Source organism: Glycine soja, chromosome 10 (genome assembly GCF_004193775.1).
Source record: "Glycine soja cultivar W05 chromosome 10, ASM419377v2, whole genome shotgun sequence".
NCBI classification, from domain to species: Eukaryota; Viridiplantae; Streptophyta; class Magnoliopsida; order Fabales; family Fabaceae; genus Glycine; species Glycine soja.
In genome coordinates, this window is record NC_041011.1 from 8,292,513 (window position 1) to 8,364,601 (window position 72,089).

The 72,089-nt window shown below is 38.7% G+C and overlaps 4 protein-coding genes and 1 long non-coding RNA gene across 5 annotated transcripts; 4 read left to right on the plus strand and 1 right to left on the minus strand.

The window, feature by feature from the left end:
- Positions 1–15,143: 15,143 nt before the first annotated feature.
- Positions 15,144–15,686, minus strand: LOC114371310 (NAC transcription factor 25-like). The gene is made up of 2 exons (XM_028328780.1): positions 15,515–15,686; positions 15,144–15,358 (listed from the first exon to the last, which is right to left on the minus strand). The coding sequence occupies exons 1-2, from the start codon at positions 15,684–15,686 to the stop codon at positions 15,144–15,146; spliced, it is 387 nt and encodes a 128-aa protein (XP_028184581.1).
- Positions 15,687–26,432: 10,746 nt separating this feature from the next.
- On the plus strand, positions 26,433–27,417 carry LOC114370065. Its single transcript, XR_003657756.1, has 3 exons — positions 26,433–26,460; positions 27,112–27,185; positions 27,321–27,417. It is a non-coding gene; the product is annotated as an uncharacterized LOC114370065 (long non-coding RNA).
- Positions 27,418–28,735: 1,318 nt separating this feature from the next.
- On the plus strand, positions 28,736–36,989 carry LOC114371313. The gene is made up of 9 exons (XM_028328782.1): positions 28,736–29,087; positions 30,383–30,472; positions 34,648–34,965; positions 35,060–35,310; positions 35,486–35,698; positions 35,793–35,885; positions 35,957–36,058; positions 36,143–36,469; positions 36,918–36,989. Exons 3-9 carry the CDS (start codon positions 34,650–34,652, stop codon positions 36,987–36,989), a joined length of 1,374 nt encoding a protein of 457 aa, XP_028184583.1. The 5' UTR covers positions 28,736–29,087; positions 30,383–30,472; positions 34,648–34,649.
- LOC114371312 lies at positions 30,912–33,549 on the plus strand. The gene is made up of 3 exons (XM_028328781.1): positions 30,912–32,793; positions 32,986–33,148; positions 33,234–33,549. Exons 1-3 carry the CDS (start codon positions 30,912–30,914, stop codon positions 33,547–33,549), a joined length of 2,361 nt encoding a protein of 786 aa, XP_028184582.1.
- LOC114370921 lies at positions 33,637–34,495 on the plus strand. Its single transcript, XM_028328320.1, has 2 exons — positions 33,637–33,736; positions 33,809–34,495. The coding sequence occupies exon 2, from the start codon at positions 33,812–33,814 to the stop codon at positions 34,457–34,459; it is 648 nt and encodes a 215-aa protein (XP_028184121.1). The 5' UTR covers positions 33,637–33,736; positions 33,809–33,811; the 3' UTR covers positions 34,460–34,495.
- Positions 36,990–72,089: the final 35,100 nt, after the last annotated feature.

A 72,089-nucleotide genomic window follows, 5' to 3' on the forward strand; every position in this document is an offset into this window, starting at 1 on the left:
TTTTGCTTCAAAGAAGTTTATTTTGATTTGTCTTTTGAGTAATTCCTGTTAAGGGTGCATTGTTAATCCAAAAAGAAAGAGTGATAGTTCAATTGGGGAATAGTCTTTGCATCTTAATTCAACCCCCCTTTTTCTTAAGGTAACTGAGGCCATTTGTCCAACATCCTATTCTTGACAAACTCGCTTCTCTAAGAAGACAAACTTTCTGGAATGATAAAATGAAGTCACATGAACGTCTATATTTTTACTTGAAAACACAGTCAATCAAATGCCTTTTTATTTTTTTTTTATTTTGAAACTTATTTGTTTTGAACTTTGCTCGTTGTTTTACGGCACCCCCACCAACGTGCAAGATGAGTAATCTCTCATTGAACGGTTTTGGAAGTCAACACTCAGGAGCGCAGGTTGCTTGAGCAAACAGACCAATGGCTTACACCCACATTCCGGTGAAAGTTGAATAAGCAAACATGCGTTTGTGAGAGGATGAGGGACAAAGATATCAACTTTATCCATTTCATTTAACATTGTAGTTGTGGTTTACAATAATGGCATAAACTTGGAAACCCTGATGAGTCATTAGGGACACCTAACAACAGCTTTCGAAATTGCCCCATGTGTGGCATCTCTTGTCAATGTCAGGATTTACACGCAATTCTCCTCAAATTTCAGCCAGCCCGCATCAATTAGACCTTGCACCTTACGCTTCAGAGCCCTACCATGCTCAATGGAACGCCCCGGGGCTTCTCCGTGACAAGCACACGTTGCGTTTGAGTCGTATTCTCGGAGAAATGGAGGTTGATGAACCTTGGCTAGGGTTATGGCTACCATTGAATTATCAAGTAGATATGGGAGCAAGTCAGCATAGGACACTGGAATTGGGGTGAATTCTACAGGCTTTCTCGCTGCAAAATTCACTTCTTGTTGGTGTGTTTTTTTGGTTTGTGCTAAAGGTGGTCTTCGTCATTGGAAGTGCGGTAGACAGACTTTGTGGTTGATTTAGGGATGGCCTTTGTGGATAACTGGGTGGTGGGTAAGGAGGAGGTTTGTTATTGGCTGAGTAATGACATTGTTGGGTTGGTGGGAAACTTGGCCGTATAGGAATGGCAGTCACAGCATGGGTTTCTCCCTCTTTCTCACCCTCTTCATTTGCCCCAGTTTTCTCAGTCGTCCTAGTAGGATGATCAAATTTGCCTCTTTTCAGATCCACTTCGATCTTTTTGCTGGCGAAGACCAAATCCACAAAGCTTTGAGGGTGCGTAGCCCACCATCTTTTCATAGTAGAGTATCGATAATGTGTCTATCATCACGATCATCGTCTCCCTTTCCATCATTGGGGGTACCACCTGGACCGCCAGATCCCTCCACCTTTTGGGCGTGTTCTTTGAAAGATCCATCCCCCTTTTTGCAAATGTTTTGTAGTTACATCCTATCCGGAACCATATCAAAATTGTACTGATACTGCCTAACAAAGGCAACCATTAGGTCCTTCCAAGAATGGTCTCGGGAAGATCCCAAGTTAGTGTACCAGGTAACAGCTACCCCAGTAAGACTTTCTTGGAAGGAATGTATCAGCAATTCCTCATCTTTTGCGTATTCCCCCATCTTCTGACAATACATCTTTAGATGGTTCTTGAGACAAGTAGTCCCCTTGTACTTGTCAAGGTCCAGCACCTTGAACTTGGGAATGACCATGTTTGGGTATTAGGAACAACTTTTCTAGGTTAGCAAAGGCATAATCTTCACCTCCTTCAATGGCCCTGAGCCTTTCCTTTAGATGATCCAACTTTCCCATTCCTGCCATAGTCATGAGGGTTTTTAACCGCTGTGGAATGCAAGAGGTGCAGTTGTGGGTGATACTGAGGGCCCTCCAAAGTGTTTTGCAGGGGTATACCACCAACTGCTTGCCCTTCAGCAGCATATCCGAGGCAAGGCTCGAAGTTGGCTAGATCGTGGTGGGGAATTTCATGTGTCTCCTCCATGGGTCGAGAGACATGTGCATGATCAGATCGAGGTTGTTGGCTCTTAATGAGTATGGGAGTGGAGTTATTGACATCCTCATTGGGAATGTACACCACATTGGGTGGTGTATAGTTTGGGAGGCAAACCATATGGCGGGAAGGCGTGCTTGTTTTGAATTTGCACATCATGGGGTCATCCGTACTTCCCAAATCTTTGCCTACCATATTTGAGGTTGGATGATTCATTTGCTTGAGGCCGGATGGGGACGTCGGGTTCACCTTAGCAACAACGCTGGTAGCGGCAATTGCAACCGCATTGGCTTCCATTATCTTCTTCACGCTCATCATGGCCTCCATCATTGTGGCCATTTTCTCTTTAATGGCCTCCATGTCGGCCTTCATCTTCTCTTGTATCTCCTCTACTTCACCCATTACTCTAGCCCCAGCACGAGTTTGGTAAGGGCGTCGTAAAGCGTGTCCCTTTCTTTTTTATAACAATGATTAAGTTCATTTTATTTTATTTTTCAAGGAAAGAATGCAACGAGCAATGCAACCAATGAAAAGCGTGGATGCATGCGAATGATGTACAGTTGAAGTATTGCGAATTCTTACGCAAGATATGGGGTTGAATTAATTTAGATTTTCAACATGGTCCACGACATCTTTGTCAAGGTGAAACTGGAAGTAACAAGGACATCAATAATCCTAAATATGTTTGGCAGTAGACGAAGCAGTGATGTGACTCGATTCATCTTTTGCCCCAATTTTGCAAGACGGTTACTTCCATATTTCAACTTGACTTGATGAACCTTTTTGTAAAAGCATGAGCTTAGTTCAACCCTATAATCCAAGGAATGGCAATTCTGATCGCCAATACTTCAACAACATCTCATAGGGATGAATGACTCGGGCATACTTTAAGCTTATGCATGGAAAATGTAATTATGAAATTGAGATGCCCGAAGAAACACCATTTCCTAGTTAACCATGCATTAGGTACCATGTTCAATTATTTTGTTTTTAAGTGAAATGGGTTTATGATCCCAACATGGTTGGCTCGTGGTGCCTAACACATGAAACTAAGAATGTAGTGTGAAGTTTCACGCTTCCTCCTTTTTTGTTTTTGTTTTGTAGAGGAAAACACAAGGATGAGCAAACATGAAAACAAATGGTATGCAATTTTGCAGATCAAAAAGTTTGTTGAACGCATATGCATGATGATGCCATGACTCATGCAAAATGTGAGGCCGGAATATGATAACGGACAAATGCAGGATATGTCCATTATGATGTTATGAAGAGATGCTTATGCGATGCATGATATGAATGCATTTTACGGACACGAGAGCCCGGAAAATTATCTCTTCTTACTTGCGCATTTGGGGGCGCAGTGCTCCATGTGTACAATTAAGAAGGTGATATGGACCTTCCGGCTTCCCGTGACAAAGGACGAGACCAACATACAATGCATGCTAGAGATAAAATGCGGGAGTGACTTGATTCGCACTGATTTTTGGAGTAAAAACGTGGGATAAACTCATTTTTTTCTAAAAGTTATAACTAGTCAAGATCTGAGCGATAATACAAACTTCCTAGTGGTTTCCAATTATATGGTCCATTAAGTCTATCATATGCTGACAATAGCTGAGAAGTCCGTGGATCTCCTCGGGGGCGGAGTAGGTGTCCGCCACTGCTTTGGCCTTGGCTAGCAATGGGGGAAGTTCTTGACTCCTGTTCAAAGTAAGAGCAAATCGGTCCATCCATATTGTTGCCTCTTGGTGCAATGAATCAATTACCCTTTCCCTTGCTTCCCTTTCTGCTGATATCTTGGCGTACTCATCCTCTAGCCTTTGCTCGTGAGTCGCTGCTAGATTTAGCTTCTCTTTGCACTTATCGATGATGGCCCACATATTCCCTTCAGTCTCGCTTAACTGTTGGGACAAATTTCTTTTCGACCTAAGGTAAGCCTTTAGCTCGTCCTTCAAGATCATGCCTTTGACCCGTGATGATTCCTTTCACCTCTTCGGAGCTTGAGCTTACTATTGCTGCCCTATAAAGCCCCTCAAAACTTTGCTGGCACGTGTTCTTCCTTTCGGGCCTTCTTGGTTTCTCGTTCCAAGGCTTCAGCGGTGGCCGTATGGACGTCCCTTAGTTCATCATACTCTTTTTAGACTTTGATGGCTATGGACTTGAACTTCTCTTCGACTACTCGGGCTCTTTCAAGCTCTGCCTTTAGGGCTTGTACCTCATCACTTTCTTCCGAAGCTTTAACCTCATCGTCCCTCACAGTCTTTAGATTTGGGAGCCAATCCAATCCTTGGGTTCGGACTCTCAGCCACTTATGATAGCCGCCGATGATCCCATTACTGCTTCCCCTAAGCTCTCTGTCCTTTCTTCACGTCGCATCCCATGCCTTGCGAACTCCTTGGAGTACCCTCGCGTTGTGGTCACTGAAACCCCGTGCGATGAAAGGCGTGATGCTTTCGTCTAATGGTGCTCCTCTCATGGGGTAGCCAAGCTGTCTTATGGCGAGAACGGGATTATAATTAATACAACCCCTTGTTCCCATCAAGGGAACATTTGGACATCCTTCGCATGAAGATAGAATCTTGATTCTTCCTTCCTTCTAGCGAGGGAACCAATTAACAGACGCCCCCTATGCTAGCCAAGAGTTGGTCCCAATTCGCCTTTCCTTTTTCGATGCACGAGCGGTAACCTTGTAGCGGATAGACGTGCCTACCTTCTTGGAGAAAAAGGTGTGAAACCAGCCCCACATAGAGAGCTGGAGTACAGCAAACAATCCTTGCATTGCTTTCTTCACATCGTCGGTCGAAGGTGTCATATAGGTCGGCTAGCATAGCGACAACCGGACTTTCCTTGTGGTTATGATAGGCGAGAAAAACGTCGATCGCTGCCAGGTCCACCAACCCATCCACATTTGGAAAGAGGACTCCCTCAAAAATCAATAGTGTGAGAATATCTATGAATGGGGTCCACTCGCCTTTATCTGCCAAGATTCTTGCTTTTACCTCCAAATATTTTCTCGGTATTCCGACCACCCCATTTTCGACTTGCCTTTGGCGGTCTAATTCCTGCGCCGAGATTTGGACTTTTTTAGAAATTCTGGCCAATGAGGGGTAGAACCCTGAGAAGAGGTATGGTTTCCTTCCCCCTAGAGGACATCCTAGGATCTCTTCAAATTCTTCCACCATTGGTGATAGCTGGAAGTCCCCAAAGATGAAGCACCTCAACGGCTGATCATAATACTGGGCGAGGGAGGCAATTGGTTCCATGGAGACTTCTACCCTAGCTAGGTCCCAAATGCTTACCATAGGCTCTGCGGAAGGCTTGCCGTTGAAGTTGACCCATTAATTGCCCGAACTTTCGTAAACTGGTGACCTCTAAGCTCTTGATTTTGACTTGATAAAACCTCTTTTTAAGCGAAGACTTTTGACTTGATCCCATGTTTTACTAAAGTGAAATAAAATCTAGTGCGAATCAAAACTCCGACATCTATCATGGGTGGAATGGATGAATGCATGAAGGAATGCATATGACACGGATGCAATTTATGAATACGGGAGCTCGGGAAATTGTCTCCTTCTTAGATACAACGTCTTGGGGTAGCAAAGTGCCCAACGTATGTATTTAAGAAGGTGACACGGACCCTCCGTTGGTTTGCCCAAGAGAGGGGATCAAAGACGAAACCCACGCATGATGCACATGCGAAAGGTACAATACGGGGATGTACATAGTATGATAATATTCACTGAACATAAGCAAACGGGTATATGATACTTATGCATGGCAGTGTGAAAAATGGCACGCAGCGTGTTTGCTCCGTGCCCCTATTTAAGGGACCTATAAGGGAGAGAACTAACTAGGCTTTTAGTGATAACCCCCAAGGTAGTCATATCTCTCTTGATGGTTTCTAGAGGTATCATCCCCTTCAAAGAACATACTGCAGCAGTAGGGACTACTAGCAACAATATGTTTTCAAAGAGAAAAACTCTAGATGAGGGTTCACTGTAATCAAGCAAGTCGGAGACCTAGCATGATCACGGATTCACCTCCACTCCTTATGTTCCCACGAACCCGGGTATAGGGCCCTTTTTCAACTCACCGTGTGTGCAAATAGTGTTAGTGTTTGTGTGCATCAAATGAATAAATATTTACCTCATGCATACAAAAAAATGCACTAAAAGCATCAAAGAGTTATATATACAAGAACATAATAAGGGGAAGCCAACAAAGGAGTAAGTCATGACAAAATTTGCACAAGATTAAATGGCCTAACTCTCTAAAAACAGTCCCCAGTGGAGTCGCCAACTGTCGCAACCTACCCTTCGGCGGGAGGGCGACGCGTGACTCGCGGGATGCGTGTTCCACGAAAGGAATACGCGCGGAGTCGCCACCAACGTTTATTTGAGGAAAACGTCGGAAAAACCGGAAAAGACGCGATCTACGAACTTTTAAGTGAAAGGTTCGGGAGTTGTATTTACGCACGGGGAAGGTATTAGCACCCCACACGTCCGTCCCAAGGGACGGCAGCCTTTAATCGAATGTGCAAACATGACTTTGATTTTTATGTTCCCTTTTATGTTCTTATATCCTTTATACCCTTTTTATATTTTTTTCTTTTTTGTGGTCGACAAGGGTGTTTCCCTTTGCTCCTACGTATTCCTCAATTTGGGATGAGAAAATCAGACCTACGTAGTTCTTTTGGAACAAAGTGTTTGGTTAAGTTGTTTTTGTCTTTTTTGCAAAATATGTTTTTATTTGAACAAAAGGTCATTTAAGGTGTTGGACCATTAAACGGTCTTTTGATTTTGAAAGGAGAGAAACGTTAAGGCGTTGGACCATTAACGACCTCTTGTTTTTGAAAGGAGAGAAACGTTAAGGCATTGGACCATTAACGATCTCTTGGGGTGGTCGACAAAAGCGGGGCTTTTGCTCCTACGTATCCTCAATGAGGAACTCAGACCTACGTAGTTCTTTCTTATCAAGTGGTTCCTTTTTTTGCTTAAGAGGTGATCATTTTAAGGCGTTGGACCTTAAAAATGATCCATTTTACTTAGTGAGAAATTGAAATGACAAACTTCAAAAGCCTATTTTTGTGGACGAGCTTGACTAGGCGAGTTGATTTTAGCCTTAGTTTCACTTTAGTTATTAATCAATTCGATTAAGAATGAGAAATCCCAAAGAGAAAACGTCCGATTGATTTTCCGGTTTATTTTACTAAAAGATGCTTTTTTTTTATTATTATATTATTTTTACCTCTTTTTTGATTTCCAACGTGGTTACGGCATGACCGAACGGTCGGAATTTATTTTAACCGAAGTTAATGGATAATACAATTCAAACGTTCGGTGGAAATTTATTTTATTTTTAAGTTAAGCGAGAAATGACTTAAGTAAAACGGCTTAAGCACGTCAAGAGGGGGTATAAAAAGTAAACAAAACGAGAGTAAAAATGCACGAAACGCAATGTGGACCACTACGGGTACATAGAATGAATCGAAAAGCTTGGTTCGAGGTACTTACCCGTTGAAGATCGAAGAACGATGAAGAACGAATGAAGAACGTCGAAGAACGGTTGAAACCTTTGCGAGATTCCTCACGGAAAACGTTACGGAAACGTTTCGGAAGCGCCTCGGCTTAGATTTTCTTCACGGAAATAATTTTTCGTGAGCAAATTCGAAAGAGAGAGAAGTGCCTAAGGGGCTGGACCCCTTTCTTCTTCACTTCCTCCCCTATTTATAGCAAAATAGGGGAGGTGGTTGCCGCCCAGCTCGCCCAGGCGAGCTCAGCTCGCCCAGGCGAGCAGGGTTGCTTCCTCCAGAAGCAACCGCCTTCTGGAGGAATCTTCTGGAGGGCCCAAATGGGCCTGGGTGCTATTTGCACCCCCATTTTTACTAAGTACACCCCCCTCTGCTGTTTTTTGGTGATTCTTTTTTCGTAAAGTTACGGAAACTTACGAATTTCGTAACGATACTTGTTTTCTTTCCGTAATGTTACGGAACCTTGCGGATTACATAATCATCCCCTTTTTGACTTACGGAATGTTACGGAACCTCACTTAATTATGCAACGATGCTTCCATTTGATTTCCGGTGTGTCACGGAAACTTACGGATTGTGCATCAATATCTTTTTGGTTTTTCGGCATGTCCTGGAATTTCACAAATTGCCTAATGATGGGTGCCAAGCACCTCACGAGGACCAAAGAATGGTCGCACGTCATCGAGCAAAGGTCCCCGGACGAAATTAGGGTATGACAGTTACGAAACTTTATGGATTTAACGACACCCATTTTCTTTCCGGAATGTTGTGAAACTTTACGAATTGCGCAACAATGCTGCCTTTCGACTTCCAGAATGTTGCGGAACTTCACGGATTACCTAACGATGGGTGTTAAGTACCTCGAGGCGGTCAAGCGAAGGTTACATGCCACCAAACAATGGTCCCCGAACGAAATTATGGTATGACAAATGTCTTATGTCTTTTACATTTTTACAAGACTTCAATGTCTTCTGTCTTTCACATTTCCAAAGACTTCAATGTCTTCTATCTTTTACATTTACAAGACTTCAATATCTTCAGTCTTTTACAAAGACTTCAATACCTCTAGTCTTATGTTTTACAAGACTATGATGTCTTTTGCTTGATGCTTTTGATATTTCATTGTAAATGTCCTTTTGCTTTTTTGGTTTCACTTCCTATGTTTCCTCTAGTGCCCGATTTCGAATAACAAGATCGCTCAAATGAAATTAGTGTCCTTATCTTTACTTACCTTTTCATTTTCAATAAAAGATAAGTAAAGAGGGGCAACTGTCAGACCCTAATTCGTCCGAAAAATATCATTCAATATGATATTATGATTCTTGCTAGTCGAATTATAGTATTTGGCGCCAGTTACAGTGCGAAGCAAGGAATCACTCGATGTTTTGATCAAGAAAACAAAAAGATACCAAGGAAGGGGGCAATAGGGTCTTTTCTGGATTTTTCTAGACCCTAGCTCACCCAGGCTAGCATTTGGCTTGCCTGGGCCATGAAATGACTTTGTGCCTAAGCAAACAGCTTGCCTGGGCAAGCTCCAGCTTGCCTGGGCAAGCTTATACCTTTAGAGCTAAGCAATTGGCTCTCCTGGGCGAGCTTCCCCTTCCCCAAATGGTTTTTTTTTCTGTAAATAGCCATGAAGGGGAAGGGGCAAAGGGTTCAGGAAGTTTTAGAGGAAGAAAATCGAAGGGAAAAGCAGAAAAAAAGAAGAAAAGCGAAGCCAAGGCGCTACCGAATCACAATTGAGGATCATTCCCTACATCGCTTCTCTTGCGAGCCTTGTACCCTGTGCAACAACCGGTTAGTTCTTCTTCCTTTTCTTTTATTTTCTTAAGATTTGAATGTAATCCATGTACCCTTATGGGTCCTCTCTGCTATTATGTATGTATTCATCTTCTCCCCTTTATCGTTGGTAATTTCACTTTATTTGTAAGGTTTAATTCTAGCTGACCACGAGTGCTGTGAAATTGTTGTTTTCTTTTGTGAGACTAGAGACTAATAAACAAAAAAAGAGTAAAGGAAATAAATTCACAATCAAACTTCTTTTTTATCAAATATCACTTGAGATCGTTTCAAGGTCCAACACCTCAACGACTTCACCCGCTTTTCAAAATTTAAAATATCGTTTCAAGGTCCAACGCCTTAACGACTTTTTGTTCACAATTAAAATAAATCTTTCAAAAACATAAAATCAATTTAACACATAAACATTCAGACTTAAAGAACTACATAAGTCTGATTTCATCATCGCACTTGGGGATATGTAGGAGCAAGGGCAACACCCTTGTCGACTCGAAAAAATTAAAAAGATAAATAATAAAATAATCTCATAAAAGCAATTCACCGTTCTTGGGAAAACAAATAATTTTGAAGTCACGTTGTGCATACTCGATTAAAGGCTGTCAGCCCTTGTGACGGGTGCGTGGGGTACTAATACCTTCCCTACACGTAAACAACTTGCAAACCCTTCTTTTCAAAATTTGTAGACCTCTTTTTGGTTTTTCTAACGTTTTCCTCGAATAAACATTGGTGGCGACTCCACTCGTTTTCCCCTTAGGAGACGAACTCTTGTTCTTTTATTTTCTTTCACCGTCCCATCGTGAGGTAGGTTGCGACACAGAAATATCCCACGTTTGAAAGACAGTCGTCTAGTGATAGATAAAAGTTTTCGCATATCAAAGACTTGCGTGTGAAATTGAGACAATATCAATCTTAAAGAATACTAAGCATACACTTAAAAAGAGAAGTAGAATCACTTGGTTTGTATTGATTCACTCAACCTGTGCTACGTTTAGTTCTCCTTTACACAACAGTAAAGGGTTCCATTAATCACAACTGATTACAAAGTAGGTATTATGTCTTGCCACTCTTGGTTCTTACAAGTATTCTCTAGGCCACTACCAATACGATTCTTAGACTCCCCCTAAATCTAAGAACACTCAAGTATTGTTTTGTCACTAAGCCACTTTCTGGCTTTCACAAGAAAGGTTTGAAAAAGAATCGATGATTCTAACACTCTTAGAGTACTTTTACAATGAGGATGGAATCTTATTACGAAATTTTGCTTATGCAAAGAATAGACTACTTAAGCTCAGTATTTCTTTCAAATAAGATACTTCTCGTTTCTCTTGATTTCAAAACTTGGTCATTTTCTTTTGAAATTCATGAATTTGAATGATGACTTGAGTCACCTTTTATAGATGATGAATGAGCAAATCTTCTCTGGGATTAGCGCATTCAAATTCTGACTATTGTCAGTCTCTGTTGCGTAGTGTCAGTTGGAGGAGAGAAAAGAATCTTCCAAAATATGGCATGTATGTCACGATTCCATTAGCATATTGATCTTGGATAAATTCTTTCCAAATTTGTATTAATCATACAGAATTCAAATGTTACTTAAATCAAGTAACAAGGAATAACATAATTGAGATAGATTCCTATAAGAATACCCTTAATACAAATAGAAAGTTTCATGTAAGTGATTAATGTCCATTGGATGCTTGATAAAAGGGACATTAGATGAGTCATTGGTTTTTAATAATTAAATCTTGTTTTATTAACAACGCAATGGACATTGTGTATAACTTAATATAAACAAGTTCTTGTAAGGTAGTGTGGACAACCATATTAACAGAGTTAAAGGATAGGGGATATATTACTACATAAGCTTCATATGATGTGTCATGTACACTTACACTTAAGTCATTAGTAATGAAGGGATCGTCTAGTGATAGATCAACTAGTTCTAACAATCTTTCCTTTTTTTTATCATAACAAACCATATAAATTTTGATTCAAGAATATAAGCTTAGACTGATTATGATGATCAAAGATCAGAGTTATATACATGAAAGTTTGCTTGAGAATTCCCCTTGAGTTCTATAGCCTTTATGCATGTTCAAAATGATAGAGATGAATAAAGGACATGTGATCATATATGTAAGAAACATAATAGACACAACATAGACTTGCCAAACACTTATATAATAAAATGAAGTGTTGCTCTTTATTACATCAAAATTCTTCCTATTTCTTCTCCCCTTTTTTCATTAACAAAAAAAAATTGTTAGGTTCAAAGAATGAAAGAAATGAAGAAAGACATCATTGTTGTCCTTGAGTAGGTGGAGGTGGAACTATCTTGCAGTTGTTTGGTGGTGGAGGAGGAGGTAGGCTTAGGGTTGGGGTTGGAGTTTAGGGATGGATGGTGTGTATAGTTGGTATGCTCTATGGTTGAACAAGTGGTGAGGGTTGGATCAGTGGTGTGGCAATAGCAGGTGGTGCAAAAACTCCAAATAGAGACATTTGGTCTTGTTGGAAATTTTGCAATAGCATGGCACCAAGATTGGAGAATTGAGTGTTAATGGTTTCTTGCATAGAGCGCCAAAATTGCTAATTTTCTTGTATTTGAAGCTCAACAAATGAACCTATGGCTTGACCAATTAGTTCCTAGACTTAGTTTCTAGATACAAAAGATGGAGGTGCATAATTGATTGGCATTGGACCTGAGCTTGTTGAGTAGGCAATCATTGCATCAGGCACATCCTTTTCTTTGGGCGTAGCTTCATGTGAGGTTTTTGTCTGCTTAACCTTATCAGCTTGAAGGGACTCATGGATTGGTTCTTCATCATCCATCAGGAATGGACTCATGGAATGTTTGCAGCTACTTCCATTTTCATATTATAAAATGCCACCCTTGGCCTTCAACACAAAACCATTCACTGTACCCCACTTTCTTTTCTCGTTCACAGCTTGGCTTCCCTTTAGCCAAAGCTTAATCCTTCAAGCATTTTAAGGTACACAGATACTCATTGTTCTTATTTCTTCTTAATTACAAATTTTTATGGGCATCTTTTATCTAACAGTTTGAGTCAAAATAGGTAAGCATAATTTGCCTAAAAAAGGAAGAAATACGAGCGATAAAAAAAAGAAGCACTTCAAACCATGGCTTGAATTTGAACATATCCCCACCAAGGGTTGCCAATCAGATACTTGATTCCCCACCTCAATTACCAATAGCTCCACCAACATCACCATCAAGCTCATGTGTGTCCAGCGAACTAAGCCAAGATGACAACAACAACAACAACAAAAACAACGACAACAACAACAACGGCTGCACTCGGAGCCCTGAAGACATTTCCATGGTGCAAGAAGGGTGTTCTCGCTGCCTTATGTATATGATGGTCAATGAGGGTGAACCCAAGTGCCCCAAATGCAAAAGCACCACCTTGATTCATTTTCTTAATTACAACAACATCCCATAAGGAGGGGACACAATGCTATGCTACCTTGCTGTGATATTTGCATTTTGTGCCGCAAGTAGGATAAGTTAGTTTTTAAAAAAAGGAATCTCCTTTTTAGGACATTTCTTTTATCTTATGTTTTCTATCTTTTTTCTAAACCTTTCTTTATGAGTTGTGCAACATTGTCAATAATTATAATTTTATTATCTTTTATATCATTTTCTTATTTCTAATTTGACCTCTACTAAGTACTAATAACTGAATCAAGCAACATTGGCAACTAAGTGTCAATAGGCATAATTGGAAATAGGAAAATGCGAATAAATGAATATCATCAAAATATATGTTGATTTTAACTTTTCAAATATTATTTATCCTTACTACCTAAACGTTTTAAGTCTTTTGAGTGTGAATGATCAATGTTTGAATGAATTTGTGTTATTATGATACATGAGACTGATTTAACAGGTCTTTCTGATAACCAATAGAATATGACATGGTATCAAAGTCACGGTGTCTTAATGAGTGATTAAAAGAAGTTAATAGGGCCATCTGTTTGCTCGGATGTTACAACGAATAAATAGTTGCATCGTCAGGTCAAACCATCGTAAATATTGAACGGATTTTTGGTTTTGTGCTTCAAGCTTTTTAAAAACAACAACTTATTTTTAATTCTTTCAAAAGAAGTTTTCAAGATGGGGTTAGTTTTTGTTTTCTCCAATTTTTAGTTTTAATATAAACTCATTTTAAAAGTTTCATATTCTATGAAATTAGTTTAAGAGTGCTTTTGTGTGGTGGTGACGACAATGTTGTAGGTGATTACAACATGGTGATGGTGGTGCTGATGTCGACTGTGGCAGTTGTGGTGGCAATATTGATGACAATTGTGGTTTTGGTGAGGATGGTAGTCGTTGCATAGGTGGTGATCGTGGTAGTAGTATCGGTGAATATGGTTATCACTACTACAAAAAGCACATTTAACATCGTACGTTTAACATCGGTTTTCCTCAAAACCGATGTTAACGTTAACCCGGTGGCATAATTGTAATTAATGTAAAGTTTTTAACATCAGTTTTTTAGAAAACCGATGTTAATTAGCTTACGTTAACATCGGTTGTTTAAAAACTGATGTTAACATTAAATTGGTAACATCGGTTGTTTAAAAACCGATGTTAACATGAAACTGGTAACATCGGTTTTTGAATAACCGATGTTAAAGTCAGTATGTTAACATTGGTTTTATGAAAAAATGATGTTAACATAAGATATGTTAACATCGGTTTGTTGTAGAAAACTGATGTTAATGTTAACATCATTTAGTTAACATCGGTTTTGTATTGATAACCAATGTTGTACTTACATTTTAAAATATTAGATTGCGAGCCCTATTTTTCTCTCGCTTTATTCTTCTCCGTTGAAGCTTCTTCGTCTTCTCAACTGTTCTTCCCAGCTGCTCTTCTTCTGCGCAAGTGTTCTTCTTCTTCGTCGCAAGTGGTTTTCTTCTTCTTTGCAACTGATAGCGTTGTACTCCATCGAAGGTTGTTCTTCTTCTTCCCTATTTTAAAATGTTTATTTCTGCAACCTAATCACGACTGTTGTTCTCCATCTAAGGTTGTTCTTTGTGCTCTGTTGTTCTCCATCGAAGGTTCTTGTTCGCACTTTGTTTTTCTCCATCGAAGGTACGCTTCGCGACTCTTTGTTGTAAGGTTGTTGGAAGTAGTTCTTTTTATCAATATAATACATTCTTTGTAAGTCTCTGGTAGTATTCAAAATTTGGGTGTAGTTGTTTTTATCATTATTCATTACATTTTGGTTCATTATGAGAAGATAAACCTTATGTGTGTGTTCTAGAGAGCTAACATCAATATTCATAGCATTTTTTTATTTTAGTAAAATATGAAATTGTTATGTTCTGTTATTCGACTGACATGCCTTGTGAGTTTGGTTTGTCATACTGATTGTGTATACAAATGTTTGGAGGTGTGATTGCTGGCTTTCTTACTGTAACAAGTATGGATTGTGCAGATAAAACTTAGATACTATTACTCTAATGGATCAACATGATGCTGTAATCTTAATCTTATGTACTAGTATCTTATCTATTATTTGATCCTATAATTTAAATGAAGATCTTGTCTATAAGTTACAACTTAGTTTAGATTAAGATAGATTGGATCTCTTGTCAATCAGTTGTACATAGACTCTATAAGTGTACTATACAGTATCAATGAAATGCAATTGAGAATTTCCTCAATAATTTACTCTATTGGTCATTAAAAACCACCAAATTGAAAAATTGAACTCATGAAATTGGCCTACTCTCATGGACCCTCCTTGCTTTGAATTGGAGATCATGGAATCATGCAATCTCTACTCATGCATGATCTAGTCGATTTTCGATCCCTTTGGTGGACGACCCTTGTAGAACACGAGTGCCTTCTTGACAGTAATGCTCTTCATCCCACAGGAAGTGAAAATGGGTTTGTCAGTCCCGGTAGGCTTCCAATAACCAGAAGTAGTTGCTCTATTAGGCCTCATTCCATTGGGATACTTCCTATCTCTAGGAGTAAAGAAATACCACTCATCCTCCCCAAACAAAGCTTTGCTTGTTCAAAATGAAAAGCTATCATTGCTTTAGTAATTACTACTTCAAGACAATAGAAACAACAATAACAACAAAAGCCTTATCCCACTAAGTAAATACTTCAAGAAAAGAATGAAACACAAACTAAAACAATGCAATTGCTAACACAGACTTGGGAGCTCCCATGGATTATAGTTGTAAAGATCTATTTCTGCTATGAATGAAGCAGGAAGGGGTGATGATGTCACTTTGTTTCTCAGATAGTGAACAATTAGCTCCTCATAAGAAAGGTGGAATCTAAATCCAGGAGGGAGTTGGATTTTTGAATTAGCATCTTTATCCATGAACATGAAGGTAGGATGCCTCAGGAGGAACAACCTAGGAAATGTATCAATCAGTTACCGATATTATCGATCAAAATGTCTATAACCTTGAAACACTATGCATGGATTATATATATAAGCTGCTAGGCCATGTAGAGAGGGACAATTATTCTGCATATAATACTAGCCAAACTAATATTCAAATCAAATGGTTTGATGTCTTCTTCACTTCATTTGTAAAAAGAGATGAAATCAATCCTTTCACTTGTAAAACTAAATTAATTATGACAACAACAAGTTTATTTAAAGCTAGGCTTAGAATAAATACCAACCATAAAATTTGAACTTGACTTAATAATTAAGGGACCAGCCATTAGGAAATATGCTATGAGTATTTATTAAAATTTACTATTGTAGCCGCCCATTAGCATCACAATTTCAATGAAAAACTCTCATCATGTGAGTGTAATTGTGTGACTGATTTTGTGGCATTACATGATAGCTTGTCCATCAGCTGGAATGTGAATCCCAACATAGCTTAGGCCATGTTGTTTCTGTGGATGAACACCTAAGTAGTCTCTTCTTTCCCATAGTTTCCACTGTGCTTCCTTCCTTATTTGTTTTCATGGGAAACTTCTCTTTTAATCCATGTAACCTTTCATTTCATTCTTATTAGAGCTTGAGGTGAATTCCTTTGTATTTCGTTCATTAACAGTGATAAGTAAAAGCATGGAATTAGGAACGAATAGGATTAGATTATATTATTTGATGTGTCATGTGTCATTATAATTAGCTAGTTGTAATAAATAACATTGTCATTATTTATATTATTGGTTAAAAGAGGATATTGATTATGTAAGGATAAAAATCGTTAGAAACCATAATATGCAGAATACAGTTTGGTAAGCTGGGGGAAATTATTGCTGCCCATACTACATAAAGAGCACAGGCAATTTGTGTACATCACTTTCAGCACACAGACTTAGATTGATATGCTCTTATGTCTCTGTTGATCACTACTCTCTCTTATTTCTTTGTTGGAAACCATTGATTTGGAGCTGAAAATGTCATTTTCATTATTAATTAAATAATCATTATGAAAATCAGTTTTTTTTAAATTAAAAAAAGCAGTTTGACAACCAGTTGAATTCCTAAAATCAGTTCATTCTTATATTTAGATTAAAAACTGATTAGGTTTGGTTTTAATTTTTTATAGAAACTGATTTTTTCTCACCCCTAATTTGAACCATGCATTCCTTCCAGTATTGTATACACAACAACTGGAGGTTTTGGTGCTGCTTGCGCAGAGAATAAACCATTTGGGTTGTCAACAAATTCATGCTTCCTTTCCTTTCCCGGTGGAGCTCCCACTGTGAATTCATACAGCTTTAAGAGAACAAAGCACCCACGTTAGAAAATTAAACTATCATATTTAACAAGTTTTTCATTTGTACAAGACAGAAAATGGAAATGAAAGAAATAGAGTGAAAAATAATAGACAGAACAAACACAACCAAACACAATTTTCAGGTTTTGTGATTTGTTTGAACTAGACTCTATCATCCCCTCCTTTCTCTCATTTCTAAACCCCTTCCTTTTCTACTTTTCCCTAATGTTAACTCTCAAGAATCCTCTTTATTGACGCAGAATGAACTTCTTAACAGCTTTTGGTAGGTAGTGCCTTGGAGGAAAGAAAAAAATTTTAAAACAAATTGCTACTGGAGACAAATTGCTTCTAGAAGGTTAGTGCCACCACATCCTTACTTCAGAGTGTTTATGGTGTGTTTTTGCTTTCTTATTCTGCCATGCAAATGAATCATCCAACCTCAGATATGGTAGGCAAAGATTTGGGAAGTACGGACGGCCCCCATTATGTGCAAATTCAAAACAAGCATGCCTTCCCATTATATGGCTTGCCTCCCAACTATACACCACCCAATGTGGCATACATTCCCAATAAGAATGTCAATAACTCCACTCCTATACCCATTGAGAGCCAACAACCCCAAACTAATCATACACATGTCTCTTAAACCGTGGGGGAGACACATGAAATTCCCCACCATAATCTAGCCGACTTTGAGCCTTGCCTCGGATATGCCACTGAAGGGCAAGAAGTTGGTGGTATACCCCTACAAAACCCTTTGGAGGGCCCTCAGTATCATCCCCAGCTACACCTCTTGCATTCCACAACAAGTAAAAACCCTCATGCTATGACAGAAATGGGAAAGTTGGATCATCTAGAGGAAAGGCTCAGGGCCATTGAAGGAGGTAAAGATTATGTCTTTGCTAACCTAGAAGAGTTGTTCCTAGTACCCAATATCATCACCCCTCCCAAGTTCAAGGTGCTGGACTTTGACAAGTACAAGGGGACTACTTGCCCCAAGAACCATCTAAAGATGTATTATTGGAAGATGGGGGCATACGCAAAAGATGAGGAATTGCTGATACATTCCTTCCAAGAAAGTCTTACTGGGGTAGCTGTTACCTGGTACACTAACTTGGAACCTTCCCGAGTCCATTCTTGGAAGGACCTAGTGGTTGCCTTCGTTAAGCAGTGTCAGTATAATGTCTTCGGATAGGATGCAACTACAGAACATGTGCAAAAAGGGGGCACGAATCTTTCAAAAGAATACGCCCAAAGGTGGAGAGACCTGGCAGCTCAAGTGGCACCTCAATGACGGAGAAAAAAATGATGACAATGATAGTAGACACATTACCAGTATTCTACTATGAAAAGATGGTGGGCTACACACCTTCAAGCTTTGATGATATGGTCTTCACCGACGAAAGGATCAAAGTGGGTCTAAAAAGAGGCAAATTTAATCATCCTACTTGGACGAATGAGAAAACTGGGGCAAATGAAGAGGGTGAAAATGAAGGAGAAACCCATGCTGCGACTGTCATTCCTACATGGCCAAACTTCCCACCAACCCAACAATGTCATTACTCAGCCAATAACAAACCTTCTCCTTACCCACCACCCAGTTATCCATAAAGGCCATCCCTAAATCAACCACAAAGCCTGTCTACCACACAACCAATGCTAAACACCACCTTTAGCACGAACCAAAACACCAACCAAAAAGGAATTTTGCAGCAAAAAGCCTGTAGGATTCACCGCAAATTCCGGTGTCATATGCTAAACTTGCTCTCATATCTATTCGATAATTCAATGGTAGCCATAACCCCTGCTAGGTTTCCTCAACCTCCATTTTTCCGAGGATACGACTTGAACACAACATGTGCATATCATGGAGGAGCCCTGGGGCATTCCATTGAGCACTGTATGACCCTGAAGCATAAGGTGCAAAGTCTAATTGATGCGGGTCGGCTGAAATTTGAGGAGAATCGCGTGTAAATCCTAACATTGACAAGCGACACCACACCTGGGGCAATTTTGAAAGTTGTTGTTAGATGTCTCTAATGACTCATCAAGATTTTCAAGTCTATGCCATTATTGTAAACCATAGTTACAATGCTAAATAAAATGGATAAGTCTGACATCTTTGTCCCTCATCCTCTCGTAATTACATCTTTGCTTCCACTAGAATGTGGGTGCAAGCCATTGGTTTGTTTGCTCAAGCGACATGCGCTCTTGAGTGATGACTTCCAAGACCGTTCAATCAGAGATTACTCGTCTTGCACGTTGGTGGGGGTGTCGTAAAACAACGAGTAAAGTTCAAAACAAATAAGTTTCAAAATAAAAAAAAGGGGTTCAAAAAGAAAAAGAAAAAAAAATCATTTGATTGACTGTGTTTCCAGAACGTTCATGTGACCTCATTTTATCATTCCGGAAAGTTTGTCTTTTAGAGAGAAGTGAGTTATCAAGAATAGGATGTTGGACAAATGGCCTCAGTTACCTTAAGAAAAAGGGGGGTTGAATTAAGATACAAAGACTATTCCCCAATTAAACTTTCACTCTCTCTTTTCGGATTAACAATGCACCCTTAACATGAATTACTCAAAAGACAATTCAAAATAAACTTCTTTAAAGCAAAAGATAAATAGCAATAAATAAAAGAAGTTTAAGGGAAAAGAGAAATGCAAACTTGATTTATACTGGTTCGGCCACTTCCCGTGCCTATGTCCAGTCCTCAAGCAACCCACTCGAGATTTTCCACTATCTTTGTAAAACTCATTTTACAAAGTCTGAACCACACAGGGACAACCCTTCCCTTGTGTTCAGGAATCCTCTACAACAAGAGACCCACAGTCTCTTAATCCCTTTTCAGAAATAAGAAGAAGAGAAGAAGAGATCTCTCTTAAAAGGGATAGATTGTACAATGAAGATCAATCAAAATTCCTTATTAAATATGCAAGTGGTTGACCAAGGAATCTTTTTGAGAGGATAAGACATTTCAGTTCAGAAAAACTCTTAATCTTTTGAGAGGATAAAACTTTTTGGGCAATGAAAAATCTCTTTAAATTCGTGTTTCCAAGTCACATATAAATAGACCTTTGATGGCCATTCATAAACCATTTGAATAGATGCGACTCTTGGAAATTATATTCTGAAAATCCCCTCTGGTAATCAATTACAAGACTTGTGTAATCGATTACAGGTTTAAAAAATTTGAATTAAAACGTTCAATAAACTGCTGGTAATCAATTACAATCCATGTGTAATCAATTACACGTTATAAATTTTGAATTCAAATTTCTAGTGACTGTTATAAACATTTTCAGCTGTTGGTAATCGATTACCAGAGAGCAAATCTCAATTTGAAATAATAGAATTCTTTGGTCAAACCTTTTGTTTTTTCAATTTGGAAACTTCTTCCTAAAGATTCTAGAGATCAACTTGATCATATATCTTGATTTTCTTGGATTCTTGTCTTGAATAAAACTTAGAAGCACTTGATCCTTTAGCATCATCAAGACATCAAAACATCTTGCTTCTACGTAGGAGTCATTTGACTTAATCCATCAACTGAAAAATCCTTCAACTATTTCTCGTCCTTGGAAAATTCTTTTTGCAAGAATCAACTGCTTCTTTCATTCTTCCTCACTACAAGGTTGTGAAAACAAGACAAAAATTGGTGCCTCTAAGCCCTACACTGGGGCAATGAAAGGCACCATGCATAAACCTCAAACAAACCTAGGGGCAAATTAGAAGTTCTCACCCAATAGGTTCCTTGCTACAAGGTCATGACGAAAGACAACGATTGTACCTCAAAGCCTTACACTGGGGCAATGAAAGGCACCATGCAAAAACCTCAAGCGAACCTAGGGGCAGATTAGAAGTTCTCACCCAATAGGTTCCCAGCTACAAGGTCATGACGAAAGATAACAATTGGTACCTCAAAGCCTTACACTGGGGCAATGAGGGGCATCGTGCATGAGCCTCAAGTGAACATAGGGGCAGATCAAAAGTTCTCACCCGTCGATGTTTTTAAACAAGAAAAAAAAGGGGGGGGGGGGGGAAGACAAACCCTGGAATTTCAATAGATTGATTTAACGTCAAACGGCTCCATTGCCATCACTCCAAAATGGTCAAGTGACTAAATCAAACAGAACATACACTCTGAGGGAGTTCCCAAAGAGATTTGCAAAAGATAGGATAAGGTTGCATGAATTATCACCTTTTTCAAAAGGACAGTCAATCTGTGTTTTCCAAAAAAATTAAATCAAAATAAAAATCACAAAATAGGGAAATAATGTCATGAACATTGTACAACTTTCCATTGCATTGCATTGTTTCATATGAGGTCAGCATTACCAAATTTCACGACAAAGGTTGCATGTGTCTGCATCCCTAAAAATCATGTTAACTGCATAGATTTCCTACATCTCGTGTCCAATCTTTTTGGATGACCGACCCTCTCGATGAGTCGATCTCTTGCTTTCTCATAAAGGTGGACCCTTGGGTACTAGTACCTATCACCTTTAGAGGACTATATGTCCTCGCCATCAGAGGACTGCACATCCTCGCCTGTAGAGGGCTGCACGCCCTCGCCTTTAGAGGGCTACGCGTCCTCATTTTCAGTGTGCTCCATATCCACACCTTAAGAGAATATAAGGTCCTTTGCCCTTAGATGCTTCACCGAGACTTGCGCTCCCAGTTAAGGGGCCAGTAGTTTCCTTTTATCAGTTCCTGGGTCATCCCCTGATATTGGAGGGCGACCAACTGTGCGAGCACATCCAGGGAGGGAGGCTATCACGCATCTACTATGCATACCGGGGCAAGATTTCACCCGTGCTGCTACAAAAAGACGAGTGCGGATCATGCGCACCAACATGACCACTCTTACAGGGATATGGATGACGTTGCTATTTAGCAACATTCTGCCCAGTGACCATAATGCCAATCTCCCCCTGCAGATGTATCAGTTGGTCTGTGCCGTCATGACATAGGTAAGTATGCACATGGCTCAATTGATTTCTGATATCATCTATTGTTTGCAGGGATCACGCCCACAAGACACCTAGTGGACCCGAAGAAGTCCAACAGGGCCCTGGGGTTTCCAGCTCTGGTTACGGGCCTTTGTCAGTCCTACAGGGTGCCCGTTCCCCCCAACAAGGTCATGCCATCGTGACATAGGTAAGTATACATATGGTTCAACTAATTTCTGATACCATCTATTGTTTGCAGGAATCGCACCCACAAAGACATCCACTGGACCCGGAGAAGTCCAACAAGGCCCTGGGGTTTCCAGCTCTAGTTACGGGCCTCTGTAGTCCTACAGGGTGCCTGTTCCCCCCGGCAAGGTCACGTCATCATGACATAGGTAAGTATGCACATCGCTCAACTAATTTCTGATGTCATCTATTGTTTGCAGGGATCGCGCCCGCAAGACACCCAGTGGACCCGAAGAAGTCCAACAGGGTCTTGGAGTTGTCAAGCTCTAATTACGGACCTCTGTCAGTTCTACGGAGTGCCTGTCGCCCCCAGCAAGGTCATCAGGCCCCCTACTAATCGAGCTTTCATCAAGATGTACTGTGTCCCCAGGCAGGCGCAGGGCGAAACACCATAGCAGCATGGGGATGGCCGGCAGCGGGCAACAGACGCACCGCCATCACCTCTAGAGTTCACCTCAGCTCATCCACAAAAAGGTTAGAGCGTTGCTTACGACCCATGGCCGACCAATAGGCAACCAAGTCCAAAGCCAAAGGTAAGCAAAGTACTAGGTCCGTGACCGACAAGCCATCACGTGTCCAGCTCAAGACGTTAAAGAAGCGCAACTAGGAGGCAACCTAGTACCTTTTAAATCTCTGCTTGTTATTTGATCACTTTTGTTTCTCAAGTCATAGCAGGACACACCTAGTTTCTCATGATCCTAGGAATTTAAATAAAACAAGCACAAGCTCGGAAGGTAGTCATACCTCACAAAATATATATATATATATATATATATATATATGTTTAGATACCTTGGATATGCATGTATGTTGCAAAAAATACTTCACAAAATATATATATGTATGTTTAGGTAGAAAGATACCTTGGATATGCATGTATGTAGCAAAAATACTTCACAAAATATATATATGTATGTTTAGGTAGCAAGATACCATGGATATGCATGTATATAGCAAAAGTATCTCACAAAACATATATATGTATGTTTAGGTAGCAAGTTACCTTGGACATGCATGTATATAGCAAAATACCTCACAAAAATATACGTATGTTTAGGTAGAAAAATACCTCATGAAAAAAAAGAGAGCGAGCAAGAAAAGAAAAAGAAGGAAGAAAAAAAATAGAAAAAAAAATAAAAAGTTGTCTAGCTAAAAAAACAACATGCTTGTGAAAAGAGATAATTTCCAACTTTTCTTTGAAAGATTTTACTGATCTTAACCAGTTTTTGAAAAAAAGTGTATACACCTGAAGGGTGAATGCTGTGAAAATTTTCCCGAGCGCCCAAAATGGACTCGGATGAATGCATGATTTGATAAAAGAACATATTTTGGAAACACTGGGTTGACTTAAAATTGGGAAAATGAATCCTGAGCCCTAGTGTCACATGACCATAAAAACTTGATGCTTGAGTGTCCACATGGGTGCATGCATGACCAGTTTTGCATAAAATTTCCTAATCATCGTTGTTGCATGTGTATCATGGAAATAATGTAGGACATCCCCTTTATCCCCGAATCGATGGCCAAACCCTGACATATATCATGACCAGCCATTCTACAAGCCTTGAGCCAAAATCCCAACTTATCATAAACCTTGACCCAGGGTGAGAATGTCAATCCTTGCCCTCGGAAAACAACAAAAAAAAAAAAAAGAAAAGAAAAATTCCCAATCAAAGAGTGGGAGAAAGCAAAAAAAGGAAAGAAAATTCCCGATCAAGGATCGGAAGAAAATAGAAGAAACATCCAGAAAGGTCTTTGGACCAGACAATATCTGAACAATATAGAATTGTCACCAAGTAAACAAGAAACAGGAAACCACGACCTAAAGTGGTCCTCTCCCTTTGATTGCCGACAAAATCCTGTGTGCTAGCGACTTTCTCGCCACGCACTAAACAAAAACAGAAGAGGAAAAGGAAAAAAAACTCAAAGCCAAATTCCCCACCTAAAATCCATTCCCAAAATAAGTCCTATTGATCCATGATCACGCATGTAATCTTTGATTTGATAGGAAATGATTTGCAAAATCAAGTCATGACATATCTATGGTTCAGAATTAGGATAAAACACTTACCTGTGTGAGATTGATACACTTTGAGTGATTTTCTCCTATCTTTGTTGGACCCAGTGTTTCCTCTAAATGGTCGTTTAGAAACGAAATGCTAACATCCAAAATCTCATTTATGGTTATGAGAAAATTTCATCAGCATACTCTCCTTCCCCGATAGACACATCATTTTTAAAATAAAAAAGCATATGTTGCTCTGATAAGTTGGAAGTTTTGTCTGTTTACTAAAGCATGTTCGCATTTTAGTAAAGAAAACACTGAGACTATTTTTAGTCTCACAGTTATCAAGAACTACGTAGGTCTGAGTTCCTCATCACAAATTGAGGATACGTAGGAGCAAAAGCCCTGCTTTTGTTGACCACCCCACTTTTTGTTACAGTGACCCAAGAGTCCGATGGCATGCGGAGCCACATGACCGTGGGATCCCCAGATTCATGTTCTTTTTATGTTTCATCCTTTATCATTTACATGTTATTTTATTTCTATGACTTGAGGGACTAACATTTGTTTTTTGTTGTTGCGATTGTCATTTGTTTTGTGCATATATTTTGTTTGGACTATTGCGTTAGTGCTTACTTCGTTATTGTCGATAATGTTTGTTCAAATTCTGGAACCGTGTAGAGTTTGCATTTAGGAACGTCGTCCTAAAACGAACAAACATCATGATAATACCAAAAATAGAAAAAGAAAGGGGCGTTGTGAATAAATGTCATGTCTATATATATATAAAGAAAAGAAAAAGGTTTTTTTTATATATATGTAAAAGGAAAATGTGTATAGAAGGATTTTGTGTGTGTAAATAATGTGTGAAAAGAAATTCTTGTGTGTGTGAGCGACGAGTGTTATAAAGAAATTTTTGTATAAACTACGGGTGTGTGTTGGAAAAAATGAAAAAAAAATCTTTGAACATGAATAGGGTTTGTATATAGACCGTGTTGACGTGAAGAGAAAGGGTTTTAATGCGTGTATATAGAAAAAGTTCATCATGTATAGGAATGTAGGTGTACAAAGAAAAGTTTTTCTCATAGATGGCAATGGATGAATAGTTTTTTGTGAACATAAAAAATGAAACAAAAAAGGAAAAAGAAAGAAAGACCTCGAAGGTCGGCATGTTATGGTCGTAGGAAGCATAAATCATTTGTAGAGAGCAAACATATCTTTTGGAAACAAGGGACTGACACTAAGAGTTTATTTTCCTGAATAACCGAGATAAGAATGGATGGATTCATTGAACTGATGAAAGAACATAATTTGGAAACGTTGGGTCTGTTTGTGTAAATCCCCAACTGTAGTATCACAATGCCATAAACGGGATGCTTGAGTGCCCACCTGGTTGTGGCCATGACTAATTTTGCACGTTGTTTCCAAATCATCATTGTTGCGCGTGCCTTGTGGAAATAATATGGAAGTTCAACCCGAGACCGATACCTTGACCCACGAATTTGTTTTGCCCCAGATATCAAGATCAGGCTCCCACAATAAAAGACCCCGTTGAGACACAACCTTAGACTACTTTGAACCTTAGCCTATAAAAAGAATCCTCATCCTTTCCCCCGAAGCAAAGGACAGCGGAATCTCCTCAAGGGAGAACAAATAACGAATGCTAAAACCCGATTTCCTAAAGAAAGAAATGGAGAGGGAGAAATGAAAAAAAAAAGGAAGAAATGAAAAGAAAGAAAAGGAAAAAATGAAAAGAAAGGAAAAGAAGGATTCCCGATCAAAGATTGGAAGAAAGTAAAAAGGAAAAGATCGGAGGAAAACAAAGTAATTCCCGATCAATGAAAGAAAGAGAACAGAGGATCTTCAGACCAGATAAATTTTCGGCAAGGTAAATGACTGCCGGCAAAGGAAAACCCATTTCACTACAAAAAAAATGTTAAATAATGGAGGTTATTTTGCGGAGGTTTTAGAAACCTCCTTAATTTATTAAAAACTACAATTTTTTGTACTTAATTTGCGGAGGTGGGTTATAACCTCTGCTAATTAAATATTATTTTTTCACTCTTTTCTCTTTAAAATAAAAAAAATCATATTTTTTCCCGGCAAAAAAAAAAATTCCCTCTAAAAAATTTACAAAATCCCAATATGTACTGGTTGTCCCCAACCTTCAACCCCTAATTCCACCCCTCACTTCCGCTCTCAACTCAGGTACAAGATTCTCTCTTCACTCTTCTTCTTCTCCTTTCTCCGCTCTTTAATTGTTTCGTTTTCTTCTTCGATTTTTCCTTTCGATAAGAGTATCTGTTTTTTTTTTCTTTTCCCTTTTCTGATTCCCCGAACAACCATCCTACGCTAGGGTTGCAACTATTCCATGTTTTTTTTTTCTTTCTCGGTACCGCACATTTATACTCACATGTTCTATTCTTTTCCCACTGGGTCTGTTGTTGCTGTCTCATTCTGTTCCTACGACTCAGATGCCGATCTTTGACACAAATGGGGTTGTGAGTTTTATGGGAAAGTTTCTACCTTGATTTTTGTTTTCTCTGTGGGGTTAAGGTAACCATGATGGGTATGATGAAAGTTAGCATCTTTGTGTTTTTAACCCTGATGATCACAATGGGTTGTTATGGTGTCACAAACCCGAATGATCTCAGAATTCTGAATGATTTCAGAAAAGGGTTGTTATGGTGTCACAAACCCTTGTGGCCCTCCTTCATGGTCTTATGTGTACTGTTCTGGAGGGAGAGTCACTCAGATTCAGACCAAGAATCTAGGTCTTGAAGGATCGTTGCATACTTTTTTCTAGGTTGGAGTTTTATCAAATATTAATGGCAAAATGTTTTTTTTTCATTAATGCAGATTACAGCTGCAATTCCACAATCTGTATCCACGGTTGTTTCAAGGGGAAATCAGTGTTACTTAATCACCTCCAGGTTAGGCTGAACATTTAATGCCTCCTTTTTCTGGACCTTTTTTTCAGTCCATCCTCCTTTTGCTAATTGAGTGCTAAAAAATAGATCATCTCGATACTCTATTTTCCTAACTTCTTTTATTTGTATTGTGTTCAGTGTCACTGACGTTTTTCCTCAAGTCTGAACTTTGCTGGCGGTGCATCTATGATTTTAAGGCCACAGGACTACCTGATACAGCAGAATTCTATTGTAAGTATTCAAACTTCAATCTAGTCCTAATAAAGCTTGGGCAGAACTCAAATTACAAAATTTTGAGGGATAGAGTTAGGACCTAAGCCAATACACTAATAAGGGGTAGTGCTTTATGATTTGTATCACCTTGTAACCCATCACAATATACATAATCTATATTCCCTCATTTTTCTCCTTCAATACCGAAAATCCTATAATTTGATTAATTTCAGCATTCCCAATTGCCTTTTAAATATGGGATTAATAGAAATATTGCCTTTTAAATTGTGGTTCATTGAAATATTGCTTTTTAAATCGGGGTTCATAGAAATTCTTCCAACGCAACAAAAAGAAAACCATTCAAAACATCTCTCATTCTTTTCCATTAAAAATTTGAGCGATAAACATACTCCAGAATTGCACACGGAGTTGGTAAGAATTTTGAAGCTAAACGAGGAAGTGGTGATGAATGTGAGAAATTTCTATACTTATGCAGAAAAAAAATCAGGAGCTGTTTCTTGTTCTTTGTATTGTGTGCAGGCTGTACATTGTCATTTGGTAGGAATAAAATTTTGATTCAACCAAAAAAAGTCATCAAATTTAACTTGCCTTGTTTTGTGCTGCTCGTATTTCAATGTACTTTGCCCGGTGAGCAAACTTCAATGTATTATGTGTATGGAAACTGCAATGTAGCCTCCAATTCTTGATCTTCTATTTGATTCATAATTATGCAGTGATTGGAATCTGAAGAAGCTCTTGATCCTCTGTTTTGATTACAAAAAGATTGTATAATGTGTAGAGAGTAGTGTGATTGTGTGATACTCAAACTATAAATGTTCGACGGTTGTACATATTGGCTCATCAGCATGCATGTCCAAAAGGAAAGGATTTATACAAATGAAGTGATTTTTGGGGCATGGCTGGCATTGCATTATAACTATTTTTTGTATACCCAACAAAGCAATATGAAGGGTGTAAGCATATGAAACAAAATACTAAGCCAGTGATCTAATTTTTATTAGTAGGGTCAAGTACTAGTGTTTTATTACAAGCCCAAGTCCACTAATACAAGCACTAGTATATAACCAACCCTTAATAACTAAGGAAATAAACCAGGAAACAATTCCTTAGGTTGCTTCCTCATTTACATGACTAATTGATTTCACAGTATATTCTGAAGATATGCTAATATATTCTAAAGTAATCTGAACTCTGAAGATATTCCTAATATTATGCTGTAATGGTTAACATAATACAATTTTTTTACCTCTTCTACACCACTTTTTGTTTTCTTGGCATTCTAATTTTTGAGCTACATATATTGTTCTTTGTAAATACATTTTTCCTGACACAGGGCCATATTTGTTGGCATGGTGTCTTTCATAATTTATACCTTGATTTGTCAATTTCCCATGGATATGATATTTAGTTGAGAGAGCAAAACCTTATTCTTATAAATTCCATTGTTAATAGACAATGCACCTATCTTGTTACTGCAATTCCATAATTTGCTTTTCCATTAAGTATTTTGTGAACTTGGAATTTTAATTGAGCTAGTACCTGTTTGAGAGCTAATAGACAATTGCTTTTCCATTATATGCAAATATCTACACAAGGGAAGCCTTACAGAAACACATCCATGACCACTTAGCGAAGACTGAAGTACTCTAGTCAATTTGGAATCCCTGTAAGGTATGTGACTAGCTTTATCTTCAGTCAATTTTGAAATAACTTGTGGAAGAAGGATAATTACAATTCAACATAGGCTCAAACACACATGTCCAATAAATATAATAGTATCCAGTGAATTATCTACGCTTGGAAACCATGGTACATCAATGTACTATCACTCTATCAATAATAGTGGCAAACACAACTGGTTGTTGAACATCTCAACTTGCGGGTTCTTCATATTGGCTGTCTGATTGCACATGCATCGATACGTTCTTTGATGTTTAATTCCATTGAATAATAAATTGTGCTAAAGAAACTCAATCGTGCATTATTTTTTTGCTTTTGAAAAAGAGTAATGCCCATCAATTAATTGTTATTATTATCTAATACAGATGCATATATATATGGCCGGGGCATAAAAATGTTAGCTTCATTTAAGCTTTATACATAAATGAATAATAAATTATGTTAGTTTGTTGCCAGAGAAATCTGATTTTCTTGAGTCTTCAATTAGATACATTAACAAGAACATGTTCTAGTCAGTCATGAAGAAGTGATAATCACTGTTTATGTTATTAGTATTAGTCATTACCTTAGCTATCTAATTGGAACTTGGAATGAAGTTCTAGAATGTGTTTGGAGATTTTGGAGTTGTGTTCTGTTCAGAGCATGGAGTGACACATGCATATATATATATATATATATATATATATATATATATATATATATATATATATTCTTTTATCATTTTGGACTTTCAAATCTCAAAATATGAATCACTAGATAATGTTAAGGGCATTGGATATTGAAGAACATGGATGTTGTCATGGTTATAATTGTGGTTTGTTAGGTTCACCAATGTTGTGGCACTGTTATTTATTAGGAAAAAATGTTGGATTTAATAGATGTAATATATCCAGACTTATAAAGACACTGATTGGGTCTGGTGGAACAGTATCCACCTTTTTGGGATCCATCAAAGGCACAACACTGATTTGCTTAGATACAATTTGCCTAACTGAAGGCTTCGTTTGTGAAAATTGAAATTGCTTAGATACACTGATTTGCTCAGATTAGTAGTGCCAGATCCAACTCTAAAATTGAATGTCAAGTAACTCCCATTGGAATTAGCATATACTTTTGATTCCATTTGGCATTGATGCAAGCAATTTCAGCTTGGATTTGTAGCACACTTGCTCCAAAAAATAAGTGGTTAATTTGCTTTTTCTTTTTTGGCTATTAAGGTCATATATATATATATAATACTAACTTGTCGTATATAATACTAACTTAATTTCCTTATTTTTTTAAAGCTTGTAGCTGAAGTTCTTGAGAGGTGCTGAAATTGGTTAGGCAATAGCAAAAGACATATTCCCCTGCTTTCATTTACTGGAAGTTCAAAGGTACTTCATCTCTCTCTTATTTTGATTAAACATTGTAATCTTTATTTTTTTTTATGTGTTTACAATGTACATTACATTTTCATGATAGTATTTTTATGTTACGACCTCTATTAGTTAGCTAACAAGTGTAATTTATTATAATTTTTTGTAATTCATTTTTTTTGTTGGTTCCATTGGTTTTTATTCTAAATACCTATTCTTATTTTATAACATATATGGTAGTAGCTGTAACATAAAAATTGGTATTGAATCTTAGGTTATGCTTCTTCCCCTACCAATTATTCTTTTAGTTAGAATAATTATTATAGTTTTTCCTTCTTAATTTATATTATAATTTATATTATTCTTAATTTATAGTTTTTTTAATACAAATTATACTATGTTATATTATCATAGTGTGATAAATTATTTTAATAAAATTGTTTAGGTATCTTTTGTAATGGATAAGTCATGGATTTCAAAGGCCCGAAACTCAATTGATTACTCCATTGGTTTGAGTAAATTCTTAGATTTTGCTTTTAAGAATGGAGTTGTAGGAGAAACAATTCGATGTCCATGTCCAAAATGTGGATTTATGAAATGGCAAACTAGAGACATAGTTGAAGATCACTTGCTATATAAACCATTTCCTCAAAACTATGTTATATGGGATCTTCATGGTGAAAAGCAAGCATTAGAATCTTCTCAAGTGGAAGATGTTTTCCAAGATAGTGGTGTTCAACCTCAAAACCCAATGGAAATGATGATCAATGACGCATTTGAACAATATAGGCAACATGACCCTAATGTAGGTGCATCACAACCATTAAATGAAGATGAAATAGTAAATGATGAACCAAGAGAAGATCATAATGGCTTTTATGAGCTTCTAAATGATGGGAGCCAAACATTGTATGAAGGAAGCAAGTACACAAAACTAGAATTTATAATCAAACTATATCATATAAAAGTTTTGTGTGGATTAAGCGACAAGGCAATGGCTATGATATTGGATTTGTTAAATGACGCATTTGAAAAAGCAAAGTTTCCTCCTTCTATTTATGAGGCAAAGAAAATTATTAACAAGCTTGGTCTTAATTATAAAAAGATAGATGCTTGTCCAAAACATTGCATGTTGTATTTGGGAGATGATGAAAAAAGTTTGGATGCTTGTAAGCATTGTGGTACATCTAGATGGAAACCCAACAAGAAGAAGAAAATAGCTGCAAAGGTTTTACGTTACTTTCCATTGCAACCAAGATTGCAAAGATTGTTCACATGTCGTAAGACTGCAAAAGATATGAGATGGCATGTTTTGGAAGACAATAAAGATGGGTTGTTAAGGCATCCAAGAGATGGAGAGGCATGGAAGACATTTGATTTAATCCATCCTGAGTTTTCTTCAGATCCTCGAAATGTTCGCTTAGGCCTTGCTACTGATGGTTTTAATCCTGCTAGGACCTTGAGTTCTACCTATAGCATCTGGCCAGTTTTCTTAATTCCATATAATCTTCCACCTTGGATATGTATGAACCATACTTCCTTCATTCTATCAATGATCATTCCAGGCAAGCAATCTCCTGGAAATAACATAGATGTGTACCTAAAGCCCCTTGTAGAGGAGTTACGTGAGCTATGGAGTGGTGTGGACACCTATGACTCATCCTTAAATGAAAATTTTAGAATGCGAGCAGCTCTTATATGGACAATTAGTGACTTTCCTGGCTTAGGCATCTTATCTGGTTGGAACATACACACAGGATTGGCTTGCCCAACTTGCAATTTAGATGCGGAACCTTGTCGCCTTCGAAATTGTAACAAGTGGTGTTTTATGGGGCATCGTCGTTTTCTAAGTAGAAATCATAAATTTAGATTGAACCGTGTTCGCTTTGATGGAAGCATAGAAGAACGAAACCCACCATTAAAATTATCTGGATCTGACATTTTTCGACAAGTGGAACATATTAATACTACATTTGGAATTGGAGCTATTCAAAATGGAACAAGAAAAAGATCTAGACAAGAAGTCACACAGTGGAATAAAAGAAGCATATTCTTTGAACTTCCATATTGGGAGTCTAACTTGTTACGACATAATCTAGATTTTATGCATATTGAAAAAAATGTATGCGACAATGTCATGTATACATTGCTCCATGAGAAGGATAAATCAAAAGACAACCTTAATGCTAGAAAAGACTTAAAAGAAATGGGCTTAAGGCCTGATCTTTGGCCAGATGATAATGGAAAGTATCACCTTGCTTTGTTTTCACTAACACGTGGTACCAAAAAGTTATTTTTGAAAACTTTGAAGACTATTACAGTACCAGATGGTTACTCAAGTAACATTTCCAGATGTATTGATGAGAAACTTAATAAAATATCTGGGTTAAAAAGTCACGATTGTCATATTATTATGGAACAATTGCTACCACTAGCAATTCGTAACTTGTTGCCAGACCATGTGACTTCTGTCTTAGTGGAGTTCTGTTCTTTTTTTAGAATACTTTGTGGTAAAACTTTAAATCTTCCAGAACTTCAGTTGCTCCAAGATCGCATTGTGGTTACACTATGCCACTTAGAAATGTTATTCCCTCCATCATTCTTCACAATTATGGTTCATTTAACTGTTCATCTTATAGAGGAAGCAAAACTTGGAGGCCCAGTGCATTATCGATATATGTATCCAGTAGAGAGGTAAAGATTTAAATAATTTAAATTTATGATGTTATATTACAAATATCTTACTTGTACACTCTTTAATTGTTAGTTATTTCTATAGGGAATTAGGTCACTTAAAATCCTTTGTGAGAAACAAGGCACAACCTGAAGGATCCATAGCTGAGGGGTATTTAGCTGAAGAGTCTCTTACCTTTTGTTCTCGGTACATTGAAGATATCGAGACAAGGTTCAATAGACCTAAACGTGTTTGTGATAACCCAATTGATAATGAGACTTTTTTTGTGTCCTCTATCTTCCCACAAATTGGAAAACCAGTAGGAGCTTGTTCAATGTTCACTTTAACTCCAATGCAAAAATTGCAAGCTCATCGATATGTGCTCCTTAATTGCACTATAGTCACACCATTTGTGGAGTAAGTAAAGTGACATAAACTTTTATTGTTATACTACTTATAAATAATAGTCATGTGTATTGATTATAATAATTAATTTATGTAGTGAATTTAGAGAATTCATAAAAAGGAGTTCAAGAGGAAGAAGACCTTCGTCTACAGAGATAGAGAAAAAAGTCAATAAAGAGTTTGTTGATTGGTTTAGAAAGCGGGTGAGTAGTCATTTAGTGGATAGAGATTTTTTTATCGTCTTTGTTTCAAACTCTAACTTCCAATTTTTTTAGATTATGAATCCAGATACAATGAATGAAATGTCTACTGATCTAAAGTTTTTAGCACGAGGACCCTTGGACAATGCAACAAGATTTACTGCATATAATATTAATGGGTTCAAATTTCGAACCTTGGCTCGAGAAGAAGGATTAAAAACACAAAACAGTGGTGTTTTCTTAACATCTAACACATCATGTGTTTCAAGTAGCGTTGATGGCAACTTAAGGCAAGCAGATTTACCTTATTATGGGAAGTTGGAAGATATCATTGAGATTAACTACTATGGTCGATTCTCTGTTATTCTTTTTAAATGTAAATGGGCTGATACTACACGAGATAGAGGGTATAAAAAGGATTGTTGGAATTTTAATTGTGTTAACTTTGATAGATTGATTCATATTGGTGATCGTGAAGAACATGAACCATACATTGAAGCATCTCAAGCACAAATGGTGTATTATGTAGATGATGTAGTCAATGAAGGATGGAGTGTTGTTGTACACATAAAGCCAAGAGATTTATATGACATGGGAGAAGAAGTAGAAGAAAATGCATATGAAAATGAGCCATACCAAGAGCAACAACTTGAACAATTTTCTAGGCTTGATGATCAATATGTACAATTGGCTACAAACCATCTAAATGATGATATAGTTGATTGAATTGTAACTCCTAAAATAGTAAGAAATTCACACTTGCCTAAATATGATATAGTTGATTGACTTATAAATGTTGTTATTATTTCATTTATTAATTATTTTAATCTTGTTTTAATTTTGATAGTATGTCATCTTAAATTTTATTATTCTTTATTTATTTTTCTCTTAATATTGTTGTCATGAATATGTAGTCATGCCAAAGGTGAAGCGTTTTAGAAATCCACAAAAATCAGCACCTCAACCACAATGTCCCTCACCAAGTGATTCCACACAAGCTCCTGAAGTCCCAACTGGTAATGTCCCTCTTTCTCATGAATCAACATCTGAAGTTCCAGCAATGAATCCTGAAATTTCTTCCCCACCAAGTGATTCCACACAAGCTCCTGAAGTCCCAACTGGTAATGTCCCTCTTTCTCATGTATCAACATCTGAAGATCCACAAGAAGATGAAACAACTAGACGTCATGTTGGGCGTGAGTCTACACACTGTTGGACTGTTGAGGCAATAGGTATACAAGTATTGTATTTTATTTTTATTTTTGTAATTATCATCATATGAAGTATATTACATTTTCTTATTGAGAAATTCTTTTATTGTTAAAGACTCTGAAGAAATGATCAAGAAGATTAAGGTGAAAGTTAGGGGAGTCAATAGCTTACCTAGGGAGTTACGCATCATTGTGAATTTTGATGACCAAGGCCAAGCAATTGGTGAAGCACAAGCCTTGCTTGCAGGATTTCTTGGAACACTAGCAGCTGATTGCAAATTATTTCCTATGGATTATGATAGATGGTCTGGACCTTCAGGCGTACCTAAAGCTTATTTTGATGATTGCTTTGAAACAATTTTAAAGGTATGTCAATTAGTTATATATAACTTTTTATATCTACACCACTTAGAAACCCTATCTTTACTATTTTTCATATATATATATATATATATATATATATATATATATATATATATATATATATATATATATTATATTTTGCATATGATATATTTGATAAATTTGTCTTTTTTTTTAGCCTCGATTTTATTTTAAGATTAATGAAGCTGGTGCAAAACGGTATTGCAAATTAAGTATGGGAAGAAAATGGGCTGCAAATAGGCAAAGCTTATGGAATGAATTCAACGATCCAACCAAAACAAGAGATGAAATCATAAAAAATGTGCCGATAGGCATAGATAAAGATCAATGGGCTCGTTTTGTTCATTATCGTCATAAACCATCAACATTGGTACAATTAGATTGTTTTAATTATTGAATTGTTTTTATAGCTAATTATATGATTACTATTACAAGTTGTAAACTTGAAATTGCTTTGCATGTAGGAACTTTGTAGGAGAAATAAAGAAATTCGAAGCAAGCAAGTTATTCCACACACTGGTGGATCCAAAGCTAATCCTAGAAGAAGAAATGAGTTGGTAATGACACTAAATGTTAACTTTTACTAATTAAAGAAGTTCAATGTTTACTTACTCTTTATTTATCTTAGTTGTTAGAAACTGGGAAGCTACCAAGTCGTGGACAATTATATATTGAAACTCATAAAAGGAAAGATGGATCATTTGTAAATGAAGCAGCGAAGACTATAGCGGTATGTTTTTCTTTAGTAACATTGTTTTCAAGGATTGTGCTTAATCTTAAAACTTTTGTAATTCCTTTTATTACATGTTTGCAGGAACAAATTGAAGTAGGATTGACTCAAAGCATAGTTGATGAATCTGAAGTTTCTCCTCTTGATGCTGTTGGTAGAGTGTTAGGGTTAGAGCACTCTGGGAGAGTGCGATGCATGGGATTAGGAGCTGTTCCTTCTAATACATTCAGGAACACAAGACTTCGAGCTTCTAGTCTGAGCTCTTCTTCATCTGGTGTTGCCTTTCCATCTTCAAACCAATGGCAAGAGAAATACAACAATTTAGAATCAGCTTTTAAGGCCTACATGATAATGAAGGAAGGAAGGATCCCTGAAGAATTAGCTAGTTATTTCACTCCTGATCAAACACATGTAAGTAATTAATATGCATACATCATTATGTATATGTGAGGTATCCTAAAACTTGTTAGTATAATACACAATGTACTCTTAAAACTGTTTTACATATGTCTATAGTTTATTAATTTATTCATGCATATTAGTTAGGAAATATATTTTGTAATTGGTATGTGTGTTTATTAAGCTAATTAATTTAGAGTTTTGTAGATAGATTTTATAGTTAATCAACAATATTAAGGTAAAATTTTATTCATTTTGGCTAGCTCTTAATACTCTTTATCTCAAGTTAGGTCTTTAAGTAAACATACATGACCAAGGTAATAACCATGCATAAGTTTAGAATATTAAAACAATTGTTTAGAATTGATTATTTTTATTGATGGTCATTATGATTTAGTATGTATGATACACCCTTGTATATAGTATATGTGACTAAGTGGTTTTTCTTTTCTTATTTCAGCCAAATGATGCTTCAAGTGTTCCTAATACACCTTTGGATGCAAGAGGATCTTCTGGTGCTAGCAACCCTTAGTTTGCTTATAATGTATTTTGGATTTAAAGTTTAGTACAATACTAATATTACTTTGTTATGGATTTTATGTCATACTTTGATTTACAATAGAAATTTGAATTATAAATCTTTGAACTATATGCTATTATTTTGGTTATTGAAATATAATTTCTACGTCCTCATTATGAGTTTTTTTATTAAATTTTTTTATCGATATCATAAGAAAATGAAAAATTATAATACATGTAGATTATGAAACTAAAATGAGTATACAAAATCATTATATACCAGAAAATAAGGAGAATTAGAAAATCAATTGTAAAACATCTATTGCTAGCATGATTTAAAAAAAAACCCCTTCATAGTATAGTTTTAAAACCTCTTTTAATAAACCTCCGCATTTAGCATAGGTTTAAAACCTCCTACAAAAAACCTCCATATTTAGTGTAGGTATAAAAACCTCTTCCAATAAACCTCCACAGTTAGCGTAGGTTTAAAAACCTCCTTTAAAAAACCTCCACAGTTAGTGTAGGTTTAAAACCTCTACAAAAAAACCTCTGCAAAATGTTCTCGATACCAGAGGTTTTTGAAAACCGCCGCTAATTGCTTGTGGCGAATCTAACTGCGGAGGTTTTTGAAAACCTCCGTAATTTATTTTGCGGAGGGTAAAAACCTCCACTAAACGAAAAAATAACCTCCATTATTTAACAGATTTGTTGTAGTGTTTTTAGGTAGTTCTTCCTTTGGGATTGCCATTCAAAGTCATTCTCGACTGGCGATATCCCGTCCCACTTAAATAAAGAGGAAAAGACCGAAACACCCAGTTTCCTCTCCAAAAACACTACCCTCGAGAAAATCCTATTGATTCGTGATCGTGCGTGTGATATTTTGGTTCGATAGGAAATCGTGTGCAAAATAAAATCATGGTGCAGTTATGGTTTGGGATTAGGGTAAAACACTTGCCTGTGTGAGTTTTTATACACTATGAGTGATTTATTCCTAGTTTCAGTTTGACCCGATGTTTCCCCTGAATGTTCATTTAAAATCTAAATGTTGACATCTTGCCCTTCATTTCCGGTTACAAGGAAAATTACCTTTGGCATGGGTATATTGTTTCTCTAAGATATGGTGCTCTCGCGAATGATTTATTTTTCTTTGCAAAAAGCATGTTTGCCTTTTTAGGTGAAAGAACCCGGTGGACCATTTGGTCCCCACCCTCAAAATCTTAAATCAGAGACCCATGAATTGATTGCCTAGTGTTGTTCATGTGTCCTCCACCATCGAGGCTGGAGCCCTGCGAATTGATTGCCTAGCGCTGTTCGCCTATCCTCCATCCTCCAATCTTTTGGAGACCCATGAATTGATTGCCTAGCGCTGTTCATGTGTCCTCCACCATCGAGGTTGGAGCCCCGCGAATTGATTGCCTAGCGCTGTTCGTCTATCCTCCATCCTCCACTTTTATTCGGAGACCCATGAATTGATTTCCGAGTGTTGTTCATGTGTCCTCCACCATCGAGGCTAGATCCCCGCGAATTGATTGCCTAGTGCTGTTCACTTATCCTCCATCCTCCAATCTTTCGGAGACCCATGAATTGATTGCCTAGCGCTGTTCATGTGTCCTCCACCATCGAGTCTGGAGCCCCGCGAATTGATTGCCTAGCGCTATTCGCCTATCCTCCATTCTCCACTTTTATTCTGAGACCCATGAATTGATTGCCTAGTGCTGTTCATATGTCCTCCACCATCGAGGCTGGAGCCCCGCAAATTGATTGCCTAGCGTTGTTCGCCTATCCTCCATCCTCCAATCTTGTTCGGAGACCCATGAATTGATTGCCTAGCGTTGTTCATGTGTCCTCCACCATCGAGTCTGGAGCCCCGCGAATTGATTGCCTAGTGTTGTTCGCCTATCCTCCATCCACCAATCTTTCAGAGACCCATGAATTAATTGCCTAGCGTTGTTCATGTGTCCTCCACCATCGAGTCTGGAGCCCCGCGCATTGATTGCCTAGCGTTGTTCGCCTATCCTCCATTCTCCAGTTTTATTCAGAGACCCATGAATTGATTGCCTAGCGTTGTTCATGTGTCCTCCACCATCGAGGCTGGAGCCCCGCTAATTGATTTCCTAGCGCTGTTCGCCTATCGTCCACCTTCTAATCTTTCAGAGACCCATGAATTGATTGCCTAGCGCTGTTCATGTGTCCTCCACCATCGAGGTTGGAGACCCACGAATTGATTGCCTAGCGCTGTTCGCCTATCCTCCACCCTCGAATCTTTTGAAGACCCATGAATTGATTGCCTAGCGCTGTTGATGTGTCCTCCACCATCGAGGCTGGATCCCCGCGAATTGATTGCCTAGCGTTGTTTTCCTATCCTCCACCCTCTAATCTTTCGGAGACCCATGAATTAATTGCCTAGCGCTGTTCATGTGTCCTCCACCATCAAGGCTGGAGCCTCGCGAATTGATTGCCTAGCGCTGTTCGCCTATCCTCCACCCTCCAATCTTTCGGAGACCCATGAATTGATTGCCTAGCGCTGTTCATGTGTCCTCCACCATCGAGGATGGAGCCCCATGAATTGATTGCCTAGCGCTGTTCGCCTATCCTCCATCCTCTAATCTTTCGGAGACCCATGAATTGATTGCCTAGCGTTGTTCATGTGTCCTCCACCATCGAGGCTGGAGCCCCACGAATTGATTGCCTAGCGCTGTTCGCCTATCCTCCATCCTCTAATCTTTCGAAGACCCATGAATTGATTGCCTAGCACTGTTCATGTGTCCTCCACCATCGAGGCTGGAGCCCCGCGAATTGATTGCCTAGCACTGTTCGCCTATCCTCCACCCTCAAATCTTGTTCGGAGACCCATGAATTGATAGCCTAGCGCTGTTCATGCGTCCTCCACCATCAAGTGCGGAGTCTCCGGTGACTGGGAAATGTGGTTTTTGTTATTTTCCCGATCGGTTCCTTCGCTAAACATATGTATATATGTATATTATGTTATTGGTGTTTTTGTTGTTTGTGTTTGTTTTGTGTTGTGCAGAAAAAAGAAGAAGGAGAGACGGGAGTCGTCATAGAATAATCACGGAAAGGGCAAAGATGGACGAAATCAGTGTTTTATCTTTGCTTTCCTCTTATCTCCAATAAAAGGTAAGTAAAGAGGGGCAACTGTCATACCCTAATTTCGTTCGGGGACTATTGTTTGATGGCATGCAACCTTTGATTGACCGCTTCAAAGTACATGGCACCCTTTGTTGCACAATATGTGAAGTCTCGAGACGTGTCGGAAATCAAAAGGAAGTGTTGTTACGCAATCCGTGAAATTCCGTAACGTGACAGAAATCAAAAGGAAGTATTGTTACGCAATCCGTGAATTTCCGTAACTCTTCGAAAGCTAAAAAAGGGAGTAATTATATGATCCGTAAGGTTCCGTAACCTTATGAAAAGAAAACAAGTATCGTTACGAAATTCGTAAAGTTTCGTAACATTACGGAAAAAGAATCACAAAAAAAAGTAAAGGGGTGTATTTAGTAAAAAAAGGGGTGCAAACAGTAACTAGGCCCACTTGGGCCTTCCAGATTCTTCCTCCAGAAGGCAGTTGCTTCTGGAGGAAGCAACCTGGCTCGCCTGGGCGAGCTGGGTGGCAAGCTCCTCCCCTATTTTGCTATAAATAGGGGGAGGAGTGAAGAAGAAAAGGGTTCAGCCTTCTTGGCACTTCGTATTCACTTGAAATTGCTGAGGAAAATTGTTTCCGTGAAGAAAATCCAAGCCGAGGCGCTTCCGTAATGTTTCTGTAACGTTTCCGTGGGTAATTACGCGAAGATTTTCAACCGTTCTTCGTCATTCATCGTTCGTTCTTCATTGTTCTTCGGTCTTCAACCGGTAAGTACCCCAAATCGAGCTTTTCAATTCATTCTATGTACCCGTGGTGGTCCCCATTTGTTTTGGGTACTTTTATTCTCGATTCATTTACTTTTCGTACCCCCTTTTGACGTGCTTCAGTCATTTATTTAAGTCATTTCTCGCCTAATCAAAAAATAAAATAAATTTCCACCGATCATTTGATTTGTAATATCCATTAATTTCTGTTAAAATGAAATCCGACCGTTCGTTCGTGCCGTAACCACGTTGGAAATCAAAAAAGAGGTAAAATAATAATATAATAATCAAAAAATACCTTTTGGTAAAATAAAGCGAAAAAAATCAATCGGACGTTTCTCTTTGGGATTTCTCTTTCTTAATTGAATTGACTAATAACTAAAGTGAAACTAAGGCTAAAATCAACCCGCAAAGTCAAGCTCGTCCACAAAAAATCACTAAAAAAAGGATTTCAAAAGTTCAATATCTTAGTTTTTCTTACCAAGTAAATGGATCATTTTTAAGGTCCAACGCCTTAAAATGATCACCTTCCAAGTAAAAAGAATCGCTTGATTCACCCTTAAAAAGAACTACGTAGGTCTGATTTCCTCTTCGATGGAGGGTACATAGGAGCAAGAGCCCTGCTTTTGTCGACGTCAAAAATAAAAAAGGAAATAAAAGTTAGGGTAACACAATTTCACACAATTCTAAAAATAAGGTTGTTGTCCTTTGAGACAAACGTGAGAGGTGCTAATACCTTCCTCAAACGTAAATACAACTCCCGAACTTGGAATATTCTTTTTGATCGGTTTCCTTCAGTTTTTCCGACGTTTTCCACAAATAAACGTTGGTGGCGACTCCGCGCATTTTCCTCCTTTGGAAAACGCACCCGTGAGCCTCGCCTCACTCGCCCGTAAAAGGGTAGGTTGCGACAGGTGGCGACTCCGCGCATTTTCCTCCTTTGGAAAACGCACCCGTGAGCCTCGCCTCACTCGCCCACAAAAGGGTAGGTTGCGACAGGTGGCGACTCCGCACATTTTCCTCCTTTGGAAAACGCACCCATGAGCCTCGCCTCGCTCGCCCGCAAAAGGGCATGTTGCGACACTCATCAATGTAATTTGTTATATAAACAACTATTGTTCATGCTGAGTGAACCTTAGATTCCCGTTTGAGACTGAATGCAATAATTCTTGTGGACAGTTTGCATTAGTCATTGTATTTAGTCTTGAATTGTCCATTTAGACAGTTTGGGGAGACTGGTATTTTTATGTTAGATTCATTCATTAAGGTTATTATTATTTTGATTAATTTGATGAAATTTCGGTACAATGCATTTCAAGTTGTTCTCTAAGTGCATACTTGATTATCGGGAAATTAATTTCACCGATGTCATGTCGTGTACTTGGAGACCAATGCGAAATGCTGCCAAAATTTAGTCAAATTTTTCAAAATAATGCTAAATGGGATAGGGTCACACCTATAAATAAAAAAGTGAGATTTTCATGCATGGAATTGCTTAGATGGATCAAAGTTGGATGAATCAAAGTCACATGAGCCCAAAATATGAGGATGGCGTCGAGCAATTCTTGCAATTTGCTTCAGAAAGAGGTTGACCGAATGAAGGAAAATATTATTGTTCTTGCATCAACTATTTGAATGGAAGATGACAACTATTGGACGACATACGGGAACATCTATTGTGTGATGGGATTAAGAAGAATTACATGACGTGGATATGGCATGGTGAAGTAACAGACATGCAGAGTGGGTCCCAATTTGAACCGTTTGATATAGAAAAGGGAGATCGCTTGGAGGACATGATTCGTGACCTTGGACAAGAGTCTTTTCAGCAAGCACACGCCCCCTATGTATGAAGGATTGCAGAGTGATTCAAAGAAGTCTTTGTATACGGGGTGCAATAATTCCTTAACCCTGTTGTCTGCGGTGTTAAGTCTGGTTAATGTGAAGGCCAGGTATGGGTGGAGTGACAAAAGTTTTACCTCACTGCTTGAGGTAGTGCACAATCTGCTTCCAGAGGACAACACGATGCCTAAAACTTACTATAAGGCGAAAAAGATACTGTGTCCGATGGGTATGGAGTATCAAACGATTTATGCTTGCCCCAATGATTGCATCCTATATATGCACGAATTCCAAGAAATGTCCAAATGCCCTATCTGTGGGACTTCACGGTACAAAGAGAAGGATGAAGAGGAAAGCAGTTCTGATGAAAACTCAAAGAAGGGACCTCCAGCGAAGGTTTTGTGGTATCTTCCAATCATTCCAAGGTTTAAGCGTCTTTTTGCTAACGAGGACGACACAAAAGACCTTATATGGCATGCAAATGGAAGGATTTCTAATGGAATGGTCCGTCATCCGGCTAATTGCTCGTAGTGGAAGAAGATTGATGGTTTGTATCTAGATTTCGGGAAAGAGCCAAGAAATCTTAGACTTGGACTAGCCAGAGATGGAATGAATCCATATGGCACCTTAAGCACTCAACATAGTTCATGGCCAATTCTGCTAGTAATTTACAATTTGCCTCCTTGGTTGTGCATGAAGCGAAAGTACATGATGTTGTCTATGATGATATCGGGCCCAAGATAGCCAGGGAATGACATTGATGTTTATCTAAGTCCGTTGATTGAAGACTTGAGAAAGTTGTGGGACGAGGGGGTTTTAGTGTTTGATGCTTTTCACAAGGAGACATTTGAAATGCATGCAATGCTTTTTTGTACCAGTAATGACTTTCCAGAATATGGGAATCTCAATGGTTACAATGTTAAGGGTCATCATGCATGCCCCATCTCTGAAGAAAACACAAGCTACATACAACTAAAACATGGAAGAAAAATAGTCTACAGTAGGCATCGCCGTTTTCTAACACCCAATCATCCTTACAAACGACTGAAAAAAGCTTTTAATGGAAGTCAAGAGCACGATATTACACCGATTCCATTGACTGGTGAGTAGGTATACCAGCGGGTTCAACACCTGAATACTGTATTTGGAAAGACCCAAAAGAAGGATAAAAGTAAGACTTGCATATGTGTCGCAACCTACCCTTTGGTGGGAGGGTGACGCGAGACTCACGGGTGCATCTTCCAAGGAAGGAAAACACGCGGAGTCGCCACCAACGTTTATTTGAGGAAAACGTCAGAAAAATTGGAAAAAGACGTGGTCTATGAACTTTAAGTGAAAGGTTCGGGAGTTGTATTTACGCATGGGGAAGGTATTAGCACCCCATGCGTCCGTCACAAGGGACGACAACCTTTAATCAAGTGTGCGAATATGACTTCAATTTGTGTTATCTTCCCTTTTTTACGCTTTTTATGTCTTTTTATGCTTTTTATCTTTTTTGTGGTCGACAAGGGTGTTTCCCTTGATCCTATGTATTCCTCAATTTGTGGTGAGGAAATCAGACCTACGTAGTTCTTTGAGAACTAAACGTTGGTTAAATTATTTTTGTCCTTTTTTGCAAGATATTTTTTTATTGAACGGAAAAGTCATTTAAGGCGTTGGACCATTAAACGATCTTTCGATTCTTTTGAAAGGAGAGAAAACATTAAGGCATTGGACCATTAATGATCTCTTGTTTTCTTTTTTGAAAGAGGTGACAAAGCTACGTGTTGATTTTAGGCTTTTAGAAATCCACGTTTAACCAATAAAAGCGGAAAAGACCATTTCAAGGCGTTGGACCTTAAAAATGGCTTTTTAGGTGATGACAAAAGTTTGATTTATGAATTGATTTTAGCCTTAGTTTCACTTTGTTATTTAGTCAATTCGATTAAGAAAGAAAAATCCCAAAGAAAAATGTCCGATTGATTTTTTTATTATTTTATTAAAAGATATTTTTTTATTATTATATTATTATTTTGCCTCTTTTAGGTTTTAAACGTGGTTACAGCATGACAGAACGGTCGGATTTTATTTTAACATAAATTAAAAGATGTTACAATTTAAATGATCGGTGGAAATTTATTTTATTTTTTATTAGGCGAGAAAACGACTTAAATAAATGACTAAAGCACGTCAAAAGGGGGTACATAAAGTAAATGAAATAAAAATAAAAGCACGCGAAACAAGTGGGGACCACTAAGGGCATATAGAATGAATTGAAAAGTTTGATTTTGGGAACTTACCGGTTGAAGACCGAAGAACGACGAAGAACGAACGAAGAACGGTGGAAAACCTTCACGAAATCGCCCACGAAAACGTCTCGGAAGCGTTACGGAAGCGCCTCGGCTTGGATTTTCATCACGGAAACAATTTTTCTCACTAATTTTAAGTCATTCTCAGATACGAGGAGGGTTGAACATTTTTTTTCTACCCTCCATCCCCTATTTATAGGGGAAAAGAGGGAGGTGGTTGCCACCCAGCTCGCCCAGGCGAGCTAGGTTGCTTCCACCAGAAGGCACCGCCTTCTGTTGGAAGATCCTGGAAGGCCCAAGTGGGCCTGATTGCTATTTGTACCCCCTGTTTACTAAATACACTCATCTCTGCCCTTTTTTGCTGATTCTGTTTTCGTAACGTTACGGAACTTTATGAATTGCGTAACGATACTTGTTTTCTTTCCGTAATGTCACGAAACCTTACGGCTTACGCAATCATCCCTTCTTTCGCTTCCAAAATGTTACGGAACTTTACGGATTGCGCATTAACACTTCCTTTCAACTCCCGACATGTCGCGGAACTTCACGGATTGCCTAACGAGGGTCGCATCCCAACAAACAGATGGTCCCCGGACGAAATTATGGTATGACAGTTGCCCCTCTTTACTTGTCTTTTATTGGAGATAAAAGGGAAGTAAAGATAAGACACTAATTTCATTCAAGCGAAACACCATTCGGCTGGTCAATCTCCCCGCCAGCGGAACCTACAAAAATTTTGAAAATGATCAGCACCGAACGACCAACATCATCCTGATACTGTCGAATTCGTTCCTCTTGGTTAACACAAGGCATAAAATGACCATAATTTGTCTCTGCGTGCCATCGGATACGATCGGGCCTGGATGGAAAGGCGCATAATGACCATAATTTGTCTCTGGGCGCCAACGGACACGATCGCCTCTGGATGGCGAAAAGGTGTGTAGAATGACCATAATTTGTCTCCGCCCACCACTTGACTCACTACCCCTGAATGACAAAGGGCGCAGAATGACCATAATTTGTCTCTGCGCGTTTATCACTCGACTCGCTGCTCCTGAATGACAAAGGGTGCAGAATGACCATAATTTGTCTCTGTGCGTTTATCACTCGACTCGCTGCTCCTACATGACAAAGGGCGCAAAATGACCATAATTTGTCTTTGCGCGTTTATCAGGCATCGAGTCTTACAGATAGCAAAAGCGTGCGAATGACCATAATTTGTCTCCCCATGTCATCGGGCTCACCGCCTTTGGATGACAAAAGGGCGCAAAATGACCATAATTTGTCTCTGCGTGCCATCGGACACAATCTCCTCTGGATGGCGAAAAGGTGAGCGGAATTACCATAACTTATCTCCGCATGTCATCGGGCTCACCGCCTCTGGATGACAAAAGGCGCAGAATGACCATAATTTGTCTCTGCGTGCCACCGAACACGATTGTGTCTGAATGGCGAAAAGGTGAGCGGAATGAACATAATTTATCTCCGCATGTCACATGACCTCAGGGTTAGAGATTGTGGGGCGGCTGACAAAAGTGAGGCTCTTGCTCCTACGTATCCTCCATGAGGAACTCAGACCTACGTAGTTCTGGATAACTTGTGAGACTAAAATAGTCTCGGTGTTATCTTCACTAAAATGCGAACATGCTTTAGTAAAGAGACAAAACTTCCAAATGATCAGAGCAACATATGCTTTTTGGATGAAAAACAATGTGTCTACCGGGGAAGGAGAGTATGCTGATGAAATTTTCTCATAACCATAAATGAGATTTTGGACGTTAGCATTTCGCTTTTAAATGACCATTTAGATGAAACATTGGGTGCAACAAAAATAGAAGAAAATCACTCAAAGTGTATCAATCTCACATAGGTAAGTGTTTCATCCTAATTCCGAACCATAGATATGTCATGACTTGATTTTGCAAATCATTTCCTATCAAATCAAAGATTACATGCGTGATCATGGATCCATAGGACTTTTTCTTGGGAATGGTTTGTTTTCTTGGTGGAAAATTTGGCTTTCAGTGTTTTTGGTCTTTTCCTTTTCTGTTTTTGTTTAGTATGAGGCGAACAAGTCACTGACGCACAGGATTTTGGTTGGAAACAAAGGGAGAGGACCACTTTAGGTCGTGGTTTCCTTTCTTTTCTCGTTTACTTGGTGACAATTTTGTATTGTTCAGATATTGTCTGGTCCAAAAACCTTTCTGCATATTTCTTTTTCTTCCGATCCTTGATCGGGAACTTTCTTTCTTTTTTGCTTTCTCCCACTCTTTGATTGGGAATTTTCTTTCTTTTTTGCTTTCTCACACTCTTTGATGGAATTTTCTTTCTTTTTTTTGCTTTCTTTTGAGGGCAAGGTTTATGGTGTGTTGGGACTTTGGCTCAAGGCTTGTAGAACAGATGGACATGACATATGTCAGGGTGTTGGCCTGGCCAGTGGTTCAGGAATAAAGGGGATGTCCCACATTATTTCCATGACACACATGCAACAATGATGATTAGGAAATTTTATGCAAAACTGGTCATGCATGCCCCTATGGGGACACTCAAGTGTCGAAAAATTTTGGTCATGTGATGCTAGGGCTCGTGATTCATTTTCTCTACTTTAGCCAACCCAGTGTTTCCGAAATATGTTCTTTTATCAATTTGTGCATTCATGCGAGTCTATTTTGGGTGTTCGGGAAAACTTTCACATCATTAACCCTTTAGGTGTATACACATTTTTTCAAAAACTGGTTATGATCAATGAATTTTTTCAAAGAAAAGCTGGAAGTTATCTCCTTTCACAAGCATGTTGTTGTTTAGCTAGACAACTTTTTATTATTATTTTTTCTTTTTTTCCTTTCCTTTTTTAAGTTATTATCATTTATTCATTTTCTCTCCCTTTTTTTTCTTTTTCTTTCTAAAAAGATCGTGCGGATGGGGGCGCACACTACCTACTTACGTCTAACCACAAGGTAAATGAAAAGAACTCACAAAATGGTAAGTCGCAAAAACGGTGACGAAATAACTGAGAGCCATAACGCCAAAAAAATTCTAACAGAAACGAAAAATAATAATAGTAATGTTAGAAACCATATAGGCAATGACAGAAAACAGTAATGTCAATAGCAATATAGACAATAACAGAAAACAATAATGTCAATAACAAAAGTGCGGTGACCTCGGTCACGTGGCTCCGCTTCCTCCCAAGAAACCAAGCAAGTCCGTCATTTCTTCATCCATACGGGCCTCCTCTGCCGCACCAAGGGATCCTGTGGGCTCCTCCCCTGCCTGGGCCTCGGGCCAATCTCCGGGCCATGCGACCTCAGCCACAAACTGCTCTGGAGTAGGGCATGCAAAAGGAGTGAAACCCTGCCCCTGCTGACTGAGGCTGAACCGGTAGAGACACTCATGTATTTGCACCTACCCCAAGTGGTTGGCTGCCTGCTGGCGAACCAAGTGTTGTAGATAACGCTTCATGCCTAGTGATCTTGCGGGATCAGCCTGATGAGGTTGTGGCGGTGCATCTGCGGCCTAAGGTGCATCACCCTGCGCCTGCCTAGGCGTGCAATACTTCTCGATGAAGGCCCAGGTAATCTGCGGTCGGATCACCTTACTAGGGGTGATGGGAACCCCGAATGACTGGCAGAGGCCCGTGATCAATGCCGGAAATCCCAGGGCCCTGTTAGACTTATCCAGGTCTAGAGGGTGCCTGGTGGGTGGCATACTTGCAAACAAATAGATGGCATCAGCAATCACCTGGGCCACGTGGACATTCATCCGTGTCAGGATGGCATACACCAACTGACACTTCGGCAGAGGGAGATCGGAGTTATGATCGCTAGGCAAGACATTGCTGAGCAGCAATGTCATCCACGTTTGGGTCAAGGTGGTCCATGCTGGTGTGCATGATCCGCACCCACCTCCCTGCAGCGGTTCGGGCGAAATCCTGCCCCGGTGTGCATAATAGCTGGGCAATGACCTCCTCGTCGAACCCGTCGGCCTTGTTCCTCCTCTGGCTGAACTCGCACTCTTGGCCTTCCTTCAACACTAGCGGGTCACCCAGGAACTGGCTGAGGGCATCTTTGTCAAAGGGAATCCACTGACCCCTTACCCATGAACGCATGTCTCGCACTCCTTCTGTTGGATCGAGTGGCCTCAGAATAATTAAGAAGGGGGGTTGAATTAATTATTCTTAAACCTTTACTAATTAAAAAATTACTCTTCTAAGGCTTTTACTAAATTGTTAAGAGAATGAGGAGTAGAAGAGAAACTTAACAGAAAGTAAAAGAGAAAATTAAATGCACAATGGAAAGTAAAAGAGTAGGGAAGAAGGAAACAAACACACAAGAGTTTTTATACTGGTTTGGCAACAACCCGTGCCTACATCCAGTCCCCAAGCGACCCGCGGTCCTTGAGATTTCTTTCAACCTTGTAAAAATCCATTTACAAGCAAAGATCCACAAGGGATGTACCCTCCCTTGTTCTCTTTGAACCTAATGGATGTACCCTCCACTAGAACTGATCCACAAGAGATGTACCCTCTCTTGTTCTCAGTCAAACCCAAGTAGATGTACCCTCTACTTGTACCACAAAGGATGTACCCTCCAATGTGTTAAGACAAAGATCTCAGGCGGTTAAACCTTTGATACTTTGTGAATGGGGATACAAAAGAATTCTCAGGCGGTTAGTCCTTTGAACACTTTTGTATTAGGGAAAGGGAAGAATCAAAAGAATTCTTAGACTATGTCGTTTTGAATTCTTTGACAAGGGAGAAGGGAGACACAAAAGAATTCAGGCGGTTATTCCTTTGTTCTTTTGGAAAAGGGAGAAGAGAGACACAAAAAGAATTCAGACGGTTTGTCCTTGGAGAATTCTTTTTGGCAAAGGGAGAAGAGAATGAAAACATGAATAGCACAAGTTTTCAAGGTTTGGAAAACCAGAAAACTTCAGAAAGCTTTTGGTACAAAGAAGAAGAAGAAGTTCAAAGAGATTCAAGGCTTGTAAAGGATTGATTGGAAAAGTAAAGTGTGAAGGAATGAATTGAATTTTAAATGCAAAACAAAGCCTTGCTTTTATAGACTCTTCATGTCTAGTCAAGAAGACCATTTAGAAGAGTTATAACTTTTAGAAAAAGCTTAAAACCAATTTGAAAAAGTCAAAACCTTTTTGAAGAGTTACATCTTTTGATTTATCAGAAACAATCACTGGTAATCGATTACCAAATTAGTGTAATCGATTACACAAAGCTTTTGTATGAAAGGATGTGACTCTTCACATTTGAATTTGAATTTCAACGTTCAAAGGCACTGGTAATCGATCACCAAAACATTGTAATCGATTACAGCTTTTTGAAAATAATTGGAACGCTGTAAATTCAATTTGAAAACTTTTTCAAAACAATTTTGCTATTGGTAATCGATTACAACAATCTGGTAATCGATTACCAGAGAGTAAAAACTCTTTGGTAAAAGGTTTTGTCAAAAACTCATGTGCTATTCAAAGTTTTGAAAAACTTTTTAATACTTATCTTGATTGAGTCTTCTCTTCATCCTTGAATATTGAGTCTTGAATCTTGATCTTGATTCTTGAGATCTTGAACCTTTGAATCTTGATTCTTGTCTCTAGACTTTCTTCTTGAGTCTTGAATTCTTCTTGATTCTTATCTTGAACTCTTGAATTGTTCTTGATTCACTTGAGTTGTTCTTTGATTGATCTTTGAGCTTTTTGTCATCACCTTTGTCATCATCTTTTGTTATCATCATTGTTATCATCAAAACACCTTTGAATCACTTTGATTCACCATGAAGCTTTGCTTCTACACCTTCCTCTGTGGGCCAAGCATTAGCATAAAACTCCAGGACTACCTCAGGGTCAAACTTAGCCATGGGAGTCACCAACGACGTCCAATGTCTGCGAGCTATCTCCTCCTCAAAATCTGTATACTCATCCTCCCTGAGCTGGACGCGCCTCTCTCTGTGGAACGACCATCCTTTGATTGCCTCAAAGCGCTGCTGGGCTCGGCGCTCCGGAAACGGTGGCTATCAAACTCGGGGGTGGCACTGGACCCTTCCGCCGCAGCATCTCTCCTAGACCTCTTCGTGGAAAGCTTTTTTGGAGCCATTTCTTGCGAGGACAAACGTTTGGAAAGTTAATTTACAAGGAAATGCCATTTTAAAGCAAAAACGACATACTAATCTTTTCGACTTAGAACAAACTTGTGCACACATTCCCCTGAAGAACAACATTTATGAACGTGCATACACGCAAAATATCCTGTTATCTATATCAATATACAAGGATATTCAAAACATTCTAGCTATCTATACCCCACACATATTCTTTTGAAAAGAATTCATATATGCATGCTCAAGGTATTGTGCCAAAATTACATATGTCCGTATTCAAAGTATTTTGCTACCAAATATTACATACGCACCTTCAAGGTATTTTACTACTTAAATTAACATACAAATTAATACAGGTTTTTTGTTGTTTCATTCACATTTATTTATACATATATGCACATTTTGAGAGCCAATTTCATGTTATGCACACACTTGCATTTATTTGAAAAGGAATTTTCATGCCATCTATCTACACTTTGAAAGGCAATTCCACATCATATGTTCATTTTGGGAAGCATTCTCGTGCCACATTCAAACATGTGTACATTTATAAAGCGCTTGACCACCTATTCAACATATACACACTTTATTTGAAGGGTATTTGTCTCTTGCTACCTATTCTATATATACATGTACATGGTGAATAACATCTTCACACCATCTAGGCGCAAAGAAAACATCAAGGTGCAGCCCAAACCAAACGATGGCCTAAAAGGGGAGTCCTCACCAACATCCTCTAATTTTCATGCCCTCTTGTATTGAAATCAAGAACTTGGGTTCCTAGGCCTAAAATCACATTCGGGCACATATTCTAGCTCCTACAAGTTGTCCGAACACTCAAAAATGGCAGCCATATATGCACAAGTCAAATCCCCAAGATAAAATTCACAAATCCATGTGCAAATGCCATTGAGGCATTTCACCGAGCACTTGGTGGGCGCATGCTTAGGCATGAAAATTTGGGGAATGGGGGCAAAGTGTCACGCCCAATTGCTTCAGAATGCACCATAGGCCTAAGACCATCCCTTACAACCCCCTAACTCAAACCAACAAGCATGAAACAAAGCCAAAATTGCTCTACAAATTTGGGCACATTCACACAATTTAGAGCACCAAAAGAAGACCAAGATACATCAATGGAAAGATAGAAAGCTCAAGAATGAGGTACTTACTTGTTGGAGTGAGTAGGAGTATAAAAAACGAAAGCAAAATGCAACTAATGGTGGCTTGGGGGCGCCAAAATGGCAAATCCCATAGCTTTGGTGTTTTTGAAAGTGGGGGGGGGGGGGGGAGTTTTGGGTGAAGAAAACGCACCCCTCCCTCTCTTTTAACCTATCTCGTGTAGGGGGTGCTCGCCCAGGCGAGCTAACCCATTTTTTTTTTTGGAAGACACAAGTATGCGCTCTCTACAGGTCGGTGTTCGCTTACTCGAACCCCTTATAGGGTAGATGATGCATCCGATATTTACTTTAAAGACACAACAATAATAATTACTGGGAGTTTAAAGGATACTAGGTTGTCCCCCAGCTACGCTTCCCGCTTGTCCAATGCTGGGCATGTAACGACCCGCCTAGTCGCTACGATATCCACACTCTAATATTCGATAATTTCAATTTTTTATATATATAAAAAGAACTCCCTTAATTTTTGCTTATGAAAATAGAAGTGATTTTGTTACAACATAAATTCATCCAACAACAAGCCATTACTTAAGTGAATATGCATAATTACATAGAAACAATAATTCGGTACATGTCATACACATAATGAAAATTAAATATGTTCATATATATAATTAAAATTCCAGTTTTACATCTTTAACTCAACAAAATAAAACTTAAAAACCAACTACGGAGGAGTTGATTACAAAACACAACTCTCTCCCAAAATAACGCTAACGTCATCACGTCGGCTCGGCGGCTCCTCACCAGAATCTTACTCCCTACACCCTGCCACAGTCATTCTGCTCCCACGAACAAGGTTCGTGATCATCACAGGTATCAACCACACGATACAAAATTGCAAGGGTGAGTTTATTATAAAAGAACCAATACCAATTCCAAATAACCACAATTAGCAAGGAACATAGGCAAACATGATAAGCATACGCAATAATCATTATTCAACACTCATATCCAACAAATATTCATCATTCACATCCAACAATTACTCATCATCCATCCATGGACCCAATCAACACTACACAGAATGATGCATGCACCTGACTCAACACTCAGATGCAATGTGGTACGTACCAACAACAATCAAACCTCAGGAAATAGCCTAAGCGTGTCCACACGACACTCTCACTTAGGGAACTATGCTGAGTTTGTCGAGACCACCCGGTTGTGCACGTAACAGCCCCCCTCCCATAGGTGATCAGCCTGGGAGCCCAAAGGTGTTCCCTACTAGGTGACAGCCCCCTAGTACAAAGTACACTTGGCCACAGTTACTCTATTTCCTGTGTCGTATGAGCTATGATCACGGCCAAAAGTAAGTGCCAAAGACCATGGACCAATTAAAGCGCCTAAGCATCCCCTCAGAAATGCTTAGATTCTCTAACCACGCTAGTTACCCACGTCTGGGCCATTCGACAAGGTCAGTGCACTCTACCCCCCATGACATACACTCCATACGACGTATGATCATGGCCAAAAGCTAGTGCCAAAGACCCTGAAAGGTCAGTGCATAGTACCCCCCATGATCATACACAACATCCAACGTATGAACGTGGCCAAAAACTAGTGCTAAAGACCCTGGAAGGTCAATGCACAGTGCCCCCCACGAACATACACAACATGCACATGCAAATGCATTTCCAACAGTATCATCTCATCTCAAATCAATATCATCATAATTATCATTATCATCACATATCAATTAAATCCTTAATAGCAACATCAACAACAAATTGCATTTCGCACACACACACACACACACACACACACACACACACACACACACACACACACACATATATATATATATATATATATATATATATTTCTTTCATGCCTGAGATTCACACTCACAGGTCTTCAAGCAACACAAATATATCATTCATCACAACACACACACACACACACACACACACACATATATATATCACATCCCATTAGTTAAAACATAATTTTCTTTGAAGAAAAATCAGCATGCAACAGGGACAGGCAGATATCCGCATAGCTAGGTTCCCTGACCCTAGCTATAGTGTTAAAACGATAATTTTCATAATAAACTCCCCTCACCTATCGTGAGCAACCCCGCGAATTCCTCGTCGCGTCACTTGAAGATTCTTTTTTGTCCTTGCTCGTCGATTCCACACAAGCCTCTACCATGCCAAAACGAAGGAGACTTAGTATGGATTCCAGAAAACAAAGCTAGTAACAGTGCTCTGGGTCAAACACCCACATCACTACATGAAAGAGCTGAGAGCATTTCGGGTTTTACAAAGGAACGTCATTTGGAAATTCCGACCACGCCAATGTGACCGGGGTTCAGTGTAGGTTACGAAAATAACATGCATTTCAAGAAAGGATAACGTTTACAAAGTCTCTTTCTCTAAGGTTTTTCAAAGGAAGCATAAGACATGCAATGGCGGTTCCAAAGTCAGAAAAGATGCAAATACAAGATGAAACTAACAAGAAACAAGCATAAAACCATGGTTACCTTGAAAGAAAACGAAAGGTCAGATTAGGGTTTCGTTCTCTACCGAAACCGTAAGCCAAGTTGGAAGATTCCGCTCCAATCGACGGGTTCCTCTCATTGTGGAGTTTCAATGGAGAACAACGATGGTTTGTGGTGGCTAATGGTGGCTATGGGTGATGGAGAAAGTTCTTGGAACTTTAGAAATGGCTTTGGAAGAAAGAAAGAAGAAGAAATGATGTTTTTCCTAAGCTACACGAAAGCAAAGGTTGAAATGCTTAAATAAGAGATGCTCTCGGGAACGGAAGCTTCTAGCACACTCCAGAGATCTTCTCAAAGATCCCAACGGTCAGATCATGGCAAAGTGTCTTGTGAAGTTGAAAACCAAATTTCGAGAAGATCAAACGGTTAACGAAGGCTGGGAAGCGTTTTTACCGAGGCAGCTTCATGTAGTTTTCTCTAGAAGCTTCATTAAGAGGCTTCCTCTAGAAGCTTCATTAAGAGGCTTCTAGCACACTCCAAATAACTTATCAAAGATCCCAACGGTCAGATCATGGACAAGTGTCTTGTGAAGTTGCAGACCCAATTTCGAGAAGATCTAACGGTTAATGAAGGCTGGACAGCATTTTTACCGAGACAGCTTCATGTAGCTTTCTCTAGAAGCTTCATTAAGAGGCTTCCTCCAGAAGCTTCCTCGTGGCTTCTTTGAGAAGCTAGATCCTTATCTATCCACACCCCTCTATTAACTAAATTAACTTCCTTAAAAATAATTACGGATGAAAATAACACAACAAATAATCAAACATCAAACATAATTACTAATATATATATATATATATATATATATATACCAGGGTGTTACAGGGCATGAGATGATGATCTATTGATCGTGATCCTAGCCTCTACTCGTGTCCGTCCCTAAGTACCTGAAAGTAGGAAATGACATCGTGCAGCAATACTGTGGTCGCGTTACCGTTTTATCTTGATTGGTTTCTGCCTTTAGACCCATCCCGGCATTTGTGTTAGACAAGTGGCCTCAAATATCTTAAGAAAGGGGGGTTGAATTAAGATATTACAAACTATTTCCCCAGTTAAAATTCTATTTCACTTTCTATTCAAGTTACAAATTCCCTTAACAATGAACTTCTTAAATATTGATTCAAATAGAACAATCTGAATATAAATATAAAACAATAATAAATAAAAGAGTTTAAGGGAAGAGAAAGTACAAGCTCGGATTTATACTGGTTCGGCCACACCCTTGTGCCTACGTCCAGTCCCCAAGCAATCTGCTTGAGAGTTCCACTATCTTGTAAAATCCTTTTACAAGTTCTGAACACACAAGGACAATCCTTCCTTTGTGTTCAGAATTCTTTTACAACAAGAGACCCTCGGTCTCTTAATCCCTTAGAGAATTAGAAAGAGTAGAAGAATGAATCTCTCTTGAAAGAGATAGATTTTACAATCTGAGCACTCAAATGATTCCTTAATGAATTGCAAGTGGATTGGCCAAGGAATTCTTAAGAGGATAAAATGATTTTACTCTTTGAGAGAATAAACACTTGTTGTTCTGAAAAACTCTGAGCAAATTCGTGTTCTAAGTCACATACATATAGACCTTTGGTGGTCATTTAAAAACCATTTGAGAAGATGTGACTCTTAGAAATATTTTTCTGAAAATCTTGTCTGGTAATCGATTACAGGATTTGTGTAATCGATTACAGCTTTTAAAATTTGAATTAAAACGTTTATTAACTGCTAGTAATCGATTACCAATATTGTTTAATCGATTACACTGTCTAAAATTTGAATTAATCATTTTTGGCCACTGGTAATCGATTACATCCTCTGGTAATCGATTACCAGAGAGTAAATCTCTTGAAAAACACTTTTTAACTTAAATTACTTGGCCAAACCTTTTGCTATATCAATTAGGAATTCCCTTCCTAAAATACTAGTGATCATCTTGATGTTGTGGCTTGTATTCTTGAATCATTGTCTTGAATTTAAACTTGAAAAGCCCATTTGCATCATTTGCATCAAATCATCATGATCATCATCAAAACACCAAAGACATTTGCTTCTACAATCTCCCCCTTTTTGATGAAGACAATATAAGTCCTGAAATCAAGATTCAAGCAAGCAATGTATATATATAAAATTTGCGTTCACTCCCCCTATGTTTTGGAATTGATGATCACTTGATTTCTAAGCTTTTTCTAAGCCTTTCTACACCATGATCACTTGATTTCTAAGCTTTTTCTAAGCCTTTCTACACCATGATCACTTAATTTCTAAGCTTTTTCTAAGCCTTTCTACACCCCCTTTGACAACATCAAAAAGCCAAAGTACTTGGGAATGAACACAGATATAATAATGAAGTGGAAACATAGTAATTACAAAGTATGAGGCATAACCAACCAAACTCATAAATAAGACATAACCAAACCAGAATCCAAACAGTTCAAAATTCAAAAACCACATAGTATCAAAGCATAAAAGTCTAAAATCCAAATACTACAAGATAAATAAAGTATTGAACATAATAATCTAAGTAGCAAAGCTAAAATACACGGCTTATAAGAGACATAGAATTATAAACTAAATTCTAAGAAGGTGGTGGCGGTGGTGGAAGATCGAAACTCTGACGAATGTAACCCACATCCTCTTCAAGCTTTGTGAGGCGAATATCCATGCCAACAAAACGTGTATCCAGTGAGTCGAAACATTCACCAACATAAGAACAAAGACCTCGTAATTCGGAAAGGACTTCATTCATGAGTGCTGAATCATCTCGCTAAGGAGGAGGTGAAGGAGTACGCTCATCTTGAGGAGGGAGTGCGTCTTTCTTCAGCCATTGACCATTCCGATCCTTACGGTATCCAAAGGAAGTCACTGCACCAGCACCAATTGCAAAGGAACGCTTGACTTGAACAAATGGTTCATCATCAAGCGGAATTTGAAAATGACACAGAAACAAAGTTATCAATTGAGGGTAAGGGAGAGGTGCATTGGCCCGTAATGCCTTAAGCATTCGGTATCGAACCAAGTGGGCCCAATCGATCTGACGACCGATAAGGAAAGCCCACATCAGAATCAAATCCTTCTCAGAGGATTGTGCTAAATTTGAAGACCGGGGAAGCAAAATTCTAACACTTATATAGTGCATGATGCGATTATCAAATGTTAATGACCCGGCCAGCAATCTACCGGTCATTTCAGCCTGGTCATTGCAGACCATACAGCGAGCATCATGACTAGAATAATCAAATTTCCAGTCATCAACAATGGTGCCCTCAAAAGGTGCACCTTGATTGGGTAAATGAGTTAAAGAAAAGAACAATGACTGATCAATGATCACAGGAATACCATGCACCTCAGAGGAAATAATGCCATCCTGAATTTTTAAATTGCAGTAGAAGACCTTTACAAGTTTAGGATAATGTGGCAATTTTAATGACATGAAATCAACCAGACCAGAATTTTGAAACACTTGATAGCGATCAAACGTTTCATCATTAAAGAAATCTATGTTTAGGTACTTAGGGTCTAAGATGATCCTAGAAGAAAATTGAGATAGGTACCGTAGACGCTGATCATCGGATGAAAACAACGTGGATGATCTTGGAGATGACAAAAAGGGATGAATAGGTGCTGTGGGTGCTTCGGATGGTCCGTGGCGGCGATGGGCAGTAGCAGCGGCGGTGGAGGATGATCCCTTTCTCTTCTTCGATGGTTCTGCCATTTGATGAAGTTTTAGTGGATTTCAATCGGTGCAAGTGAAAGAGGAGTGAAAAAGAAGAAGATTGGGCTTTACAGGACGTGATTTGGTGAAGATTTGAGTAAGATACGAAGGTTGGAAGATTTAGGGATGGAGGAGGCACGAGGGGAGGCCTTGGCTGCGCAGTAACACTGATTTCGTGAGTATTTATAGACGAGGACGAGTTGTAATCGATTACAAGGCCTGATAATCGATTACAGGAGTAATAAGCCTTCTGGTAATCGATTACAGGATGTTGTAATCGATTACAGGCTGCCTGTTCTTGTGTAATCGATTACACTGGATGGTAATCGATTACTAGAGCATAAACTAGGCTAGTTTCTAAAAAAATACCTATGTCTATGCTAAATACATCTAATATGATTAATTATCACTACTAATGCACTTAATTCAATCATTCAACTATAAAACACACAGGAATTCATAAATTTTATCATAATAACAAGAATTTAAACAAAATCAATCAAAGTAACATATAAACAATCAATCATAAGAGTAAATTAATCAATCAATCCTTATTTTTCTAAATCACTAACATCTAAGAGGCCTAATTCCCTTCTAATAGAGAAGAATGCTTCTTTGGGGAGAGGTTTTGTGAAAATATCAGCAAGTTGATTCTTAGTATCAACAAACTCGAATACATAATCTCCCTTTAGGACATGATCTCTAAGAAAATGGTGCCTAATTTCTATATGTTTAGTTCTAGAGTGTTGAACTGGATTCTTGGAGAGATTAATTGCACTTGTATTATCACATCTAATAGGTATATGGTCAAGAAGAATTCCATAATCAGAAAGTTGTTGCTTCACCCATAAGATTTGAGCACAACAACTGCCGGCAGAAATATATTCCACTTCTGCAGTGGATAAAGCAACACTATTTTGTTTCTTACCGTGCCAAGAAACTAGAGCAGATCCAATGAATTGACAAGTTCCACTAGTGCTCTTTCTATCTGTTTTAGAACAGGCAAAGTCTGAATCAGAATATCCAATTAAGGTGCATGTGGAATTTCTAGGATACCATAAACCTATGTTTGTAGTGCCTACCAAATATCTAATGATTCTTTTAACAGCACTAAGATGTGATTGTTTAGGATTTGATTGAAATCTAGCACACATACACACACTAAACATTATATCAGGCCTGCTAGTAGATAAATAAAGAAGTGATCCGATCATACCTCGATATTGCTTAACATCTATTGACTGACCGGTTTCATCTTTATCTAGATAGCAAGCAGTGCTCATTGGTGTAGCCATGTGCTTAGCATTTTCCATGTCGAATTTGTGGATTAACTCTTTGCAATACTTGGATTGATTGACAAAGATATCATCCTTAGTTTGTTTAATTTGTAATCCAAGAAAGAAGTTAAGTTCTCCCATCATTGACATTTCAAACTCACTTTGCATGTCATGGGAGAATTCCTTGCACAACAATTTGTTAGTGGATCCAAAAATAATGTCATCAACATAAATTTGAACCAATAAAATATCATGTGATTTTCTCTTTATAAAAAGAGTAGTATCCACTTTTCCTCTAGAAAAGTCCTTTTCTAAAAGGAACTTACTTAGACGCTCTTACCAAGCCCTAAGGGCTTGTTTCAAGCCATATAAAGCCTTTTTCAATTTATAAACATGATTTGGCTTATCCAATATTTCAAAACCTGGTGGTTGTTCAACATATACTTCTTCTTGAATTAAGCCATTTAGAAAATCACTTTTAACATCCATTTGATAAAGCTTAAAATTCATTATGGATGCATATGCTAAGAGCATTCTAATGGCTTCTAATCTAGCAACTGGAGCATATGTTTCGTCATAATCTATACCTTCTTCTTGATTATATCCTTTTGCAACTAATCTAGCCTTATTTCTAATGATTATTCCATGTTCATCTAACTTATTTCTAAATACCCATTTTGTTCCTATGATGGGATAATTTTTAGGTTTCTCTACAAGTTCCCACACATTGTTTCTTTCAAATTGATTCAGTTCTTCTTGCATGGCAATAATCCAGTTATCATCTACTACGACTTCTTTTATATTTTTAGGTTCAATCATAGATACAAAAGTCATATTATTGCATAAATCTTTAAGAGAATGTCTAGTTGTTACCCCTTTTGAGATATCACCAATAATGTTGTCAAGGGGATGATCTTTTGAAGCTTTCCATTCTTTTGGAAGTTCATCATTGGATTTGACTTCTTCTGGAGGATCTTCATTGCTTCCTTTACCTTTTCCTTTAGAATCTTGTCCATGAATATGCATTTGTTCTAAAGATTCTGCAATATCATCTAGCATATTCTTTCTTGACAAGATAGCATTAGATTCATCAAAAGTAACATGAATGGATTCCTCAATATTCATAGTTCTTTTATTATATATCCTATATGCTTTGCTTTATAATGAATATCCAAGAAAGATGCCTTCATCAGATTTTGCATCAAATTTTCCTAGATTATCTTTACCATTATTAAGCACAAAACATTTGCAACCAAAAACATGTAGATGTGAAATGTTAGGTTTTCTACCATTATGTAACTCATATGGGGTTTTCTTTAAAATGGGTCTTATTAAGGCCCTATTCATGATGTAACATGCAGTATTGACCGCTTCAGCCCAAAAATATTTTGGAAGAAAAGTATCATTTAATAGAGTTCTAGCAATTTCTTCCAATGACCTATTTTTCCTCTCAACAACTCCATTTTGTTGAGGGGTTCTAGGTGCAAAAAAATTGTGTTCAATACCATGTTCTTCACAAAATGATTCAAAATCTTTGTTTTCAAACTCACCCCCATGATCACTTCTAATGGATGCAATCTTAAGATTTTTCTTGTTTTGTATAACTTTAGCAAGTTTTCTAAATGCTTGGAATGCATCACTTTTATGAGTAATAAATAATGTCCAAGTATATCTAGAGAAATCATCAACTATAACAAGAGCAAAGTAATTTCCTCCAAAACTCATGGTTCTAGATGGACCAAATAAATCCATATGCAATAATTGTAAGGGTTGAGTGGTTGAAACAATATTTTTAGGTTTGAATGAGACTCTAGTTTTTTTGCCCTTTTGACATGCATCACATAGTTTATCTTTTTCAAATTTCAATTTAGGCAAACCAACTACTAAATCTTTTGAAATTAATTTGTTTAAGTGATCCATGTTCATGTGAGCAATTCTTTTATGCCATAACCATGGATCATCATCTTTGCTAAGAAAACAATGATTGTTATCTAGTTTTAGGCTTAAGTCTATCATGTATACATTGTTGACTCTATGTCCTACATGCTTTATATTAATGTCATGCTTATGTTCTATAAGACATTTTTGAGAATCAAATGATACTAGATAGCCTTTGTCACATAATTGACTAACACTAAGCAGGTTGTGCTTAAGACCTTCAACAAGTAGAACATTTTCAATGGAGTTTGAAGAATTTGTACCTATTTTACCAACTCCAAGGATTCTACCTTTGTTGTTGTCACCATATGTTACATGCCCGCTTTTCTTGGGAGAGATATGTGTAAACTTTGATGCATCTCCAGTCATATGTTTTGAGCATCCGCTATCTATGTACCACTCCTTCCTCAAGGACACCTACATAATCAAGTTTTTGACTTAGGTACCCAAACTTTATTGGGTCCTTGTGTGTTAGTGTAAACTGAGGATCCTTTTGGGACCCATATCATTTTAATGTTGCTGTAATTTTTCTTAAAGTAGCAAGTAGATATGCCATGTCCTTTTCTTCCACAGTAAAAACAAGTGATAGAACTAGAATTATATTTTTGTGTGGAAGTAGAGAAGTTTTTATGAAATTTTTGATGTTTTTCAGATTTACATCCTAGTCCAGCCTTATTGGACACATATCTTTGTTTTCCTTATATGACATCTAAATTATTTTTACTATAAGAAAAATTTGCAAGTGAGTTTTTCAACTCTTTAATTTCTTTTTCATATTTTTCACAACAACTACAAGAATCTGATATTTTCTTGTCATAAATAGTAGAGATATGAACTTTTTCATTTGATTTAGAAATTGAGACTTCATTTCTAAGATGATCTAATTCTTTGTTTAATTTTGAAATTTCATTTTCTAAATTTGAAATTGTTTTCTTAGAAGATGAAACTAACTTTGCAAGTTTAATTGACTCTTTATGCAAATCAGCAAATGCATCTTGTATCATCAAAAGAAATGGATAGGTTATTTGAAGATGTTACCTCTTCATCACTTTCATAACTTTTAGCCATAAGGCAGAGGTTTATCTCTTCATTTTCTGAATCTTCAGAAGATTCCATATCATTTTCATCCCATGTGATGTATGCTTTCTTCAATTTCTTTTCACTAAAATTTTTCTTTTCATACTTCTCCATCTTTTTCTTGAAGATGGGACAATCAACCCTCAGATGTCCAGGTTGATTGCACTCAAAGCACTTTGGAGTAGAGGATGAAGTTTCTGTCCTTCTTTTAGATTTTAAATTGGGTCGCCTTTGATTTCATCTTACTTTAAGAAACTTGTTGAATCTTTTTACAAAAAGGTTTAGATCATCATCTTCATCTAGATCATTTTCCTTATCACTTTCTTCTTGGATTGAAGATGAGGCTTTAAGAGCAATTCCCTTCTTTTTCTTGTCATTTTCTTCATGTTGGTGTAATCTCAATAATTCCATTTCGTGTTCCTGTAACTTTCCAAATAGAGTAGCAAGAGACATGTTAGATAAATCTCTTGATTCAGTAATGGCTGTTACTTTAGGTTGCCATTCTCTGCTTAAACATCTTAACACTTTATTTATGAGATCTTCATTTTAAAATTCTTTCCCTAAAGCTGCAAGATGATTTACTATATGTGTTAATTGTAGAGTGTCCCACATTTCCTTAGCACTCTTACAATTTGAAACCCTGAAATATTCATCCATTCCCAGGGCAGATGTTATTATGTTTTTGGCTTTTAAATTGTATTGTACTCGTCTTCTATCCTCTTCAGACCATCTATCTCTAGGTTTTTCTATTGTTATGCTTTCACTTGATGTGCTTCCATCTATTGTAATTCTTTCTACTGTGGTGGGTATATAAGGCCCTATTTCTATGGCTTCCCAAATATTTAAGTCTATTGCCTCAATAAAAATTTGCATTCAGGTTTTCCAGTAGTGGTAACCCTCTCCATTAAAGATTGGAGGTCTATTGATTGAATTTCCTTCTGGAAATAAGAAGTTTGTTGAGGCCATTTTTCTTGAAGCTTCTAAACTTTATACAAGAATGAAGCTCTGATACCACTTGTTAGACAAGTGGCCTCAGATATCTTAAGAAGGGGGGGTTGAATTAAGATATTACAAATTATTTCCCCAATTAAAATTCTTTTTCACTTTCTATTCAAGTTACAAATTCCCTTAACAATGAACTTCTTAAATATTGATTCAAATAGAAAAATCTGAATATAAATATAAAACAATAATAAATAAAAGAGTTTAAGGGAAGAGAAAGTGCAAACTCGGATTTATACTGGTTTGGCCACACCCTTGTGCCCACGTCCAGTCCCCAAGCAACCTGCTTGAGAGTTCCACTATCTTGTAAAATCCTTTTACAAGTTCTGAACACACAAGGACAATCCTTCCTTTGTGTTCAGAATTCTTTTACAACAAGAGACCCTCGGTCTCTTAATCCCTTAGAGAATTAGAAAGAGTAGAAGAATGAATCTCTCTTGAAAGAGATAGATTTTACAATCTGAGCACTCAAATGATTCCTTAATGAATTGCAAGTGGATTGGCCAAGGAATTCTTAAGAGGATAAAATGATTTTGCTCTTTGAGAGAATAAAAACTTGTTGTTCTGAAAAACTCTGAGCAAATTCGTGTTCTAAGTCACATATATATAGACCTTTAGTGGTCATTTAAAAACCATTTGAGAAGATGTGACTCTTAGAAATATTTTTCTGAAAATCTTGTCTGGTAATCGATTACAAGATTTGTGTAATTGATTACAGCTTTTAAAATTTGAATTAAAACGTTTATTAACTGCTAGTAATCGATTACCAATATTGTGTAATCGATTACACAGTCTAAAATTTGAATTCAAATATTTAGTAGCTGTTGCAAATCATTTTTGGCCACTGGTAATCAATTACATCCTCTGGTAATCGATTACCAGAGAGTAAATCTCTTGAAAAACACTTTTTAACTTAAATTGCTTGGCCAAACCTTTTGCTATATCAATTAGGAATTCCCTTCCTAAAATACTAGTGATCATCTTGCAGCGTTGTAACGCCGGCAAGTAGCTTCAATTTCTAAGTTGATAGGGACAGCGTCTCCAGATGCAGTCCTAAGTCGCATAAAAACAAAAAGGCACTACCCGTGCAGTTATGGAAGAAAGAAAAGAAAGGATAGAAGTAAAGAGAAAATAGTAATGAAATAAGCCAAGAAAAGAAGAGTTGGGCTTACAAACTGATATAGTATGGTAATTAAGTGCGAAAATAAAATCCCCGGCAACGGCGCCAAAAACTTGTTGAGACTTTGGCAAGTGTACCAATCGCTCTTAAGTAGTAAACCTCGGAAGTCCGAGTATCGTTCCACAGGGATTTTATTGCACTTATTAGATACTTCTCAATTTGTAAGTAAGAGTAAAATAATAAAAGCAGGAATAAATGTAGGAATAGAGTGCTATTACTAGAACAAATAGTTTAAAAGGAAAAACAATTGATAAAGATGCCAAGACCCGACAAACCCAATTGGCCTACGATGCATGTAAATAAGATATTCATTACCAATGCACTGGTATTAGTTCTATCCACATCTGTTAATTACTTGCCCCTGATGCCTCACGTTGGCAAGCCTATTTTAACTACCTATCTCCCAAATGCCTTTGCGAAGATTCAATAATTAAAATGCATTAAGGTAAAGTTCTAGATGTTGCTTAAATGCATGAGCAGTGGATTATCATTCTATGCCTAGCAATGCTAACCCAAGGATTCTTTTCTTAAGATGTTCTATTAGGTGTTACCCTTTCCCAAGCGTATAACCCCTAAAACCGATGCATGCATTGAATCTTAAATATTTATTGGGAAAGACCCTCTCCCGAGCGAATAAAACCCAAAAGAAGTTTAAGAACAAATGCAAGATAACAAGAAAAGAATTAGAACAGAAAAACCTGGAATAAATTCCTTTTGCATTGATAACTCTTGAAGCTCATCGTACATCGTTGGATTTTTAGGCCTGCCAGGCCCTAGCTAGGGGATTAGCCACTCATGGCCATTGAGGGCTTACAACTGGGGGTGAAAAAAAGAATGGGGGAATAAAAACAAAGAATATATAGAGAGAAGAGTGCTCAGGCTTGAAGTGCTGAGAATAGTGCTCTGAGCCGAAGTGATGATTCCTTGGGATTGGCTCTCTATTTATAGTTGCTGAAGTGGGCTTCTGGGCCTTCGAAGTCGCGTTCAGCGCGACACCTCGCGCTTAGCGCGTTCAGATCGCGTGTTGGGCGTGCCATGCAGGCTTAGCCTGTGCTTCTGTTGGATCGCGCGCTGGGCGCCTAGCTGGGCTTAGCGCGCGTAACGGTTTCTGCTCCTTCGTGCTTAACGCCACGCTTAGCGCCTGTAGGTAGTTGCTCGCTTAGCGCCTGATGCGCGCTTAGCGCCACTGTTGGGCTGGGCCTGCTTCAGAATTCCTTCTTTTTCTTCCTTTCTGTTGCCATTTTTGCTTCATGTACCCTCATTTTTCGTATCTGCAACCAGAAATTCAATTTAATTAATTTTTCAGCTTTTAATTATAAATAACTGCTAAATAATTAATTTTAAGCCAAAATTTGACTATTTAACTACTATTAATTCACAATTATTTAGCAGTTATCAAAATCCCCCAAATTAAACTTTGCTTGTCCCCAAGCAAACCAAGAATAAAAATAAATTTCCAAACAAGTTCTGAGTGTTTCAACACTATCAATGGCCTTAGTTCCTCCTTCTTCCAATGGTCCTTTCCGCATCTGTCAACATCTCAAAATGAAAGCATAAAACACACAAGTGGAATTAGTCAGTCCTTTGGAATCTTGATCAAATCTGGCTTGCCTTACTTTCCTCACAAGGCTGGTGTTTCCCTCTGCTCACAAGTGTACGGTTTAGTGTATGCAATTTTGCTAACAACCTGCAAGTAAGACTCCAAAGTTTTGCATTTCCTCTTAAGTATAGTTATCTTTAGTTACCTTCAGGTGGATCACTAAGGACTTTATTGGCTTGTATCGGGGCTTGGCTCACAAAAAATCATGGTTTTTCTTGAAAATTCAAATTAGGATTAAGAGAGCAAAAATTTCTAATACTTCCGATGCCTTCTTCTTAACCCTTTTATTTCCCCATAGCGCTTTTCTTTTGACACCTCTCTTGCTCTTTGTTTCTGCCCTTTATTTTACTCATGAAATTATATATATATATATATATATTTCTTTTTTTTGGGCTTCTAGTTTGTGAGAGGTGTCTTACTATATGTTGTACTATTGTCTTAGCTACCTATTTTCCAAAATCCCCCAAATTAAGACCTTTATAACCCATTTTTGCTCTCTTATCATCCTAAAGGGTAGGACTATCATTTATTGGCTCAAGGGTTAATTCAAAATAATATATAGGCTCAATCATGGGTGCAAGGGGAAAAAGATAATGTCGGGTTGGCTTTTTGGCTAAGTAGCTAGATATAACAAACATGGCCTTGATCATATCCACCTTAAGTAACTATTCTAACAATCCAAGAGTGATGCAAAACCAGGAACTTAAAAAAACAGGCGTTTTCTCTCACAATTAAGTTCACACTCTCACCGGATTTAAAGCAAGTATATGGCATACCAGTTATGACCTTGTTCCATCAGACTAACCTTCCCACCTTGTGCTATTCCTGTTCCATTTCTTGTCCTGACTTGTGCTTCCAGAACCAATGTTTCCAAGGACTAGTGGCATCTCAAGTGTTTGAACCTTCCAGAACAAGCTCAAAAATTATGACTGCTCAAGTTTACCATGCAATTATTACTCAGAAAACAAATACTGAAATTCTAATATTATTACTACTACTTCTTTTTAATAACCAAACAGACCACATAAACGAAACATAAGAAAGAAGAAAACTCAAAACATAAAAGAAAACAACACAACATAAAAGAAAACATCAAAACATAGAAGAAAACATCAGCTGCCTCCGCCCAGGTCTGCCCATGGGCCCCAGTCAGCAGTGGCTAAGTCAGCAATGAGGTCTTCATCGACCGCAGGATCCTCAGCGGCTCCAGAAGGCTCTTCCCCCCTGTCAGTGGAGGGCTGGTCTCTTGACCAGGCAACCTGCTGACGATAAGCCTCTGGAGTGATGAGCGGCGGGTCCATCTGCAAGTGTAAGGACAGCCTATGAATGTTCTCCATGATGAGCTGCTGTCCGACGTGAATAGACCTCAGCATCTGAAAATGCATGTCCATGGATGCTGAGGTGGAAGCATGTGGAGGTCGCGGTCTCTGAGAAGGCTGAGACGGAGGCTGGGTAGGAAGAGGGGCCTCAGAAGCCGACGCTGAAGCCCTGGTGCGTGTGCGGCGAGTCCCAGGAAAGGTGATCGATGGGTCGGCGGGGTTCCAGCAGTTCTTCTTCACATAGGCCAAGTTGATCGCAGGGCTGAGTGACTCAAAGATCAGGGTATCAGAAACCACCCCCTGAATGACACACATTGCTGTAATCAATGCTGGGAACCCGAGCCTCGAGGTGCTGGACTGGGCAATCTGGCTGATTTGCTGTGATATAAAGCTCCCCACATCCATATCCATGCGGCTCACCAAACCGTAGATCAAGCGGGCCCTGTCAAGATTAACATCAGATGTGTGAGAAGTGGGCGCGAGATCATAATAAGAAAGGACACTCCATGTCTGAGCGAGTGTCGTCATGTCCTTCCTCAGCAGCTTCCAGGGAAGTCCATCAGCATTAAGGACAAAACGCCCCCCTGGAGTACACAATGTGGCGGCGATGGTGTCAGGATCGGGGTGAGTGCTGAGGTATCTGGTGTATGCTGGGTACTCCTCCCCGTCCTCCAAGATGACCGGGGTGTCGAGGAAGTCGTTAATCGTGTCAGCGTCAAACCGAACGACCTGTCCTCGCACCCTGCAAAATCTGGGATTGTGGTCCTCTGGATCATAAAGGTTCGAATAGAACTCTTTCACCAGAGCCACGTCGATCCGCTTCTCCGGTAGGTGAGTCAGCACCTGGTCCCATCTGCACCGCCTGAGTTCCTGAAGGAACTCGTCAAATATACCAGGCCCAAGTTCAACATTCCTCTCCGGAAGGATGTTCCGAAGCTGAATGTTGTCTTGGTACCTGTGCCAAGCGATCTCGGATGTAAAGCGGGAAGAGTCCCAGTTGGACGCTTCCCCTGGTGTAGGCACAGCTCGGCGCTTGCGAGAAGACATATGAAAAAACAAAAACAGCAAAATAGACTTCAGTTAGCAATTAGGGGGGGTGCAGAAAATAAACAAGCAGGGGTGAAGTGAGTAAAGAAGGGGGGTGTAGAAAGCAAAGCGCGAGGACTGGTGGCCCTAAGGCCCAGCCTCGCGCTTGGCGCCACCCTGCGCGCTGCTTCTGGCACGCGCTTAGCGCCACAAGAGCGCGCTTAGCGCGTTCGCTGAAGTCCATGAGCGCGCTTAGCGCGTCTGTGCTGGCTAAGCGCGTGTTCCGTCTTGCTCCTCTGTCTGGCAGCAGCTCAGCGAGCTGCGCAAGCCTCGTGTCCGCACTCGCTAAGCCTCTAGCAAGGCTTAGCGTGATGTACCCTTAGGTTAGCATAGTTCAGAATCACAATCCTACCTTTCTGTGTACGAAGCAGTCTGAAACAAGATCGCAATAAGGCTCGGATTGGTTAGAAGAGAATGCAGAGAATGAGGATAAAGGTATAGAGAGCGTGTAGAAAAGAAAGAAAAAGAAAGATGCAATCTGCATTTTTAAAATACAATGGAGGCAACTGAGGGGTTGGGCAGTTTTCGAAAACTGCCCAGCAATTATGGTGCACGCGCTTAGCGGGAGGACGCCGCTAAGCGTCCAATAGGCGCCTTGACCTTTGGCATTCCCTCGTATTTTAAAATTCAAAATCCACGAACGTACCTGGGCGCTTAGCGCGAGGTCTCGCGCTAAGCACGTAGCTTCGTGCAGCCCACTGGACTTCTGCTATTAGCACCCCTCCTTCTGCTGACTTCACCTGTTGGGCTTTTGTTTTCCGTACCCCCTGTTTGCTGTTTGCACCTGTTGGGCTTTTTTTTTTTTTTACACAAAAATAAAGACACTGCATTTTTACACTAAATGTTGGGTTGCCTCCCAACCAGCGCTTAGTTTATTGTCTTTAGCTAGACAGTAGGCCCTTTCAAGGATCATTTAAATAGATAATGGTCGTCAATCGCTCTAGTTGTCCTCCGTTATACGGCTTTAAGCGCTGGCCATTGACGATCCATTTCTTCTCGAAATTCTCTTCTCTAGGGTCCACCAATTCCACTGCTCCATGAGGTCTAACTTCTTTTATGACAAACGGCCCTGACCACTTGGACTTCAGCTTACCTGGGAACAGCCTTAGCCTTGAGTTAAAGAGCAATACCTACTGCCTTGGCTGGAACTCTCTCCTCTGCAACTTCTTATCATGATATGCCTTCGTTTTTTCCTTGTAAATTCTAGACGATTCATAGGCATTCAATCTCATCTCCTCTAACTCCTGAAGCTGCAATTTCCTCTTTTCCCCGCATGCATTATTATCAAAGTTGAGCAACCGGAGAGCCCAATATGCTTTGTGCTCCAGCTCCACTGGTAAATGGCATGACTTCCCATACACTAGCTGAAACGGTGATAAGCCGATGGGGGTCTTGAACGCTGTCCTATAGGCCCAGAGAGTATCATCGAGCTTTAAGGCCCAATCCTTTCTGGATGATGCAACTGTCTTCTCCAGAATTCGCTTGAGCTCCCTGTTAGATATTTCTGCTTGGCCATTCGTCTGAGGATGATAAGGTGTGGCCACCTTATGTCGGACGTTATAGTGCTCCAGGACTTTCTTCAACTGGTTGTTGTAGAAGTGCGTTCCTCCATCACTGATCAAGGCTCGTGGGACTCCGAAGCAGGAGAAAATGTTTTTCTTTAGAAACTTGATTACTACCCTGGCATCGTCCTTCGGTGTAGCTATAGCCTCCACCCACTTGGAGACATAATCCACTGCTACCAAGATGTAAATATTTCCATATGACGAAGGCAAGGGTCCCATGAAGTCTATGCCCCAACAGTCAAAGATTTCCACTTCCATGATGTTCTGTAAAGGCATCTCATTTCTCCGCGATATCCCCCCTGTTCTCCGGCATCTATCACAACAACGCACAAACTCGTAAGCATCTTTAAAAAGAGAGGGCCAGAAAAAACCTGATTGTAGCACTTTTGCTGTTGTTCTGTCCCCGCTATGATGTCCGCCATATGATGAACTGTGACAATACCAAAGAATGCTTCGTGCTTCTTCCTAAGCGTAGTATCGCTTGACAACATCGGAGTTCACGGGTGAAGGTAGCTCCTCGCCATCCATGTTGGTGAGCACCAGGGCTCCTCCAGAGAAATCCCTTTTTACAATGAAAGGCCCTTCGTAGATCGGGGCCCACTTCCCTCGATTATCTTTAATAGCATGGGACACCTTTTTCAGCACAAGGTCCCCCTCATGGAACTTGCGCGAGCGCACCTTCTTGTCGAACGCGTTCTTCATCCTTTGTTGATACAGGCGCCTATGGCTCATGGCCATCAAATGCTTACCTTCAATTTGGTGGTAGCGTGTTTAAGCCCACTCCGATTCTTCTAGGCCCAATTCCGCTAGTATCCTCTGGGAAGGGACCTCTACCTCAAACGGGAGTACTGCTTCCATCCCATAAACCAAGGAGTACGGTGTTGCCCCAGTAGAAGTTCGTACCAAGGTTCGATACCTATGCAGGGCAAAAGGAAACATCTCATGCCAATCTTTGTACGACACTGTCATCTTCTAAATAATTTTCTTAATATTCTTATTGGCTGCTTCCACGTGTCGCAACCTAAACTTCGGCGGGAGGGCGATGCGTGACTCACGGGTGAGTCTTCCAAGATAGGAATATGCGCGGAGTCGCCACCAACGTTTATTTGAGGAAAACATCAGAAAAACCAGAAAAGACGTGGACTACGAACTTTGAGTGAAAGGTTCGGGAGTTGTATTTACGTACGGGGAAGGTATTAGCACCCCAGACGTCCATCACAAGGGACGGTAGCCTTTAATCAAATGTGCAAACATGACTTCAATTTGTGTTATCTTCCCATTTTTACGTTCTTATGTCTTTTTATGCCTTTTATATTTTTTATCTTTTTGTGGTCAACGAGGGTGTTTCCCTTGCTCCTACGTATTCCTCAATTGTGATAAGGAAATCAGACCTACGTAGTTCTTTGAGAACTAAGCGTTGGTTAAGTTGTTTTTTATCCTTTTTTGCAAGATATGTTTTTGTTGAATGGAAGGTCATTTAAGGCGTTGGACCATTAAACAATCTTTCGATTCTTTTGAAAAGAGAGAAAACATTAAGGCATTGGACCATTAATGATCTCTTATTATTTTTTGAAAGAG

Bases quoted from the DNA above. Each gene is read 5' to 3' on its own strand.
- LOC114371310 (XM_028328780.1), bottom strand. From the start codon at position 15,686: ATGGATAAAGATGCTAATTCAAAAATCCAACTCCCTCCTGGATTTAGA. The intron at 15,359-15,514 runs GTCTGTGTTAGC...GAACAAGCAAAG, and splicing joins TAATCCATGGGAGCTCCCAA to CTTTGTTTGGGGAGGATGAG.
- LOC114371312 (XM_028328781.1), top strand. From the start codon at position 30,912: ATGGATAAGTCATGGATTTCAAAGGCCCGAAACTCAATTGATTACTCC. The intron at 32,794-32,985 runs GTAACATTTCCA...TAAATCTTCCAG, and splicing joins AGTACCAGATGGTTACTCAA to AACTTCAGTTGCTCCAAGAT. The intron at 33,149-33,233 runs GTAAAGATTTAA...TTATTTCTATAG, and splicing joins TATATGTATCCAGTAGAGAG to GGAATTAGGTCACTTAAAAT.
- LOC114370921 (XM_028328320.1), top strand. From the start codon at position 33,812: ATGAATCCAGATACAATGAATGAAATGTCTACTGATCTAAAGTTTTTA.
- LOC114371313 (XM_028328782.1), top strand. From the start codon at position 34,650: ATGCCAAAGGTGAAGCGTTTTAGAAATCCACAAAAATCAGCACCTCAA. The intron at 35,886-35,956 runs GTAATGACACTA...TATTTATCTTAG, and splicing joins CTAGAAGAAGAAATGAGTTG to TTGTTAGAAACTGGGAAGCT. The intron at 36,059-36,142 runs GTATGTTTTTCT...ACATGTTTGCAG, and splicing joins AAGCAGCGAAGACTATAGCG to GAACAAATTGAAGTAGGATT.